General features: G+C 34.1%; 4 protein-coding genes across 6 annotated transcripts; 3 read left to right on the top strand and 1 right to left on the bottom strand.

Annotated features, from left to right (window-relative positions):
* Positions 1-24,248: 24,248 nt before the first annotated feature.
* LOC142527607 (short-chain dehydrogenase TIC 32 B, chloroplastic-like) lies at positions 24,249-32,039 on the top strand. Its single transcript, XM_075632450.1, has 8 exons — positions 24,249-24,737; positions 25,744-25,975; positions 26,068-26,147; positions 29,005-29,161; positions 30,234-30,315; positions 30,462-30,549; positions 31,120-31,166; positions 31,786-32,039. The coding sequence occupies exons 1-8, from the start codon at positions 24,614-24,616 to the stop codon at positions 31,993-31,995; spliced, it is 1,020 nt and encodes a 339-aa protein (XP_075488565.1). The 5' UTR covers positions 24,249-24,613; the 3' UTR covers positions 31,996-32,039.
* A 417-nt stretch (positions 32,040-32,456) lies between these two features.
* On the bottom strand, positions 32,457-40,939 carry LOC142527605 (protein LAZY 1-like). 2 transcript variants are annotated; one of them, XM_075632448.1, is made up of 5 exons: positions 40,936-40,939; positions 34,143-34,211; positions 33,238-34,025; positions 32,887-33,157; positions 32,457-32,714 (listed from the first exon to the last, which is right to left on the bottom strand). In XM_075632448.1, the coding sequence occupies exons 1-5, from the start codon at positions 40,937-40,939 to the stop codon at positions 32,695-32,697; spliced, it is 1,152 nt and encodes a 383-aa protein (XP_075488563.1). In that variant the 3' UTR covers positions 32,457-32,694. The 2 variants fall into 2 exon arrangements, with proteins under 2 accessions (XP_075488563.1, XP_075488564.1); XM_075632449.1 differs by lacking the exon at positions 40,936-40,939 and adding an exon at positions 34,282-34,355 and having other exon boundaries at positions 34,143-34,209.
* A 5,299-nt stretch (positions 40,940-46,238) lies between these two features.
* LOC142527994 (uncharacterized) lies at positions 46,239-51,270 on the top strand. Of its 2 annotated transcripts, none has more exons than XR_012815579.1 (4): positions 46,239-46,440; positions 46,929-49,628; positions 49,714-49,780; positions 49,872-51,270. XR_012815579.1 is itself a non-coding variant. In XM_075633024.1 (4 exons), the coding sequence occupies exons 1-3, from the start codon at positions 46,387-46,389 to the stop codon at positions 48,229-48,231; spliced, it is 309 nt and encodes a 102-aa protein (XP_075489139.1). In that variant the 5' UTR covers positions 46,240-46,386; the 3' UTR covers positions 48,232-49,628; positions 49,714-51,270. The 2 variants fall into 2 exon arrangements, 1 of the variants encoding a protein (XP_075489139.1); XM_075633024.1 differs by having other exon boundaries at positions 46,240-46,440; positions 46,929-47,031; positions 48,080-49,628; positions 49,714-51,270.
* A 6,368-nt stretch (positions 51,271-57,638) lies between these two features.
* On the top strand, positions 57,639-58,656 carry LOC142526845 (uncharacterized). Its single transcript, XM_075631467.1, has one exon. The coding sequence runs from the start codon at positions 57,860-57,862 to the stop codon at positions 58,544-58,546; it is 687 nt and encodes a 228-aa protein (XP_075487582.1). The 5' UTR covers positions 57,639-57,859; the 3' UTR covers positions 58,547-58,656.
* The last annotated feature ends 13,433 nt before the right edge of the window (positions 58,657-72,089 follow it).

The following is a 72,089-nucleotide window of genomic DNA, read 5'->3' as shown; positions in this document are numbered from 1 at the left end:
GCAGACGCTGTCAATGAAACCTAGGATATAACGGGGTGATGCTACTAGAACACTCTTATCATGATCTGATAGTTGCAATCAGACTTGAGTTCTGACATTCTTGATCAAGAGGTTGATAAAATGAATGGGGCTAATTAGGGTAAGCACGAATCAGAATAAATGTTATTCTGGATCACATGAAGTTATGAACCCACAATATCTGTATTATAAACCACGAGAGTCACACAAGAATTGGATTCTATATTCCCGTTAAGATAGTCAAATTCAATGAGTTGAATCTGACGACTTTAGTTTGATGGAGATCAAACGTATTACTTTTAAATGAGTTTATAAGTGGATTTCATGTAATAAAAGTTGTGAAAATTAGCTTAATTAAAAATTAAGTGAGGAGAGTAAAACTTCATATTTTAGTGAAGGTGTTCACAAAATTGGCAACCATAAAAAATGGATAAGTAAAAATTTTGATTTTCGAAATTTTCAATGAATTTAGACCTCTACAAACTAAATAATAATTTAGTAGTGACGACTACTATATATACATTTTTCTCATGAAATATTCTAGAAAGGTCCAGAACTGATTATTAATATAACAATTAATTAAGAAATTAAATAATAGCTATTTAATTTTACATATATGTAAATATGTGTATATTTATGTATAGATGTACTAATATATATCATGCATCATCAACATTTGACTTAGCATGATACATACAATATGAGAGTTTTAATTAAAGAATGAAAATAGGAATCCTAATGGAATTAAGATTATGAATCCTAATAGGAGCGCGATTTCTGATGTGATCAAAAATTAAATATTATAAATATTTCATTGAGGGTCATATGAAATAATACAAGTTTTACACTCAGATTTTGGCAAAAAAAAATTTTGTCCACAAATTATTTCATTAATGATCAAATGAAATAACACAAGCTTTACACTCAGATTTTGGCAGGAAAAATTTTGTCCTCTCCTCCTTCAAGCAAATTACGGCCACATCGCCGTCAGATTTCTGAAATTTCGGCTATTCGTTCTCGGCACAAAATTATTTAAGATCTCTAGTACGATATAAACAAGAAATCTAATTTTTGATTGTGGACTTGATCGGGCGATCAACTGAGAGAGATCCATTCATTGAGATTTACAAGAAGGACCAACTCCGCTAATCCCGAACTAGTTTAGTGTCTAGTGTTAAATACAGAAAGAAAAACAAATCTAAACACGACATGAATGTTTTAAATCATGTGATTACGAAAGAACGTTTTGAATCGTTACTAAAAAATTTTAAACTTCCGCAGCATTTTGAGTGCGAGAAAACAGTATTCCAACAATATAAACATAAAATAATTATAAATCATTTTGTTCGATGTGATACTAATAAAGTGTGTTTGGTCTAGTAGTATGTGTCACGCCCCGAGACCGGGGTTAGTCGACATAGTCGTTGTTTATCAATCACACAATCGAAAATAACCAGCCTCGTAGCACAGTATAAACCGAAACGAGTTTATTTCATAAATCTCAAACAAATACCAATGTCTTTACAACGGAAAGGAATAAAATGCGGAAACGTCTTACAACTGAAATTACGAAAATTCGAAATTCAAGATACTACAATTCTCGATATTTTAAGCAATTCACCAGCCCCAGAATTGTTCAGATTCTTCCTCTTCGATCTGTTCTTCGGATTTATCTGGGAGGGTAGAGTAAGGGGTGAGTATTTTGGGAAATACTCAGCAAGCGGGGGCCGTTCGAGTACAAAATAACAACATGCAAATTTCGAAAACACAATAACTTGTACAACATTCACATCACATGCATAACATTTTTCCAGACACTGAGATTCCTCAACTTTCTATGGTTTACTGATATAAGTCCCTAATTTTTACTCCTCTAAGGGGGCGAGACCGAATTGGTTATATCCCTACCATATGAGGGTCATATCATGGTTGGAATTTCTACCCATATCGGGTTGAATCCTCACAGTGTCAAAACATAACTCATGCCACAAATCGTAACCAGAAGGTGGTAGAAGAAGGACTGTACTCGATCGAATCTTTTTAAAAAAACGAAAAATTCATGCACCAAAATACACAATTTAAAACAAGCCCACTTACCTGAAATTCTTCGAGAAAACGTGAAAGGCTAGGATTGCTTGCATAGGAAATTTCGAATTTCCTTCTTCGGCGGCTGGACGGCAGCTCTTCGCTACCCGGCTGAGCAAATCTCGAAAATACCTAGGGGAACTAGGGAGAGGAAACTCGAAAATTTGGAGGAGTTTGAGGTGTGAATTTCGAGATACTAGGCCCTCCTATTTATAGGGGTTAGCTGCTATCCGATCGTGTATTATCCGCGCGTTTAAACTTGAATCAAATCTATATCTAGAATCGTGATCTATCCAAGATCTTGGGTGATATCTAAATCTTTCATCTCTATAAATTTTGAAATTATCTAATAAATACACCATTGAATTCGAATTCTAGGGGTTGCCTTATCCATGGCTCGATTTTTATCTCGGGTATCTCAATATCATCTCGAAATCTTAGATCCTTATATGCTCAAAGTTTGAAAATATACACGATATTATTTTAAATTCTTGAGTTAAAAAATGTTGTACACGATAGAATTATTCAATCTAAAATTTCAAGTATTATCATGATAAAATCGAAATCCTGGATTTTACATCCCTCCCTCCTTATGGGAAGTTTCGTCCTCGAAACTTGGGTTGACTTGATCTATGAAGAGGTACGGGTATTGGTTCTTCATCCTTTCTTCTAGCTCCCACGTGGCTTCTCTTTCAGTGTGGTTAGACCATTGCACGTTGACGTAGGGAATGCTTCGTCGCCTTAGTACTTGGTCCTTGGTGTCCACGATTCTGATGGAAACTTCTTCGTACTTCAGCTCTTCTCCTAAGTTACTTTCGATCATGAGCGGTTCTACTTCTAACACGTGACTGGGATCCGAGATGTATTTCCGTAGTTGGGACACGTGGAAAACATTATGAATTCTAGACATGTTTGGTGGTAGTGCCAGTCTGTATGCCAAGTTTGTCAGCAGGTCAAAGCAGAGCACCAGCGACCTGGAGGACTGTTGCAACCTTTGGAGATACCTGAATGGAAATGGGAGCATATCTCCATGGACTTTGTGGTAGGGTTGCCGAAGTCGAGACAAGGTCAGGACGGAATATGGGTAATTGTGGATAGACTTACAAAATCTGCACACTTCCTACCCGTTCGTATGAACTACAATCTGGACAAGTTGGCTACACTATACATGGACAATATTGTACGACTTCATGGAGTACCAGTGAGCATCATGTCCGACAGAGACCCAAGGTTCGTCTCACGTTTTTGGAAGAGCTTCCAAAGGGCCATGGGAACAAAAGTTACTCTTAGCACGGCCTATCACCCTCAAACCGGTGGCCAAACCGAGAGAACAATTCAAACCCTGGAAGACATGCTGCGGGCATGCGCCCTAGAGTTGAGTAACAATTGGAGCAATCATCTATCATTGATCGAGTTTGCTTATAATAACAGCTATCACAGCACTATTGGAATGGCTCCATATGAAGCTCCGTATGGAAGGATAACGCCCCAGATTCGACGACTGTCCTCACTGTACTAAGACGAGTCTTTGCAGCGTGCTTATGTCCTCACTCACACACACCCTGGGAAACTTCCCAGGATATCACTCATCCCAAAATTGCCCCAAGTCAAGCACGCTTAACTTTGGAGTTCTTATGTGATGAGCTACCGAAAAGAAGATGCACCTTCGTGATATGAGTAGTACATTTCAAATCTTGTAAGCCCTCTTCAACTGTACAGTCCATTACATTGAATAGTCTTGGAATCCCTCTCATTCCCGTGTGGGTCGGTTCATTCGTGTTCCCTCCACCTAGAAGCCTGCCAAGAGCCACTCATTGTCCGTGCAACTGATGGCACCGGCGATCACCCCCCGCCCTCTTCGGCCCCGGGCCTCACATGCCCACCAGCTTCCGCTTGGTTCGTCCGCGAACCACATCATACTAAGAGAGGTCAGCTCTGATACCAACTGAAATGTCATGCCCCGAGACCGGGGTTAGTCGACATCGGCGTTGCTTATCAATCACACAATCGAAAACAACCAGCCTCGTAGCACAGTATAAACCGAAACCAGTTTATTTCATAAATCTCAAACAAATACCAATGTCTTTACAATGGAAAGGAATAAAATGCGGAAACGTCTTACAACTGAAATTACGAAAATTTGAAATTCAAGATACTACAATTCTCGATATTTTAAGCAATTCACCAGCCCCAGAATTGTTCAGATTCTTCCTCTTCGACCTGTTCTTCGAATTTATCTGGGAGGGTAGAGTAAGGGGTGAATATTTTGGGAAATACTCAGCAAGCGGGGGCCGTTCGAGTACAAAATAACAACATGCAAATTTCGAAAACACAATAACTTGTACAACATTCACATCACATGCATAACATTTTTCCAGACACTGAGATTCCTCAACTTTCTATGGTTTACTGATATCAGTCCCTAATTTTTCCTCCTCTAAGGGGGCGAGGCTGAATCGGTTATATCCCCACCGTATGAGGGTCATATCATGGTTGGAATTTCTACCCATATCGGGTTGAATCCTCACAGTGTCAAAACATAACTCATGCCACAAATCGTAACCAGAAGGTGGTAGAAGAAGGACTGTACTCGACCGAATCTTTTTAAAAAAACGAAAAATTCATGCACCAAAATACACAATTTAAAACAAGCTCACTTACCTGAAATTCTTCGAGAAAACGTGAAAGGCTAGGATTGCTTGCACAGGAAATTTCGAATTTCCTTCTTCGGCGGCTGGACGGCAGTGCTTCGCTACTCGGCTGAGCAAATCTCAAAAATACCTAGTGGAACTAGGGAGAGGAAACTCGAAAATTTGGAGGAGTTTGAGGTGTGAATTTCGAGATACTAGGCCCTCCTATTTATAGGTGTTGGCTGCTATCCGATCGTGTATTATCCGTGCGTTTAAACTTGAATCAAATCTTCATCTAGAATCGTGATCTATCCATGATCTTGGGTGATATCTAAATCTTTCATCTCTATAAATTTCGAAATTATCTAATAAATACACCATTGAATTCGAATTCTAGGGGTTGCATTATCCATGGCTCGATTTTTATCTCGGTATCTCAATATCATCTCGAAAGCTTAGATCCTTATCTGCTCAAAGTTCGAAAATATACACGATATTTTTTTAAATTCTTGAGTTAAAAAATGTTGTACACGATAGAATTATTCAATCTAAAATTTCAAGTATTGTCGTGATAAAATCGAAATCCTGGATTTTAGAGTATGTTTAGTCCAAAAATGTTTAATTGAATTTTTCGATAAACCTACGATAGTCACTAAATGCTTATAAATCCACTAGAATCATGGACGATACCACCAACTGGAACTTTATTGTTGCCAATTCAAAGCCACTAGAATCATCCGACGGGCCCAACAACTTTCGAGGAGCAAGTGCAGGGTAAGACCCCGGAGATAATGCAATTCCACTAATGCTTCAAGGACAAGACTCGGAAGGCTATACCAGAGTCTGTTTCGTAAAAAATTTAAAAAAAAAAAACTTGATTTTGAAATTATATTTAAACGACCGGAAATTGGCCTTCAGTCTCCAGCCGTCGATTTTTTTGTGTTCAGTCCCTGGATACTTTTTTAGTACTACATTTCCACATGAAGTGTACCACATTTTGTATGACATAGTACCACAATTTTGTGGGTAGGGAGTGAACCCAAAGAAATGTTTTGATTGGAGATTTTTCACCAATTTCCCCTTTAAACGACAGCAGCGTGTAAGATTATATTTTTGGTACCTATATATATTAGAATTTATATTAAATAAAAATGATTATTAATGCATATAATAATTAATATGATAAATTAACAGAAAATATAATTTCGATAGTAAATAATTTAAATAAGTGTAAAACGTAAAACCGATCGATTAAGAAAAAATGAACGGGCATAAATTAAATTAAAGAAGGAAAAATAGGTGAAATTTTTGTAAATATGAAATGAAAAATAATAATATTAAACAACCAAATAAAAAATGTGTAATATATTTCTATTGTTACAAACTGTATCTATTTATTTATTTTTATAAAATTATTTTTTATGTCTCTCAGATAGCTATCAGAGACAATAAAGTATTTTCAAGAGTGGATAAATACTTGACCAGTAACTTTTGTATCCCAATAAATGACAGATTCGATGCCGTGGGATTGACCTAAACTCCACCCCCACGTGCGAAACCAATATTAAATTTCTCATCTGTAAATTCTGAAACAAGTATCTCAAACAAATTTCCACGCTGTTTCCAAATAAAATTTTTTTAAAAAAGAACTAAGCAAATATATTTATTATAATATTTCTTTTTCCATTTTTTATGTTGCTGTCACTACCTATTATAAGAACAATAACAACATGGTATTTGAATTATTGTACAATCAAAATTATTTGATTTTCACATAATCCATGATTATTTTTAAAACGATATGTGTTCGATCCTATAATTACTATTAGAACCAAAGTCATATGCTTGATTTTCAAGTTGGTACCACTATTGGATATGATAATATGATGCGACGAATTTGATGCCCCATATATCTGACCCGATCCATTAAAGATCAGTGCCCATTTAAGAAGCTGATAAGCCGTAACGGCTTAAGATTTCACACAAAATCCGAAATGTTCTCCACTAGAGAAAAAAGGGTACACAAGATGGAAATACCCGAGCAACCGAGCTCGGGCATGATTGTCAGAGCCGAGCTCAACAAAATAATTATGACGGTGAATACATAGTCCTATTAACACAAAATATCTGGACAAATATCCTCTAAAAGAAAAAATCTAAAGATATCAAGATATATTTAAATTTTGTATTATTTTAAAGATAAGATTTGTTGGAACATTTCATGTTCACAATCTTGATTTTGATGTTAACAAAACTTGTTATTTTGTTTATAATGAATTTACCTAAGTGCGCAGAAGCTGAAACTCATCAGCATTCAAACTGATCGGTTATCGAGCCAAAATTGAAGCTATCGAGATGCAAAATTGAAAGCACCAACTGATTACCCAAATTGAATCAGTTCAACTGATATATCAAAGACCCGTTCAACTGATTTTCCAGCTGATAGGTGGTTCGGCAGAAGACCTTCAGAAGCCCGGCCAGCTGAAGAAAAGATGATGAAGAGCTCAACTGACGAAGAGCCCAGCTGATCAGTTCAACTAAAGCAGTGAAATCAGTTCAGCTGACGAGCTAACTGATTTCACCAAACCAGTTCAAGAACAGTTCAACTAACCAGTTCAGAATATCAGTTAGGAATCATTCAGTTTGCAGAACACAACAAGCTTATTAAAATGGAATCTAGCTGTGTGCATTAGGTAAAAGCTTTTGTCCAGTCAAAGGACAATAATGGACGTTACAGCAGAACTTAAAGCCAAAACGTTTCAAAATGGATGTCGGAAAGTACAGACATATTTCGAGGAACGGATTCAAATTGCAACAAACATATTTGATGAGTCTTAGTGTACAGTCTCATTGCCTCTATAAATATCAAACCAAGATCATCAATATACAAGTGTGTGGAAAAATATACAGATGTTAAAATCAACAAAGAATGGCACGCTCAATGCATATCAGATTACAAGAAGCAATCAGCCCAAATTTGAGGTAACACTTCAAAGTGTTATTAGCTTAGATTAGAAGCACAATTCCCTCGATGTGAGAACCTTTTTGTGTTGTATTCATAGATCAGTTCTCACATATTCACACACAATCACTCACATTGTACAAAGAGTTGAGTTTATTGATAAGTTGAGTGAATCTTGCACAAAGATAGTAAACTTGTGTATGTTGTCTTCAGTCTAAGCTAGGAGTTCAGTTGAGCAGTGGTGTAAGTCCTAAGCACAGTAGGTTTGTTCAAGGCATTGTATAACTCAAAGTCTTCTAGTGGAACCTACCCGAGGTAGTAGAATGGGTGACGTAGTAGCAGTAGAAGGGGTGACGTAGGAGCAGTTGAACTCTCCGAACATCCATAAACATATCTTGTGTTCTTAACTGTTTAACTATTGTTTTTAAACTGATTTGATCAGTTCCAGCCGTTATCAGATCAGTTCTCATCATAACTAAATTGACATACGCAAGAACTGATTCTCTTTATTTAAGTTGTTCAGTTTACACAAGTTAAAAGGCTTTCAAACTAGTTAGCTTTCTTAACGAAGTATTATTTCGAGTATTTTCCGCTTGTTTTAAAACCAAACTCGATCTAATTCATCGATGTTTACATTTTTAGAATACAAGCTATTGCAGCTCATTGAAAATATTGTGTTTGAATCACCCTCGCAGGTGTCAAAACTGATTCATCAATTAGTATCAGAGCTAGCTGTTCTAAGAAGGACATTTGAAAACAGATATTTTAAAATATGTTTCCAAATGTTATTTAAAATGGATTTCAAAACCCTCTTAAAAATTTTATATAAGTTTACCTTGGAAAGAGAAGCATGTTGGATCTGCAACTAACATTGTATCCACTTCTCTCGGCTCCGTAATCTTGCCGTTTTAACATCTTGCAGGGTTTGAGTTCAAACTGACAGCATAACAGCTAAAATGATCGGTGGACAAGATTTCAGTTGTCAGTCTACCAGTTCAGCTGATCAAGAGACGAAACCCAGCTAAGCTGAAATGTTGGATGATTAGGAGCTTAATCATCAACAGTATACCGCCTTTTCATTGTCATCAGATCAAAATAGATGATCAATGCAGTTCAGCATCAGCTGAGTCCAGTTTGAGTCAGCTCGACCAGTTAGACAGCACAGAGATCAAGTCCAAGGTAAATTAGCTGCTATTCTGGCAAAAAGAGACTCAAGATCGTTGCAGCATTTCAAAATATTCAAGGCAACCAATTGTTGGTATATTCAGTTCTATTATGTATAAACTGACTAATATTTGATGTTGTTTAAAATTTACTATTGTAGTATCATTTCCCTTACACATGATGGTGTGCTTAAATGTATGATACAAGGGACGCTTATTTGATTAGATAAACATAATGTTTATCCATTTGGTTTGAATGTAACTGAACTGATATTTTCAGTTAATGTGCTGCCTAAACTGCTTGAATGTTAAAAGATGCTAAAACTTCACAAAATCGCATAAATGATTATATTTATAAGGGGGAGTTTTTAATTCAGTTCTTGAGGTGGAGTTTTTTTAAAAATTATCCCTCAAACTAAAAAATTCTTTTTAATCGCCTTAAATGTTTTTGATTCATACAAAGGGGGAGAATTAGTATTAAATTTTAAAATTTTAAATTTATAGTTCGTATTAATTGCTCAAGTTTTGTGATCATCAAAAAGAGGGAGATTGTTGAAACATTTCATGTTCGCAATCTTGATTTTGATGTTAACAAAAACTTGTTATTTTGTTTATAATGAATTTACCTAAGTGCACAGAAGTTGAAACTGATCAGGATTCAAATTGATTAGTTATCGAGCCAAAACTGAAGCTATCGAGACGCAAAACTAAAAGCGTCAAGTGATTGCCCAAACTGAATCAGTTCAATTGATATATCAAAGACCAGTTCAACTGATTGTCCAGCTGATAGGTGGTTCAGCAGAAGACCTTCAGAAGTCCAGCCAGCTGATGAAGAGCTCAATTGATAAAGATCCCAGCTGACCAGTTCAACTGAAGCAGTGAAATCAGTTCAGCTGACGAGCCAACTGATTCCACCAAACCAGTTCAAGATCAGTTCAACTCACTAGTTCAGAACATCAGTTAAGAATCAATCAGTTTGCAGAACACGACAAGCTTATTAAAATAGAATCTAGCTGTGCGCATTAGGAAAAAGATTTTGTCCAGTCAAATGACAATAATGGATGTTGCACAAGACCTTAAAGCCAAAATGTTTCAGAATGGCTATCGGAAAGTACAGACATATTTCGAGGAACGGATTCAAATTGCAGCGAACCTATTTGATGAGTCTTGGTGTATGGTATCATTGCCTCTATAAATACCAGACCAAGATCATCAATATATAAGTGTGTGGAAAAATATACAAATGTGAAAATCAACTGAGAAGGGCACGCTCAACGCATATCAGCTTACAAGAAGCAATCAGCCCAGATTTGAGGTAACACTTCAAAGTGTTATCAGCTTAGATTAGAATCACAATTCCATAGATGTGTGAGAAAACTTTCTTGTCGTATTCACATATAAGTTCTCACACATTCACACACAATCACTAACATATACAGAGAGTTGAGCTTATTGATAAGTTGAGTGAGTCTTGCACAAAGACAGTAAACTTGTGTATGTAGTCTTTGACACATAGACGTTAAAAAATGTTGACTGGAAGGTGTTGCCTTCAGTCTAGGCTAGGAGTTCAGTTAGGCAGTGGTGTAAGTCCTAAGCTGAGTAATTTTCGAACCCTAGACTAGAACCCTCGAGCCAACTCTCAGTTTCATCGAGCCAAGCCTGAGCCACCCTAAGCCAAACTCTTCCCAGAACTTCTATGGACCCTACTGGACCCACTAGACCCCTAGGACTCGACCCTAGCTCACGCCGAAGCTACCTACACCAGATGAGTGCTACGGCTTGGAAGCCCTTACAAGACTAGGACTCTTACAATTCTAGCTAGGACCCTTACCCTTGAGCCCACACCGAGCCCAGCCCCTCGTGAACCCTCTCAGGAACCTACAGACCTAGCATGGCCCCTGGCCCCAGCTGCGAACCTCCCTGCGCTGCTACTACTCTCGGCTGGCTCTGGGAAGAGTCCCATCGTGCATGGGCTCTTCCCTAACCATCCAGCTTGAGTCGTAGCGTGGCTAGGACTCCTACACACCCCCAAGTCCCAACCACATCCCAGCATGGCCCTGGTCAAGCCTTGGCCAAGCCACGTTTGGTTAACCCTTATGACCGAGCCCTTGTCAACAAAACATGCAATAATGGTTCCAACTTGTTCTTGTTCGTGTTGCTTCAAAACCATGCATCCTTGGATCCTTAAACTTGTGTAAAAACGTCTCTATGATCCTTAATCATGACAGCCCCTTCACGCAAGTATATAACATGTTTTGGGACATAAAATCATGCATTTTTTACATATTAATGCATGAAAACGAAATATAAATACATGGTAAATATATCTTCATGAAAATGATAATCAAACACATATTAGGGTGTGATAGATGAAAAAAGAAAGAATTATGGCGTGCATTTGCGTATTTTACGTACGACAAATACGTTGAGATGCGAAGAACGGCGACGAACGACCTTGCCTGGATTTGTTTTCCTCACAACCGATGCTTTCCCCTTGCAAAGTATCGTGTGTGCCGTGTGTTTGAGGGGGGAGGAAGAGTCTTTGTGTGTGTTGTGGTGATGGGGCGTGTGTCATCAAAATAATGGGAGGGTTTGTGTTTTAAATAATTGATAATTATTAAGTGTACAAACCTAGGCCATTAGTATGGTACACTAGGCCCATTAAGCCCATTAGTGCATATTTAAAATATTTTGTTTAGGAAAGTTCGTGAAATTATTAGCCAAGTTGTCAAGAAGTTCGTATTTTTTGATGAAAATCGAATACCGATAAAAATTACGTCTGGGCGTATAAAATGACATCAAAAACTCCTTATTTTCAAAAATAACAAAAAACATCAACTTTATTTTAAATAATTAAAAACAATTATTTAATAAAATTATTTTTCCATTTTCAGCCCTCGGTCTCCGTTCTTCGATTGCATCTCGAACAACCTTTACAGTTTTATGCATTCAAGTAGGAAACTACTTTAAAACCATATAAACATATCAAACATAATAAATTTAAGCAATTAAAAAAATTTAATTAGCTATTTTCCATTTCCATATATTTGCATGCAGTTGGATTGTCGTCTTATTTTTGGACTTTATAACATCATTCTGGTGTAGAGTTATCTTGAGGAATCCTATTTCTTCTGGTCGGAGGTCCATATCTGCTCTCAATTAGAGTATTTGTTTTTTCAAATGGTCTAGAATCCTCTTTTTTTTGGGTTCAGAAGTTTTTTTTTTATCATCACACTTGTTGTGAAACTGCATTGACAATTTCTTTTATAAAATGCCTCTCTTGGTCTCTGAACTATAACTTTGCGATCACATTGTGTTGTGAACACTAATATTCTATTCTAATTTTATTGTGTATAGGATTTAAATATTTGTAGGAAATTATTTTCTAACAGAATGTCAGCTCTTGTATCATGAAAATAAATCAATTGTGTTTTCACCTTGTACCAAGATGTTTGTCCAGCACCTCCGATTAATAGTTATGTCAAGTTAATCCCTTTACATAAGCTCGTGATCATTGGATTTTCCACATTCTATCATCTACCATGAATTTCATTTCATTCTCCAGTCGTTTCCAAGTTTTGTGTTCCTCGAGAAACTCTAGCTCGAAAACCAACTGATCTGGTTATTTTCTTGGGATTCTTTTGATGTGAACTTCCAATTCTTCAATATTGATCATTCCTTAATAAGTTCATATAATAGGTTGTTCCAAATAGTATTACATGGAAATTGATTTCTTTGTCTTGTAATATCAAACATTATTTCAACTTCTCTTCATCTTTCCGGACATCTAATTTTTCCTATTGTTGAAAAAAAAAATTATCGGTTGGACTTCTTGGACTGGTGTTTTTCCCACTGTGAATTATTATTTTATCTCCTTAAAAAGATAGTCTTCTTCGTTTCAGTTTAATAAATTGATTCTTTTTTAGAATCTATTTGTCTTAGATATGGATATCTATTTCCTGTATTAAAGGAAACTCGATTATTTTTGGATAAATTTTTTGAGCAACTTTTCCAAATATTTCTGGTATTTCAATGAACTTGTTTTTAATAAAAAAAATTTGAATGATGTGAATTTAGAGCATAAGAAATTTGATAAGTAATAGAATATAGTCTATCACCCTCTTTCATTGGATTTTTTCTTTGAAATTTTGATGCAACGCCAAAGCTCGACTGAAGTCTCGATCTGCTAGGTTGTAAGCAATTCTTGGATAAATTATTCGTACAATATTTATCGCACATGAATTTCCTGAGATAGTTCCTAGTATTGAATCTTGAAGGTTACCCATTTGTTTATCACATATAACAATATCAATAGGTGAATCTAATCTTTCTTTAAAATTAGATTTTATGATAATTTAGATTGCTCCGATATGAATTCAGGACATGATTCGTGCTACTTCTATCTTGAATTTTTGTAATCCCTCCTTAATTTCTTCAGAAAAAATTAATTGCATCTCCATATAATTTCCTGTAAGTTCCATTGGATTGTCGTTTCTCATCTGGAAACTTTATAAATTAGATGATGTTTTCTGTTTCTTATGTCAAGATTTTCTAAGAGCTTTTCAACGTGTCCTGCAGTGCATCATTGATATTTCTGTAGGCTAGGATTTTCTATCATAATATTTTGGACCATGTTATTGTGACCTACCATATTTTGAACTACTTGAAATTTGCGAAAAAATAAAAATTTTCTTAAATAAATAATAAACTTTCAAATTGTGATAAAACTAATCTGCTCGTCTAAAATATTTTTAATAAAAACGATTACAAACAAAGTTTGCCAAAAAGGTACTCGTTTAAACAACGTGAAATAGTTTCATAAAATCATAGTAACTAAATTAACATGCTTGAAAATTCTTGAAAACATAGGCGGTCCTCGGGTTTAACCTCCGCGCAGTCCGAGCCGACTCACTGGTCCCCACCTCTCGCCTCCTCAAACTCGTCCTCACATGCATCGATCAAGTCTAGTGAGTCTAAAGACTCAACATGTATAAACAGAAAATAATAAGTAATACGTAATAAACCCACATGCAATTTAAAGTAGACCATACATACTTAGACTTGAACGTACTTACATAAACATAGACATGACATCTTTTCATAAAAATTTTCATAAACATGCTTGCATCATACATACTTCAACTTGCATAACATCATTTTGCGTAGAGATATGTTTCAAAGAAAGTGACCCATACATAAATGCGCCTAATCAGACTAAACCACAGTACTGGGCTGGCAGGGATGTCCACTACCACATACATGAGATCTCCGGTCATGCTTTATCGGGTGGATTGGTCCCTAGTCATGCTTTATTGCTTTTCAATCTTGATCTAAACCTGGTCATGCTTTATCGGGGTGGAGAGGTCCCCGGCTACGTTCACTGGCTTCTAAACCCGTTCATAATTGGTCACAAGACATTTAGCATACCTAATAAACATAAACATTTTCTTTTGCACGTCGATCATACTTACATGGCTTTGAGGGGTCGTTGGATCTCGGTTGAGCTACTGCTGGACATACGTACTCAATTTCAAGCACTTAATTTTTCATAACTTAGACGTAATAGTCGTGCTCACCCCCGAAATAGCAATTGACTTATGACGTTCAAAATCAACTCGGGACTTGACCTCGTTTAATTATCGTACTAAACCATGACATCGAACCCCGAAACAATCTCTATATGAAGTGTGTATATTTTCCAAAACATGGAAGACGTGGACCTAAAATAGTGGTTTAAAAATCATGGACAAGCGCCTAGGAACTAGGATTGCTGAGCTGCGGCGCTGCCTAACGCCTATGCGCTAGGCACTAGCGCATAGGCGTTAGGCACAATGGCAGCGCCGCGGCGCTAGTATAGCGCAGAACGGGCGCTGCGGCGCTAACCCTACGCACAACCAACACAATGAACGCATTTTGATGAAATTTCTATGCCACACCCAACCAACTCGAACTGATGCAACGAGACTCATCTTAGGACGTTATGGCAATGATTCAAACTCACACAAACGCCCCAAAACAACAACGCACAATATAAAACCTAACACAACCCATAAACACGAATTTTTGCCACCAAATGCCTCCTACGACTTCTAATGCAACCAAGTGCCTAAAGACACGCAACGAAGCACCAAAAATCACCCAAACGCTACACTCAACATGTCTAGACGCAACAATGATCAACCGGCGATTTCCAACGAATTCTGCAAGAAACAATTCTCAAGAATACGTAAAGAACACATTTTTAAAACATCAAAGTTTGAGCAGTCCCACGAAGAGATTCATAACTCACTTGTTACTTGTCCAAAAATTACGAATTTACTGTCAAATCGAAGGTATCTAAGAGTACTACATTTTATATGCTGAAATTTTTTCCAGAAAATCAACTGAAAATTCACAGTAATCAAAAGGATAGCAAACTCGGTTTTTGAGATCTAAAAATCGTTTCAAAATTAATCCAAACATTCTTGCTCAAATTTTGCATATCACACATGAATTTTTGTACACAATAAACATCGAAACATATAATATGACAAGATCGATACAAAAACGAAAGAATATACATGTCTTTGATCTTTAAAACTCATGATACGGCGAATAACGAAGCGACGCGGTGCGGGAAGCGATCCGGGCGAATTGAGGCACGATTTTGCTGCTAAAATCAACGTGTGGTTTCTTAAATAATTTGAAGGGGAGGGTGGCTGCTGGAGAGCACCAAGAACCCTAGATTTTCCTCTCAAAAAAATGAAATGAAATGAAATGTGTATGTGTGTGTTGTGTGTCGTATATGTGTGTGTGAGAATGTGTGTGTGCGTGTGTTTTATTTTTAATTTGGGGGAAATTGCTTAATTAATTAATTATCAAGCTAATTAAAATAATAACCCCCTCCTAACTATTTTAAAATCTATTAATTTAAAATAGAATGTACAAGTGTTAAATTTTTAAAAGTTTTAAAATCTTAAAATCAAAAAATAATTAAATTAGGCTTTAAAAATGCTAAAAACTTCATGAATCATTTAAATATCAAATTCTTGACTTGGAATAAAATACCATATTTACAAACTGCCCAAATCGTCGCCGGTCTCTTTTCGTCGATTTCGCATCGAATATTCGCCTGAAACATATAATTCAAGAAATCATTTTAACGTGCATCAATTAAACATGTAATAATTTAAAATAATGCAAATTCATAAATCATGCATCACTAAAAATCCCTTTTAAAATTAAATAGATAATTTAGCAATTTAAATAAATACATGGGTTTTACGTGTATTGATTTTGGGCTCTACAGTTATGAAATATTGTTGTTTAGCTGAAGAAACCAGACAAGTCTTCATGTGTTTTGTGTCGAAACATCTCGTCTTCAGTTAGATTATGATTCTGTTCTATCAGATTCTTCCTCACTCAAGAATTTTTCTTCTTCATATTTAATTTCGTCTGAGACAATATCCTCAAACTGATATGCTTGAACAAGATATTATTAATAAAATGCTTCTTCAATATCTTGGGTCCGATCGACGAATTTTATTCCACTTCTATAATTTTCCATACAATTGGTCGAATGTGATATCTTTCTCCACAAGTCAAGCAATTACAATATTTAGAACATTCATTAGCTCGGGTGTGAGCTCTTCTGAAGCTGTTCTTTGTAGGTGTTCTTCTCGTTCTTGGAGTTGTACTCGATGCTTGAGATGACATTCTACTCCTTGATGGTTCACTTTTCTTGCCAGATTTATAAGATCTGACTCTTTTTCTAGATCGTACTATTCTTGGTTTTCAAGAACTTCTTTCACTTCTTCCTTGATATTTTCACTGAACCCATAATACTCGTTTCAAAAAATTTAATGAATACTTATCTGTTGAGATCAAATATTACTGCTGCAATTCTCATAATCGATGTCCAATCATCTATGATATCTTCTTTGTTTTTTAAATCCAGTATATCAAGATTAAGCATAATTCCATAATGATATATATGTTCAAAAACATATCCCAGAGTGTGTTTAGTGCACGGAATTTTGATTTTTTTTGACATGGTTCCCGTTGGGTGTGCATCTACATCAACATGAACATTTATTTGGGGTCATCTCATATTTATATTATGAGATTTCGCAATTTATCTTGGTGGTTCATGAGAAAATGACAAGGTTATTGCAGGCGGTTTTGCTTGATCGAACATAACAAAGTTTCTCTCCAAAAGAAAGTAAATGGTTAAGTCGACAAACCAAAAAAATTTTTTCCGAGGTACACAAATCGAAATTCTTATTTATTTGTTAAAAATTAACCATAGATAAATTCTACTTTTGATAGGCCCAAAAATTCAATTACAAAATAATCCATATTTTTCCGGTTTATTGGTTTTGTAATGAAAAGTATAATGTTTTGTCACTTCTCCAACTATTTCTCCATTAGGCAGGATTTTAGTGGACCAAGAACTTATTTATTAAGGATAAACTAATCCAATTCGTAGTTATTGATTTTTATACCGATCGATCATAAAAGAAAAATTATGATTCATTCCGATTAAGCTTCCTTCATATTTATCTGGAAGTTTTTCTCATATATAAGTAAATGATTCAGTTCCAGACCTACCTTCAGTTGTGTTCATCTTTAGATTTACGACTATGAGATTCGTAAAATATTTTGCAAGGTCTTAAAGATCATCGAGACAATCATTTCTAAACTTTCCATTAGATTAATTTCTTCTTTGAGACATTTTTTTATTAGATTGATCATATTTTTTCGTCAATTAAAGGTTTTAGCTTCACCTTGTTCGTCCCTGCGTAATATGGTTTCAATACTAAAGGATGGTGTTAACCTTCCTACCAAAATCCTTTTACTAGAACTTGCTTATTCTAGAGTTTTGATTCTGGTTTGAATATCCTTTAATGTTGCAAGAATTTCTTGTTGTTTTTGAAAGATTTTTCCACCTCTTGTGGTACTTAATACAATATATTACCATAATTTTGTACCGTCTTTTGGGTTTCTCTAAGATCCCCGGAGATTTTAGAAGAATCCTTATCTGTTGAGATCAAATGTTCCTGCGGCAATTCTCATAATCAATGTCCAATCATCTATGATATCTTCTTTGTTTTTGAAATCCAGTATATCAAGATTAAGCATAACTCCATAAGGATGCATATGTTCTAAAACATATTTTTCGTAGGGTGTTTAGTGCAAGAAAATTTGATTTTTGCTTGACATGGTTACCGCTGGGTGTGCATCTACATCAACGTGAAAATCTATTTGGGGTCATCTCATATTTATATTATGAGATTTCGCAATTTATCTTGGTGGTTCATGAGAAAATGACTAGGTTATTGCGTGCGATTTTGCTTGTTCGAACATATCAAAATTTCTCTCCAAAATAAAGTAAATGGTTTAGTCGACAAAAAAAAAAGTCTTTTTCCCAAGTACACAAATCGAAATTCTTATTTATTTGTTAAAAATTTACCATAGATCAATTCCACTTTTGATAGGCTGAAAAATTCTTTCACGAATAATCCATCTTTTTTCGGTTTATTGGTTTTGTAATGAAAAGTATAATGTTTAGTCACTTCTCCAACTATCTCTCCATCAGATAGGATTTTAGTGGACCAAGAACTTATTTATTAAGGAGAAAAAAAACCAATTCTTAGTTATTGATGCTTATACCGATCGATCATAGAAGAAAAATCATGATTCATTCCGATTAAGGTTTCTTCCTATTCATCTGGAAGTTTTTATCAGATATAAGGAAATGATTCAGTTCCGGAGCTACCTCCAGTTGTGTTCATCTTTAGATTTACGACTGTGAGATTCGTAAAATATTCTGCAAGATCTTAGAGATCATCGAGACAATCATTTCTAAACTTTCCATCAGATTAATTTCTTCTTTGAGACATTTTTTTATTAAATCGATCATTTTTTCTTCTTCAATTAAAGGTTTTAGCATCACCTTGTTCGTCCCTGTGTAATAAGGTTTCAATATTAAAGGAAGGTGTTAAACTTCCTACCAAAATCTTTTTACTAGAACTTGCTTGTTCTAGCGTTTGGATTCTTGTTTGAATATCCTTTGATGTTACAAGAATTTATTCTTGTTTTTGAAAGATTTTTCCACCTCTTGTGGTACTTAATACAATATATTACCATAATTCTGTACCGTCTTTTGGGTTTCTCTAAGATCCCCGGAGAGTTTAGAAGAATCCTTATCTGTCGAGATCAAATGTTTCTGCTGCAATATTATAATCGATGTCCAATCATCTATGATATCTTCGTTGTTTTTGAAATCCAATATATCAAGATTAAGCATAACTCGGTAAGGACGTATATGTTCCAAAACATATTTTCTGTAGGTTGTTTAGTGCAAGGAAATTTGATTTCTTCTTGACATGGTTCCCGCTGGGTGTGCATCTACATCAACATGAAAATCTATTTGGGGTCATCTCTTATTTATATTATGAGATTTCGCAGTTTATCTTGGTGGTTCATTAGAAAATGATCAGGTTATTACGGGCGGTTTTGCTTGCTCGAACATAACAAAATTTCTCTCCAAAAGAAAGTAAATGGTTAAGCCGACAAAACGAAAAAGTCTTTTTCCCAAGTACACAAATCGAAATTCTTATTTATTTGTCAAAATTTTACCATAGATAAATTTCACTTTTGATAGGCCCAAATATTCTTTCACAAAATAATCCATCTTTTTCCGGTTTATTGATTTTGTAATGAAAAGTATAATGTTTTGTCACTTCTCCAACCATCTCTCCATTAGACAGGATTTTAATGGACCAAGAACTTATTTATTAAGGATAAACAAATCCAATTCGTAGTTATTGATGTTTATACCGATCGATTATAGAAGAAAAATTATGATTCATTCCGATTAAGATTCCTTATTATTCATTAGGAAGTTTTTCTCAAATTTAAGAAATGATTAAGTTCCAAAGCTACCTCTAGTTGTGTTCATCTTTAGATTTACGACTATGAGATTCGTAAAATATTCTGCAAGGTCTTACAGATCATCGAGACAATCTTTTCTAAACTTTTCATCAGATTAATTTCTTCTTTGAGACATTTCTTTTATTAAATTGTTCATTTTTTCTTCGTCAATTAAAGGTTTTAGTATCACCTTGTTCGTCCCTGTGTAATAAGATTTCAATACTAAAGGATGGTGTTAACCTTCATTCCAAAATCTTTTTACCAGAACTTGGTTGTTCTAGAGTTTGGATTCTTGTTTGAATATTCTTTAATGTTGCAAGAATTTTTTCTTGTTTTTGAAAGATTTTTCCACATCTTGTGGTATATAATACAACGTATTGCCATAATTTTGTACCGTCGTTTGGATTTCTCTAAAATCCCCGGAGAGTTTAGAAGAATTCAATCTATATTATTTGAGAAAATTTTCCTTCTCAAACATTTTATTACTCAGTAATACTAAATTTTATATTTGAAATAATTTTATCTAGTATCTAATACTCTTTTGGCTCAGTTATAAAATCAATGATATTTTTTTTATCATTTTGTCAAAATTGGGGAGTTTAAACTAATATTTTAAGTCATAGAGAATAAATCATAAGTTAAAACTTGAATTAGAGATTTTTCCCTAATTTACCAATTATTTTATCTCTATTTAACTATTTGACTAAATCTCAAATATCTTCTCACTTATCAATCACCTTAACTATTACTGAGATTAATCGTAAGAAAAATTATTTAATAACTAGTATATATTGAGAAAGAAATTTCATATACTTTCAATATTGATTCAATTATAGATGAGTTTTCACAACTTTGAATGGTAAAATTCTAAATAATTTGAAAAATGCGTTCATATATATAAATATATATACATATATATAGGGAGTGTTTGGTAGGGGTGATAAGGTTGTTTGGTACGAGTGATTATTTAACCAAGTCAATCTCTCTTATGAATGATTAGGCTATATCAACCGGGATAAAATAATCACCCCTCACCCCTTAGGATTATTTATCCTACTCTTAATCCATCATATTTTTCCAATTTTACCATTCTCCTAAATCCAAACTCACCACCACTTCCCTCCACCGGCCACCCACCGACCACCCCCGCCACCCGTCGCCGACCGGCCGATCACCCCCTCCGACCCCCGTCGGCCGCCGCCGACCACCGCCGGCCGTCCCCCGACGCCGCCGATGCCGACCACCCCCTCCCACCGCCGCCTCCGCCTCGGACCAGCAATCACACCGCTGGCCGACCACCGCCGTCGCAAAAGTGGAAGGGCAATTTCGTCAATTCATCAAAATATTATTATTTATCTCATTCTTAAAAATCATATCAAACATAATATTATTTTATCATTATCTACTTCAATCATTCTTTTTATCATTTATGTGTTAAACCAAACATAGCCTAAGTGTGTTTTTTAAGATTTTCTTGACTTTTATTTGTGTTAGCAACTGAGAGCGTCTTTCCTGTTCATGATAAATGAAGTAGTTTTGAAATTCACTTGAATTTTTTTCATACAAACATGACTAGAAATTTAAAATTCATCATTTTAAAATCATACAAACACAACCTTAATATAATACGCTTCTTGTGATCCGTGAGACGGTCAACCCTATCCATATTCATAAATTTTTTTGTGTAATATGTTTGAATAGAGGGATTTCAAATCTACTGAGTATACATATATATATATATATATATATAATTTTGTAATCATCGTAATTAACTATAAATATATATGAGTTAAATGGGAGAAAATTTGAATTTTAATTTAATATATATATATATATATATATATATATATGTAATCTTAATTAACTTCGAACTTGAAAAACGAAATCTCACGACTAAAATTTAATGCGTAGTTTATCGAAGACAACTGAAACGAGCTGAACTGAACCTACGAAGACAACCGACTGATCAGTTGGAAACTGATCAGTTGATATATTCAGTTATGAGCTTACCAGCGATTACTTATCAACTGATCATTCAGCTGTACACGTCATCAGTTATCGAAAAGGACATTCAACCGATAACAGTACAAAGCAGACTACAACTCATAGTGGAACGCCGTATTTCAGAGTTTACAATGTACAAATGTTAGAGGAATATTGATGTGGCAATCAACAGATATAAAGATTCAAATTATTTAATGATATCGTTGAAAAGAAGCCTATAAATAGGTGAGAAGAGCATTTGAGAAAGATATATAACAACAATAATAATCGATCAGCAGTGCTATTCATCTTGCTGTTACACTCCTCATATTCAAAAGTAGCTCACACTTATCAGATATATCAGTAGCATTCAAGGCTACATTTCAAGCTCATTAGCACAAAGTTATCTTGTTGTAAATTCATTCAGTTGTGCTAAAGTCCAGTTAAATAATGTGAAAATTAGTGTAAACTAAGAGTTTCAGTTTTGGCAGTGTTAAGTCCAAAATGAAGTGGGTTTGTACAAGTTTTGTATCGATCAAAGTCTTTTAGTGCATATCATATCCTTGTGATAGAAGGAGTGACGTAGGAGTAATTAAAATCTCCGAACATCCATAAAATCTCGTGTCTACTTATTTCAATTTATATTCTATCTATCAGTCAGTTTCTTTCCGCACAAATATTTGTTAACTAATTGATATCGACTGACAAGATTCTTAGTTTCAGTTTGTCACAAAACTGACACTTAATTTGAAAAGATTACAAAAGTCGTGAGTGTTTATTCAACCTCTTCTAAACACTCTTCATTACTCAACCGATCCTATCACAGTATCTGATACTCTTTTGGCCCAGTTATAAAATCAATGATATTTTTTACCATTTTGTCAAAATTGGGGAGTTTAAACTAATATTTTAAGTCATAGAGAATAAATCCTAAGTTAAAACTTGAATTAGAGATTTTTTCCTAATTTATCAATTCGTTTATCTCTATTTGACTATTTGACTAATTCTCAAATATCTTCTCACTTATCAATCACCTTAACAGTGTGTTTGGTAATCAGAATTTGGGAGGATTTCATGGGATTTGAATTTCAAAATCCTATTTTTACTGTTTGGTAATGTGATTCATAAAAAGAATTCGGATTTGTTTAAAATTTTATGGGATTTCATGGGATTTCCATGAGTACATCCAAATCCCATCAAATTTGATAAGATTTGGTGGGATTTGGATTTTAAAAACAAACAGTTACTTTTTTATCCAACACATCATTCTCATCAGTGAACTTTCTCCACCAAAAATTTCTAAATGGTTAGACTTTTTTCCTTTTAACTTTTTTTAGAAATTGAAAGATTTTGTTTAAATTTTATAAGTTTCGTGTGTTATTTACTGATTAATATAATAAAAATTATAGTAATTACCAAAGCCTCTTTTTACGTTTAATAATTAATTTCATGTTAAAGTTTGAAGTTGTTTGATGATTTTTTAATTATTATTTTATGTGCACTATGATTAATAAATAATAATTAATTTTTTAATTTATAAACACAAATAATAGAAAAGAATTATTAATTTCTAAACTTCTTTGGGTTATTTATGTTATATAATTTCTAAGGGTAGCTTAGTAAAATTTTAAATTTTCAAATTCGAATCTTTTTTTCTCCAAACAAAAAATGAATTTGTAAATACTATTTTTAAATTTTAAAGCAAACACCAAATGGAATTTCAAATACTTGAATATCCAAATCCCATGAAATCCTCCCAAATCCTGGTTGTCAAATACACTGTAATTATTACTAAGATTAATCGTAAGAAAATATATTTAATAACTAGTATATATTGAGAAAGATATTTCTTAAACTTTCAATATTGATTCAATTATGGATGAGTTTCTTAATTGTCTTTGATAAATGAAGTGATTTTGAAATTCACTTGAACTTTTTTCATAAAAACATGACTAGAAATTTGAAATCAATCATTTCAAAATCATACAAGCACAACTTAATATAATACGCGTCTCGTGATCCGTGAGACGAGTCAATCATATTCATATTCACAAAAGTTTTTGTGTAATATATTTGAATGGAGAGATTTCAAATCTACTGAATTCTACTGAATATATATATATATATTAAATTCAAATTAAAAATTTTCTCCCATTTAACTCATGTATATTTATAGTTAATTACTTGATTATTACAAAATAATATAAAAAAATGATATCATTTAAAATTTTAGTCGTCGATTCCAATAAATCAACCCACATTATTCGAACTTGAAAAACGAAATCTAAAATTTAATATCTCATAAAAAAAGGTACAATGATGGACAGAGACAAAAACTTAAAGATGGTCAAACTAATTTAAAGAAAATTAAACAAATAAAATAGTAAAAAAATTAATTAAAATAATAAACCCATTTAGGAAATCAGGAAAGCAATAATAATAATAAATAGACCTCCAAAATAATTAAACCAATTGCTCAATCAATGACAAAGATGCAATCCTCCTAATTGATTCCCTAATCCCCACCGATCCCCATTATAAAAATCCTCCCACTAATTTTCTTTCTTCGCACACTTCACCGCCTCCATTACTTAATCAACCCAAAAAAAATTTAAAAACAAAAACCTATACATACAACCGCTGTATGTACACACTTGAAGCCCTGCAAAAACTGCAGAAAAGCAAAGGCTATCATTTCCCTTTCCGAGCTATTGTGTTTGTTGACTCTTGCAAAGTGCAAAGGTATACGTACTTTGATCTGATTCTTCCCATCAGTCACAGTCTTTCCTTACTGTAAAAAGACAGAAATAAATAAAAGAATTGGAGGAAAAAGTAAGATAAAGAGGAAAGAAGAATAAATGCTTGAAATGGTGAAGTATTTGACTGGCTCCGCCGGAGCCAGTGGCTTTGGTTCCAAGTCCACCGCCGAGGAAGTCACCGAGTTCTGCCCCCATCTCCGGTCCATCACCGCCATCATAACAGGTACCCTCAAAAATCGACATACAGTAGCCATCTGTATTTATATTTACAATAAATAGATCATTTATTCTCTATTAAATTTTTTTAAAAAAATTTAATATTTTTTTTAAAGTATGAATTATTTACACTTGAACATATCGTTAAATTTCTAAATTTTGTTGAGTTATAATATTTTTTTGTCCGAAAAAAAAAATTTGGAGCACTTAAAACGACTGCTTCAAGAAAGGTTTTTTGGGTACTTACACGCATCTTTATGTGTGTATGTCTACACCACCATCTGCATAATAAAAATATGCTTTTATTTTTGTTGGAACAAATTGATTTGATTGGTTAATTATAAATATTTTCAGTTTTTTAAACTTTAATTTTCAAGTTAAGTATATTAATGATCTTAATTTATTTCGAAAGAATTGATTATATGTTCTTAATATGATTGTGAGAAAAATATTTTTTTTTATTTTGCTTTTCTTCCTGGTAGTTAAGTTCACAGAATATAAATATTTTTTTAATTTTCATTTAAATAAAAAATATCTTAAAACCTATTTTCGTTAATTTACAATTCATCAATTAATATCTATAACAAAAAAATGTTTCTTTGTATTTATTTTTAAAATTTTTAATCGATTATAACACTTTTTACATGATATATTATTATAAAAAAATATTTTAAAATTTTGAAATAATCTCTATGCTTTTGACCCAAAAATTTGACAATTTTTTTTTATATTATATATATCGTATCATATGTATATAACTTAGTTTATACTTTATAACGTAAGTGAGTTTTGCGCAAAAAAAAAAAAAAAAAAAAAAAAAAAAAAAAGAAGGTGGCGGAAATTAACAATACATAGGGGAATATATATACTTTTTTCACAACTTGATCGATTTTAAAAGATACTTTTCAAGTTCGTTCTTTATCTATATCTGTGTACCATACACCAAATACAAATTGCAACCGAGACTTTTCTTTTTCAATGCAAAATTTACATTTTTCTTGAAACAAAAATAGGTGCAACATCTGGGATTGGTGCGGAGACGGCTCGAGTGCTGGGAAAGCATGGTGCGAGGCTAGTGTTGCCGGCACGGAGCCTGAAAGCTGCGGAGGAAACCAAGGCTCGTATACTATCGGAGTATCCCGAGTCGAAGATTATAATAATGAGTCTTGATCTTAGCTCATTGGACTCGGTACGAAGATTTGTAGCAGAGTTCGAGTCACTCAATCTGCCTCTCAATCTCCTCATGTAAATTGACTACTTTTTTAAATAAAATAGCAGCCAAGTGGAAAATATATAAATTATATCAACTTCTTACATATATATATTTTTTTGAATAGAAACAATGCGGGAAAATTCTCGTACGACCATGCAATTTCTGAGGATGGAGTCGAGATGACTTTTGCTACAAATTATTTAGGTAATTTTTACATTTATTTTTTTAACTTTTTTGCATTGCATTAAAATATGACTAGTTTCAAGTATATTAATATATTTTGAGTTAATTATTTACCGAGAGAGACATTTTACCAACGGGGATTAAAAATATAAGGGATCCTATAGTTAGTAGGCCGACGATTTTCGTTCTTGGAATAATAAAATTTAAAGTAATTGTTTGGAATCGGTCTTATCCATAACCTAAATGGTATAATCTTGTTCCATCGTGCACCAATTAAATCAACTATATGCTTAACCAAATCCGGCATCAATATCGAGACTAGATATTTTGTGAGACAATTTCACGAATCTTTATTTGTGAGACGGGTCAACTCTACTGATATTCACAATAAAAAGTAATATTCTTAGCATAAAAAGTAATATTTTTTCATTGATGACCCAAATAAGATATCCGTCTCACAAAATACGATCCGTGAGACCGTCTCACACAAGTTTTTGTCCAATATTGAATGTGATTGAGTTGCTAGATATGAACCATTTTAATCAAGTCCAGTTGTATCCAGTACTATATTATACTTAATATTGGTTAAAAAAATCGACGGATTCAATTTGGCTCCAATTTCATTTTGGATTACACTCTCAATCCGGGATCCTACATGATTTTTCCAATTCCATTATCCCAGAGTCCGAATTTGGTTTAATCTGGTCCAAAACTTATTTAATTCAATCGAGTAGAATCCCTAGTTTTTTAAAATAATGGGATTTAATGCAAGTAGATGTCTCCCTAAAAATGAGTCTATCTCTGCCGAGAAGTTCTACGAGGCTCACCTCAATAGTCTTTTCAAGCTGATATCGTCATACTCGTCTGGTTGAGTCATAATCCTTCCGACAGGGTTGTTTGTGGTTTTCAAAACCCTTTTCACAATTTTCATTCACACTAATATTTGTGTGTCTTTATCAAGACCAAGGAGAAAGGACATTTTCGAGAAATCTCTACTGGTGCAGGTGATAGGCTTTTCTCTCATGCCTTTCGGAATAACAGGTTTTTGGTCATTCCTTATTCAAATTACAAAAGTCAATACACATCTGCCAATTTCCAAGGTCTTATGCACGAGAACCACATTCGAGAGCACAGTAGGGAGTGATATCTCTTTAATGTGCCCGACCAAGGCTGCTCTTCCTCCTTCTCTTGTCCGAATTGCCTCTTCTATTAATTGGTCACTTGAGATCTCGGGTGACATTCAAATTATATTTCGCCACATTGGGGATATCCTGATAACTCCCATCTTTCCGACATGTTCTCTTCGGTTCAACCCATATCGTTTTAGCATTAAACTTTTTTTTGAAATTGGTTGGTCCCTCCTAACTTCTACAATTCTCTTCACCACTGAAAACTTTATCTTCTGATGATATATGAAAACCATGGCCACGAAACATTCCAAGAATGACGTTATAAAAGATAACGCATCCACCATTGTAAAAGATATTGAACAAAAAAAAACCCAAGGAATGTGATTCAATCAAAATGGAGAATATCATAAGCTCATAGCAAGATTCAATTTTAAAACCCAAGGGAATATTTTGTTTTATATAAGAGACAGTAACGTATCAATCATGTTTATATTTACAATAATAAGTATAGTAGGTCTCTTGTGAAACGATATCACGAATCTTTATTCATGACACGGGTCAACATTGTTCATATTTACAATAATAAGTAATAATTTTTCATGCATGACCCAAATATGAAATTTGTCTCACAAAATTGACTCGTGAGACCGTCTTAAAAAAGTTTTTGTGTAGATTATTTTCATAATTATCAAGATCTTGGAAGATCTAGCATCTTGAAAAATAATTGATTGAGGTGGATCCAATATTTTATGGGATTTCCTCATTTGCTGCATTCTATCTGAGATTAGGATAATTATTAACTGCCTCAGACCCGTGACACGACTCCAACGAGCCCACATAAGAGAACGGGAGGTCAACCCAAAGGTATGAACTCCGTTCGATGAATCCACAACCCAAATATAGCTCAGCAGCTCAAGCTTGGGATGTCGGCTAGGGTGCCATCGTCACATCGAACTTAATTAAATATTCTTCTAGGTTGTACTTGGATTTAGGGGTGTCAAAATACAACACGACCCGTCAACCCGACACGACCCAACACGAAAAAAATCAGGATCGGGTTGGTTTTTTCGGGTTCGGTTCGGTTTCGGGTTGGGTGGGTTCGGGTTAATACTAGGTTAGACGGGTTTCGGGTTGGGTTGGGTCACGGATTGACTCGAAAACTTTTTTTTTGAAAATATTACTTATATTTTTATATATTGTATGTTTGAACAAAATTTATTGTATATTTATATGATAAATTTTCATCATTTAATATTTTTTTGTATATATTTTTTTTATTTTTTTAACAATTGTTTATTTGATTTAGTAAATATACTTTAATTTTATACAATTAAACTTTCAAATTTAAATCAGAAATTTTGGTATTATGTGTTTAAATTAAAATATTATTATTATTTTTTATTTTTTCGAATTTTTTTCATTAATTTTTTTAAAAAATAAATAAAAATTCGAGTTATGCGGGTTGAGTCGGGTTAGACGGGTTCGTGTTCGGGTTGAGGGTATTCGGGTTGCTTCGGGTTCGAGTTGAAAAAAAAATTAAAAAATTTCGCGGGTTGACCCGAAACCAGACCCGATTGACATCCCCACTTGGATTGATGAGCTTGATTTAAGGAAAAATTTAATGAATAAATTTCAAATGATATCCATCTTTAAGTTGCATTTAAAATTCACCATATTATTACTGTTAAAATTGTATAGCTTGATTTTTAAAAATGAATTGATTGAGATATATAAATTTCACATAAAAGGGCATTTCTTGCTTTCGAAACTATTGTTGAGGAAAATGGCGTCCACCGCGAAGGAGTCCAGCATACAAGGAAGAATAGTGAACGTCTCCTCCGGCATTCATGGCTGGTTTTCCGGTGACATGATCGGTTATCTCGCCTTAATAACCACCAATAAGAGGTAACTAAATATTATTTTTATTTTTATTTTTATTTTTAATTTTATATTATTAAATGGAATTTTTTAAAAAATCATTCTTTTGCTCATATGTTTGTTCTATATAAATGTCTTGATCACAATTAATAATAATTTACTCAAAATAAATTAAGATTTTCGTAAGTTATAATATAATGAATTATGGTTTTAAATTTATTAGGTATTCCATATATTTAGACACTAAACACCCAACATGGCATTTTATTATATAATATGTGGTTCTTTTTTAAAAATGAATTGAAACGTTACGATTTTTTTTAAATAAAAGATAATGATGCACGACAATATAATAATTTCCACTTTTTATGTATTCTTCTATTACATCCGCTAATTCCGAGGTTGGTGATAGGGTGACGGTCTCGTCATTAGACAGAAAATTTTTATGAACTTTTTTTTTGCATCAAAGAATGATATAAAATTATATTAAATTATTGATAAAAACTTATGTGAGAGGATCTCAATGGTCGTATTTTGTGAGACGAATATCTTATTTGGGTCATCCATGAAAAATATTATTTTTTATGGTAAAAGTATTACTTTTTATTATGAATATTGGTATAATTGACCCGTATCAATATCCTTCAGTTATGTACGAAAGATTAGTAAATTGTTCCAAATTAGATTTTGATCCTCTAGTTAATATTAGATCTTTCACATACTCGTAAAATAGTAACATGGTTTCAGTCGTTTTTTTAGTCAATTTTCCATCGAAGTATTGATATGTCATTGGATATCATCGATCATAGTTAATCGATGTAAGACAATGTTGATATTTTATGTATACGTCAACATTTTGACGAAAAAAATTTATTATAAGTATATAAGAAACAATTAAAAAGCTAAATCCAATTTATGGATGAAAATTGTTTTTTTTCCCCATTCCATCCTTATTTAACCTTTGGGTTACCAGATCGAGGGACTGTCCTGGTTGAAATAAATGAATTTAACAGTGCAATTAATAAATGAGTTATTTATATTAAAAGGTTTGACTTTATTCTCTAATAATTTATGTATTTTTCTATGTCTGTTTTGACAGTAAATTCGACTCGACACGTGCGTATGCTCTTTCGAAGCTGGCCAACGTTTTGCATACCAAGGAACTTGCCTCCAGACTGAAGGCAACTCTTATTTTCATTTTTCAATTTATTTATTTCCCTTTTTTTTTCAAATAATTAAAAATATGATATAATTATTTATTGCAAGGCAAATTTTATTTTATATTTTAATTTATTTACACAAAAATTATAATTTAAATATATGGCAGGAAATGGATACAAACGTGACAGCAAATTGTGTGCACCCAGGAATTGTGAGAACTGGACTCACTAGAGACCGGGAAGGCCTCGTTACTGGTAAAATTTATATTAAATATTTATTTTTTAAAATAAATATTACGTTTTTATTTTTAAAAATTAGGATATAATTAGAAAATTATGTTGATATGCTTGATATTACAAGATTTTTTTATTTTCATAGTTATAAAAAAGGATACGATATTATGAATATTTTTGGATATATATTGGGATATGTGTAAATTGAGATATAATAAAATTTACTAGGATATATTGATAATATTCATACATCACAAAACCTCACAAAAATTCTTATTAGACCGTCTTGTTGGTCAATTTTATGTTACAGATCTTCAATGCGACGCACTTCAAGAAAAAAATAATTTTTTCTTTGTAAATATGGATCGGATCAACCCGTCTCACGGATTAACAAACCTTTTTACTTGTTTATAAGCTCAACTTAACAATCTTCCACTGGAGTATGTGAATGCCTCATTATTCATTAAATATCTCATTTATTTGTATTCAGAAAAGTTAAATATATATATTTTTTCAAATTTATTTAAATTATCAGAAGTTTGTCAAATTATTTGAAATTGTCAACATCTGAAAAAGAGCCTGTAAATGCAGATTTGGTATTCTTTTTGGCTTCCAAACTCTTGAAGACCATACCTCAGGTTACTTCATATCATTTAATTTTTAATTGCTTTTTACATTATTGTTAAGGCTCATAGTTGACATTTATTTTGTTTCATGTGCTGGCTAACATGCTATTTCAATGATGGAACATGTGTAAAAATAATAATTTATTTAAAATTACATCAAAATTATATAAAGATTAATCAAAGGAACAAGAGTTTAATTTTTTAGTAAAATTTATTATATTATCTTTGAAGGAAGGCCATGTATTTTTGTATTTTGACGAAAATAATATTTTTTTTACACAAAAACTCTTGTGAGAGAGTCTCACGGATCAATTTGGTGGGTCAAATATCTTAAGTGGATCATTCATGAAAAATATTACTTTTTATGCTAATAGTATATTACTTTTTATTGTGAATATCGGTAGGGTTGACCCGTCTCACAGATAAATATTCGTGAAACCGTCTCACAAGAGACATACTCTTGTTTGTATTATATTAGTATGAAAATTAATTCTATTGATATTTCTTATCCGTATGTTTGTATATTGTAGATGAAAATTACGATGTTATCAGACAAAAAAATATGAATTTTTTTCCCAGATAATTCGTCTGAATAAACGTTCATATATATGATATGTATATATTATCACAGGCAGCTGCCACAACTTGCTATGTTGCTACGAACCCGAGAATGGTGAACGTGTCTGGAAAATACTATTCCGATTGTAACGAAGCTTCGACGTCGAAACTCGGATCGAGCTTAGTAGAGGCCTCAAGGTTATGGTCTATTTCTGAACTTATGGTCTCCGGAGACTCAAGAATGATTTTGGATTCGTTTTGTCCCTTTAAAAGAAATGAATAGGTCGAGCTAAATATGATAAAAATAGGTGGATAAATGGTTTTTTTTTTTAAAAAAAGAAATGTGGAAATTATATTATCAAATATATCTAGGAAATATCATGATGTTGAAAACAAACAAAAATTAGAATTAGTTAGATTAGAATAAATTTTCCTTTAGGACTTATTTTATGTGGATAAATGTAATATCATGGCTTTATCGAAATATTAATCTTTACTATGAAAATTTGAATTAGTTAGATTAGAATAAATTTTCCAGCAAACCATCTACGACGAAGGTCGTTTGGTAATATCTTTTCGCGTATTTAATCTTGAATTATACGCATGTTATATGAATCAAAGGTGATCGAAGATAAATCAAAAAATTTTGAAATCGTGCTTCGTGTTCGATACGAGATCCGGAGAAACCGAACACAATTATCAAAAAAAAAAAAAGGAAAAATAAGAACTTGTAATTGGTTTACAACAGGATACTGAAATACTTCACGATGCTCATAGAGAAGTCGTACATAAAACTCAAGTCATACAACAGCCAATCCGAGGCAGTGCCTCTCTTTTATTACTCAATCTTGCAAACTTGATATTATAAAATATATAATCACTCCAATATCCCAATCTTCATGGGAAGTTTTACAATGCAAATATATGCAATCTTACAATATTCCGGCATAAGTATGAGCAGGTTCTTGCATCTGTTTGAATCTTAGAGCTCCAACACCAAATCTACAAGGCCAAAGCAAAATCAAATGAGTAGAAAATGACGAGGGCGTGATTTTTCGGCTTTGCTTAGGGGCCTATGATAATGATCATCACGGTGTATTTGGAGATGTTTGTATATAAGAATAATAGCTTAGTAGGATACTCGTTTTTGTATAATGCGGGTAGAATTACTTACAATCGGCATCGGTTTTGACCCAAAGCTCGTTCCCAGTAATGTCGTCGTTGTTTTGCGTAGCCTGGCTCTTGAAGCTCCAAGTGCTTTCCTTTGATATGGCTCGTTGAGGATATATTCTGGTGTCTTCTGCAGCAGGCACCAGACCTCCACTATCAGATATTGTTGCCAAATTGGGGTTATTGACCTTTAACTCATTTTTGGTGGCTTTATGAGACCGGTGTGTAGATGTTGAGCTTTCAGGATGGACTTTTCTGTTGAATATATGTAGGATCTGGAAACATTGATAGAAAATTAACTTTTCTGTGGTAATTCGTTCAAGATGCTATCGTGCTTAAGGTTGATGAAACATACCTTATGCAGTTTCTTGTCAGCTGTTGCAGTATCCACTACTCCTCCAGTGGAGGGTGCGTTGCTCCTGGAGGATGCATGAAGCATTCTTTTCATCAGTATTTTCTTCATGAGATACACAGCTGATTTATCAGTTTCCTTGTCCAATCGCTTTTCGATCCTGTCTGATTTAGTTCCAGAGTTTTCCTCTACTATTTTAGACTTCTGAAAAAGCTCCCCAAGAGACGTCCTGTGTTCTTTCCTCACAGGTGGTGCTGCATCTGGTAGTCCAATTGCTGATCCGAAAAGATAGCTTTGCAGTGGACATATTATTCCTTCATTTCCTGATGTCTCTGTGTTTTCCATTGGCTTGCTGCTGAGTGTAGTAGCACTACAATGACTTATCCTTCCGACACTGACATGGCTGTTTCTTCCAGATGAGACGTTACAACTCGAATCTCTGCCTCCCAGTACCTTCTCCAACTCATCATTGATTAGCTTCAGCTCATTTTCAGTGACTTCAGTTTCTTTCTCTGCTATGTGATCCACAGATATTGAAAATGTTGGTGTTGCAGGGTCGGTTTCGAATTGTTCGGTGCCAAGAGTACCAATAGCAAGGAATCCATGGAAAAGCTCGGTGAGAGCAGCTGATGGTTCGTCTTCAAGGTCCTCTTCTTCCACCCTTGCAGCCTCTAGGCTGGTAAATGAGCTTCTGAGGTAGTTCTCTCTTTGGGCTTTGCCCAAGGACTTCCTGTAGTAGTTTCCTTTCTGGTAGCATTGTAGATCTTCTAGCGATGGCTGTCCTATAAGCCCTGCAATGCAATCCTTAATGCATTTGTCATGAACAATGGTATTGAAAAATCAAGACTATATATGTTGGTTGCTTGGAATAAAAACGAGATGCTCGAATGCTTATGCTAGTCACCCACCAATAGAAAAGTCCTTTGCTGTTTCGCTGCTGCTCTGCCGGAACTTCCGATGCATCCAACCTAGTAGCTGCAAACAACACAGAAGAGGATAAATTCGCAAAACAAGAAAACAAGATTTGGTTTCATTAAATTAGTTTACCTTCATTTTTTATTCTTACTATGAGAGTAGCCGGTGACTATCTTTAACAAGGTAGCTGCTAGAGTATTAAATAGAAAAGGGAAAATTAACCAATACGACGCTGTATATATTTTTTGGACGATTTCAATTGTTGAGAGTCTCATTGTTTTGTCATGACGTGTGACATTTGGTGATGTAAGTAACAACATCAGTTGCATGTTCAATGGATTTAGACTGTCAATTTGTGTTCACCCAATTATTATGATCAGTATCTTGTTGTACTTAATAGGAGATCATATCAGATGCTGGCAGCCATGCATATAAATAAGTTTGCAAAATCATCACCGTGATCATGAGTTTCGCGCGACATCATGCATCTGATTCAATGTTTGTGCAACATTTACCCTTGTATTGATTGATTCAATCGTTTTTGTCTGCATTCCTTCCAAAGCAACATGGTTCTCATTTCTGCTACAAGCATGTGCACTTTTCTTTTTCAAGTCTTGTCCATAACCTTTTGCGGTTTGTACCTTTGCATCTGTGAAGCCTCAAACATATAAACTTCCGAACTCGATCCATGCAAAATATTAGAGTCAACAACTACCCATTTTCTTTTCTTGTAGCCTACATTGGGGTCGAAATATTTTCCTACATTAACTGTTAATTGAGCTCGATATAATAAGTTTCCATCTGAAAATAGCTAGCTACATATATATACAGATATATATATATATATATATATATATAGATAGAGACACAGACATATATCTCTACACATGTATATATATTATTGGAAAATAAAATGTAAAATTGAACTAACATCAAGTTTTCAATATCACTATTTGGAGTGGAAGTTTGATTTTCATATATCTTGCGGCTCATTTACAAGTCTCCTCAATCTCGTGAGTTTATTTGATACTCGGTAGATTACTAAATGACAGGGCCGGACCTTTTATGAGGCCAAGGAGACCACCGCCTCAGGGCCCGGTCTTTTAGGAGGTCCAACATATATATTTTAAATTGATTACCTACTGAAATAAGTTTTTTTTTGGCCCAATATTAAATAAAAAAGAAGAGTAATTTGAATATTTTTTGTTTATAATTGATCAAACTTGGTCTTTTCTTCAAGTTAGGTTGAACAATTAAAACAATATCAAGAGACTTTGGGCCATTTGTTGAGTTCGGAGAAGTTAATGATTTAGTTTTTAACTAACTTGATGAAGTATTGTATAGAACTTCAACAATTTTTTAAGATGCTACGGCGTTTGGTAAAACTGAAGATTTATTCTAAAATGTTTATATTGTCTATAAGATTTTGTTAACCATCATGATAAAAGCTTATCGAAGTTAAAGTTAATAAATACTTATCTTCGATCAATAATGTCGCAAAATAGACAAAATGAGCTAGCTATATATGTTGTTGATTGATAAAGAAATAATCCGAGAACTGGATTATACAAATTTGATATATAATTTTTTCCTCTAAACTAGCTAGACGATTATTATTTATGTAAATATTTCAATTATTTATTGACTTGTTTTTTTATGTAATATTTCTTTTTGTGTATTTATGTATTATTTATTGCATTAATTATTTGCTAACTGAATTTTAGCCTTTTCTATAGTAAAAAAAGAATTCATTTTTAAATTTTCGATTAAAACTCCATCGATCAGGTACGGCTATGCAAAAAGATCAATCAAAATTCTCACCTTATACCTTTAGAGTCGTCATGCTCCAAAAAGAGCGAATTGTACAGAGAGAATGAGAGAAGTTAGCTAGTTACTGTGCGTTGTATATCACATGTTGTGTATTATCTATGGAGATGAATACCGAGCCTTTATTATACATAAGATAAACATATATGGTTCAAGTCCAATTCAAATATTGTAAGATCACATAAGTTTTGGATACTGACAATATTGAAAGCATTTCTGAACTAACATGTATATTGCAGCTCAATCAAGATCAAAGCCTGGTCAAGAATCAGATAAGAGAACAAGATCAGTGCCTTAGTATTCACCGGATCGAAAGGCAGACAATCAGAACAGAAGCATCAAAGATCAAGTCAAATCAGAGGAGATCATCATATCCGATCCGAACGAGCTTCAAGAGACTCAACATTTAAAAGTTGTTCAAGTACTTCAGGATTCACAAAAGATTCTAGGATCGATCCATTTAAACCATGCTCTCAATCCACGATGATGCTCCGAAAATTCACTTAAACACATAGAATGTTTTTGAGTGTGAATGTTTTTATATAAAAGTCAATTCTTTGTAAAATGTAGTTTGTACTAAAATCTGCTCCCTAATAAACCATCATGCTACTTGATCCATGCAAATTAAACCTTCATGTTGTGTGATCTGGACGTTCATTGAGCTTCTTAGATGTAATTCATCCATATGTGTTGGATGTTGCCTACTGATACCTTCCATGATTTTTTGAAGAAGAAGAGACGTGAAAAGATTTTACCTATAAACAATTATTGTGTCATTTAATATACATCACTTACTTTACTATCATTATAATTGCTTAATTCCTCATGTGATGACTTTATACCTAACAGTTACACGACTCATTTAATTTCCGCGAACACTTTAATGAAAACCCTAGCCACCTTCTCTCTAGACCACATTTCTTGTTATTTTGATCATAACGAATATTGTCCCGCGCTTACTTGTATCTGTATCTAACATATGCAGTTTAATTTCGAAGTTACAGATTTCTTTACTTTTCATTCTAATAAGAGCAGGATAGTTGCCAAAAGGGAAAAAGAAGATGAAGCAAGTTTACAACTTAAAGCTTCCACCTAATGACATAACCAGCAGGTGAATGGATTTTTATGTTTGGTTTTTCTATTTGTCATTTCCATTAATTAATTTATGAATGGAGTACTTTAGGGTTCAATCAAATTAGAGGTTACATCATTCACGTAGTGGAAAATCCTTGTGGCTTGCATTTCATGTGAACTGTGTCAATATGGAATATAATATACTCATAGCTTGTTGCTATTATTTTGGTTGACGAGAGCAATTATGGTATCGACAGCATACTTAGGGCCCCCCCTATTTGTGCTATTTGCTTTACAACGAGTGGTCTGGATTTCTCTTTTGACACAATTTGTTATTTTTCCTTAGCAATAATTGGTTAATTGATGGGTAAAATTTTCTTTTTAGAACTTTTTTTTTAAGTAAATAAAATATATTTTGATTTGATGTCTTCTTCGTCCATCAGTATTTTTTAAGACTGGAACAAGAATATGACAGAATTTAAAATTTTTCGATCCCGGAAACAATCGATGTTCTGTCTATTCATGCAAAATATCGATATTCACAATAAAAGGTAATCATCTTAGCATAAAAAGTAATATTTTTTCATGGATGACCCAAGTAAGAGATCTGTCTCACAAAATACGACCCGTGAGAGCGTCTAACACAAGTTTTTGCCCTATTTGATTTATTCAAACAGTATATTCATTATCTGAAAAAGGGGATCGAGAGATTTATTATGTATAGGTCATTTGAAGATCAAGAAAACAGCCGCTTGGAAAAATTCTTCAATTAGGTATTGTATAAAGTACCTAATTTGACCAAAATAAAAATCTTCTTTAATTAGAGTTCCAGTGAAAAAGATACTTAATATTTTATAAATACAAGACGTAAAATATTTCATATTTCTCAATGAATGATTTGTCCGACAAGTCTTGGGATTTTATTCTATTTATTTTGGTTCAAACAAATACTTAAAAAATATCAATAAATTAATATATAAAATTTAATATTGTACCAAAATAGGTGGTTAAATTATTCTCACAAAATATTTAAATTATAATCTAGAAAAATAAATCAAAATTATTTTCATGACCGGCATGAAGAAATCGTTATAACAATGCACATATCACTATTTAAATTTTCGAGACGTTACCGAAATAGAAACTCTCCAAAAAATAGAAACTTCACTTGATTTTCAAGTCAACTCAAAATTAGTTTATAATCACTAATATAATAGCGGACACTTAATCATGGTAAGTTCCAGGTCGTTGAATTCAACTTATTGAGTTTAACTATCACGTCCCAATGGATCATAATTAATATTTGTGTGACCCCGATAGTTCAAGTATAGGTTAGCCGCGAGATCACAACTCCATGTGAATTTAAAGTCAAACTCTTTTTGCTCTTTCTTGGGCACATGCAAAGTTCTCCCATCGATTAATTAAACTATTTTACTTATCGATGTATGAAGTCAATTTCGATTTCACCCACTGAATATTGATTAGCGTCTAACAACATCTCGTCTCAATCTCCTAGATGCAAAAAGACGATACATAAAAGAACCTCATGTTATAGTTAACGTACGATATAATCTTTTTGTTTATATGTTTCAAACGGATCTTGTGACATCTCTTCATCGAGACCCCATTATGAGTCCAACAACTATGCATACATTCCGAGTGTTGTAATTCTTCTGTATTTAACTAGAGAAATTCTTTTATCTACTTTCTTGGGATGAACTCAAGAATCACTGGGAAAAACCCCTTTTATAGCAGAAGAGCAACCCAACATTACTCTTTCCAGTTTTTGTATATATTTCCACAAAACAAATTTTGTATTGTCTTCACCAAATTCCCTGATCTTTCGTGGCTAATCGACTTAAATAGGCAACTCCATCTTAGATTGCCAATTGCCTATTTCAGATTCATAATTTTCATTCCTGCTGACAGTGAAGCTGCTGCCCCAAAAGTTTGGACAGCCTACGGCTCGTGGGCAGCCTTAGCCTGAAAATGTTTTGGACAACCCAGCCCACGGGCTCAAAAATTGTTTTGGCCTGATGACATTTTTGTTATTTTTAAATGATTTTTGGCTTAAATTGAATTTCGTAAAAATTTAACTAATTTACTTAAATTAAATTTTAGTAAAATATTGATATTTTCTTATAAAATAAATAATTAGAATGCTAAATATTTTTTTGACAATCTCATTTTCGAAATTCCTAAAATTTTCATGCATGCGACATTGCTGAAAAATACCCTTTTAAAAATGATCGTAATTAAATAACAAATAAAACACTACAGTTAAAAATAGCTAACTCATCCATCCCAATAATGTGCGTAAAAATAAACAAATAAAATTTCTAATAATCATCAACATGACAAAACCAGTGCATAAAAATGTTCATGTTCACTCTAAAATCATAAAAAGTGATGTGCGGAAAATACTGTCCTCGGGTCATGTGCGCATATCCAGCCCTACCTACTTAGAATTCGGCACCTCCAGTCTTCTCATCAACATGCTCACATGCATCAAACACGTCTAGTGAGTCTAAAGACTCAACACACATGTACCGTTTATATCAAATACATATACATAGCAAGCAACAGTGAAAAGTATTGTAATAACATACATTTCATGATCTTTAAAGCGTAAACGTAAACGTGTCGTGAAAGCATGCGTGTCAAAACAAGCTCATCATAGCATCATATACTTATACATTCACTTTTAATTTAATTCAGTTCATTAGTTGTGACTTTCGTATCAGCTCTATTTGATGGATCCATCTACGTATAACCGTGGTACCTGGCGACAGTTGGACATCAGCGACAGTATTACCCATCCACTGTGTCTAGGCCTCATCATCATCATATACATATATCGTCAGTGATAACCAACTCCCATCCTTCAAAAGTATCATCATTTCATCACTTATCAAAAACATACATATAAGTAATTTTTCCTTAAAACCAAGCGTGCAACCTATTTTTCATACTTTCATCAAAAATCATGATCGTGATACATAAACATTTAAAAAAACATGATAAATTTGTGCTCAGGGCGCTGCCAGGACCTAAAACTTAACCCGAAACTTAACCACATTTTCCCGACTTGAACCTACATGACCAGCCTCTAAACCACTTATTTCAGCCCTTTTATAATCCACCAAACCAGCTCAATCAAGACCATCATGCTAAAACTAAATTTTATTGCCCCCCGCACCAGCGCCTAGGCGCCAACCTAGCATGGTTCAGCCCTCCCACAGCCGAACCTAGTCTACCCTTCACCAAAATAGTTTGAAACCCTAGCCGCCTCACTACAACCCCTCGGCCTACAACATACACCACCAAGTCTCGACTCCAGCTTAGTGACACCATACTCCTCGACGTGTATAGCCTCTTAGGACCCTTGATCGGCAGCCCCTTGCATTATGGTAACAAAAACGTGAGTTGTGAAAAAAATGTATGCAAAAATCAAGACAACTGAATCCATAAACGTTTTAACATGCAAGGATTATGGAGCCTACATAAACAGTCACACATATCAGCAAGTATATAGCATGAATGATGCAAAAATAAGGATACATGGCGTGCCTTGATGTGTAGATGCTCAAAAACTCGAAGAAACGCGCATTGGGGAAGTATCGGAGGAGCAGGGAGGGAACTTGCTTGAGAAACAATGGAGGAAAATCAATGGGGGGCTGGTTGTTGCTGCAAAAGCATGAGGGAGAAGCTGCTGATGGGGAGGGAGGAGCGGTCACTAGAAGGAATAGGGTTAGGGTAGGATTTAAATAAATATAACATGCACCAATGGGCTTAATCTAAATTTTAAAATGATTAACAAGAGTTTTGAGTCCGTTAAGCATTAAAACAAACCCATCAAGCTTAAAAATGATCTCGAAAAATATTTCATTTTGATATGTTTTTGAAAATATTGTCAGAGCTCTAAAAAAATTCATCTGAATCGTTAAAAATTGTGTACGGGTACAAAAATAACCCGACGGGTAAAAATACCCAACCAAAGCCCATTTTCAAAAATCATACTTAAAAACACCTCATATTAAATAATTAAGAATAATTATTCAATAAAAATATTTTTCCTGATTATTCCCGATCTCCAATCCTCGTTCGAGCGCGAAGTGCAACTTAAAACTCTAATGCATGAAACTTTAAAATAAATCATGAAATAGACTCTAACCATGCAATAACCATGAATTAAAAACATAAAAAACTTGTAAGGAATCTTGCTTGAAAGATGTGAGTTTATATAATTGTAGCAGTGTAAGATTGTAAATTTGTATTTTATCAGAATTAAGTGTTGTGCTAAATGTTACAACATTTAAGACAACACGCAGCGTAATATTAAAGTTTGTAATACAAATTGACTTTAAATAAATACGATGGACGATACTAAATTTGTACAAATATAAATACTTGTGCGGTGCCTCAGAGCAAAAATTAATCACTTCGAAACAACTTTCAGTTTACAAAAATCAGTCACTAGTGATCTTAATGAAGTTCAATTTTCTCAACACGTTGAGAAAATAAATAGCTTTCTAAATCAATTAAGAACACTAAAACATAAATATGAAAGCAAAAACGAGATGCCAGAAACTTGGAGACACAAAACCCGATCTTCAGCCAATACTTGCACGTGTGTTGTTTGAAATGTCACCAACAATTACAGCAGCATATGCAACAACACTCTTCAAAACAACAACGTCCTTGCAGAATGTTTTTTTTCCTGAAATCCACTATGTGCAGAAGTACGTGAATGATTAATCCTCGAGCTCCCACAAAAATCACCTCACATAAATCACCTTCACGAAAAATCACCTCGACGAAAAACAATCTCAAGAAAAACTCTCTCCATGTAAAAAAAACTCCTCCACGAAAAACTCCAAGTGAAGAGTGAAAAACAAAATCGTCTTGAGAGCAAAAGAATTTAAGCACCAAAAAGAACGACTGCTCACGACCACTCGTAAATCACCTCCTTTGCATGATATGAATCTTTTTATTTATAGACTTCATGTCTCCTAGAGTTTATCTCCATAAAGAAACCTATTACACAAAAAAAGTATGAGTTTAATTAGGAACAAACTCTTTTTGAACAAAGATATCATATCACAAAAATCTTAGCATAAATATCTTATTAATTTTCACAATATCTAGAAAGGCAAAACAATATTTAAATATTCCAAAATCATATCAATAAGAAAATAAATGTAAGGAAGATATCATTTTCAGGAATAAATTATATCTTGAAATTCAAGATTATTTTTCCTTTCAAGTAGAAATCAAATAGATATCTAGTGCCATATGTTTTGAGATAGGTTCATTCGATTGGTGGATCAATTAGATTACCGGTTCATGGTAACGATAAAGTCTACAGTTGCGGTCGATGGGACAAGTCAGACAAACCACCCACGGCCGAAGCCGTAAGGTACATTCTTTTCGTGCATTAAAATTATTAAATGAATAGACAACACATTGATTGTCTCTGGTATCGAAACTTTAAATCCGCTACGTTCTCGATCGGTTCTCCGAAGAACTTCGACAGTAGATGCAATGATAATTACGATGATTTTGAAATTAATCTAAGATGAGTGTTATTCCAAACCTTTTCTTCAAATCCATTCCTAAATCAAATCCTTCTTTGCAAATCAAATCTTCTTATTCATGCTCAGATTCAATAATAGGAGAATATTTTTTACCATTGGACTAATCTCTCTGAATACTGCTGGGTAATTAAATAATAGAAAACAATTGAAAACATACAAAATTGACATTTAAGAGAATTTAAAGCAATCAATCAAAAGGCCTTCGCTGAAACAGTCCACTAAACTGATTCAAAACACATTCTGCTCAAAACCCGAACTTACAGTGAAGACTAGCCAAATTCCTGATATTTGTCGTAATTTAATTTTAATGACGGAAAATTTCCCGTCATATACTTTCATTACTGCCCTCCTAGGTAAAAGTAATTAATGACGGTAATGAGATCCGTCATTATTGTTATAACATACTTAGTGATGATATTATACCGTCATTAAAATGAATATAAATGACGAAATATTTCGTCATTATACTTACATTTGCCTCTCAGTAAATAATATTTTAATGACAACACATCTCCTTATTATATCTCCTCATAAATCAATTTTCTTGTAATGTTATCCAATAATCACATTACTTTACGGTTCATGGAAATTAAAAAAACGTATTTGACTTTGATACCAATTATAAGATATGTTTGTATCCTCGAAAAGAAAAGACCATATGTTTGTTCTTTTAGGATGAATTTATCATGATATCACTTCGTATGAAATTGACATATAATTTTAAATATTTAAATTGTGACATTAATAATGAATGTTTGTTATTTTAATTGGTGGTGAGCGTTACAAGTCCTCCCCAAAAGTTGTTGAGGTTAACGGCTCAAGGAACATTTTGAAGTATCTATCATATTTAATGTCAAATCTGTTTCATTCATTAATTTTTCTTTTCCGTTATTCTTTTTATGGCATCAAAAATATCTTCAAAAAAAAAAATGCAAATATTACTTTTACAAAATTGTTAAACATAACATAAAACATCGTATTAGGATAAGATATAGTACCAGAGAAAATGTTCAAAATGTCACGTCCCAAACCCGAGCGATTGATAACGACGTCGTTAATAAATTGTATATTCTAAACCAACAAGCCTTAGTAATACAAATTCTAAAACCACTTGATCCATTTCATAAAAACTAAAAATATATATTTTCTTCACGATCAATAATATGTTATTCTAATACGATGGTAGTGGAATAAAACTAAGGCTAAATAACATCGGCAACAATGCATTTCTTTAAGCGACTTTAGAACTAGGTTTGTTCTTCTTCCTCAATATGTTCTCCACTCTCATATGAGAGAAGTGAGCGGTGAGTGACGGAAATCACTCAATAAGCGAGGAAATAATTTTTCAAACATACAATATATAGTGACATATATATGAAGTATTACCTAGGTTTTTTGAAACATACAGGTAACGAAACTATGCATTGAACATATTACAATTCATTAGTAACTAGTATCAGTCTCATATATTTTAGTCTTGAAAGGAGTGAGGAAAGAACTGAGAATAACATGAATTATGTATGTTCGAAATATAAAATCTTACTATTAGTTCATAATTTTTCAATGCTTCATCTGCATACTGAAAGAAAAAATAATTTTTGGTTTCCAAGATATAATTTATTCCTTAAAATAATATTTTCCTTAAATCATCTTTTCTTTATTGATATGATTGTGCAAAATAATTAATTATAGGTTTTGCCTTTCTAGATATGTGATAATTATTATAAAGATTTTATGATATGGTATCATTATTTAAAAAGAGTTTATTTATAATAAAACTCTTGTTTCTATATCTTGTAGAATTCTTTTTTGGAGATAAATCCTAGGAGAGAATGAGGCTATAAATAAGATAAATCAACTGATGAAAAAGACTTTTGGTGGCTTCACACCTTTGCAATTTTGCACCCGTGAACTTCAGAGGAAAAAAATTCACAAAAACATTGTTGTTTTGAAGAGTACTGTTTTACGTGTTGCCGTGATTGTTGGAGACATCTGAAAAAAACACGCGTGGAAGTGTTGACTGAAGATCGTGTTTTCATTGCTCTAGTTTTTGGCACCGTGTTTTGCTTTTTTGAATACGTTTTAGTTTGGTTATTTGCTTTAGAAAACAATTTGTTTTATCAACATGTTGAGAAAATTAATTTTCGTTAAAATCTTAGTGTTGTTTTTTTGTAAACTCAAGTTAGTTTTCTAGTGATTATTTAGTCCTAAGACATCGTGCAAGTATTTATACTTGTGCACAGTTATTTCTGAGTTATTTTGGTTTAAGTTATTTATTTATGTGTGATATTATTCCACTTAAACTATAATCCCCTACAATTGGTATCAGAGCTTACTCTTGATATATGAAGTGCTGATTCTATTTATTTTGTTTAATAGTTCGCTTGACTAAGGACGCGTCACTTGCAAACGTAGCACTTCGACCACCTATTTTGGATGGATCCAACTATAGTCTATGGAAGGTCAAGATCAGAATATACTTTAAATCCATAGGTGAAAGAGCGTGACAACGTGTTTGAAACGACTAGTGCTACTAAAATACTACAAAAAATTTTTTGCAAGCTAATTTTGAAAATGCTTATAATACACATGCTGCATGCGAATGGAAACAGTCCACCATGCATATTAAAATGTTATTCAATCATTGAATAAAAATCATTGCAGTTAAATAAATCCTAAATATCATCAAATTCCTAGACTACTGTTTGAAAAGAACTCAAACGCAACAATCAAAGCCTGTCGTATCATCAACATATAAAAAGATATAAAATGTATAAAAAACAATGTTCATCCATGACTCATAAACATATAGTGCGGAAATATGCAAGGTCCTCAGGTCATCGTGCGTACTCCTAGCTCTGCCTACTCAGTCTTCGGCGCCTCCAGTCTCAAACTCATTGTGCTCACCTACATCATTCACTACCTAGTGAGTCTAAAGACTCAACACACCTGAATTGTTATAACAAGTACATATACATAACATGCAACAGTGAAAAGTAATGTAATTAACATATATTTCAAGATCTTAAAAACATGAACTTAAACATAGCATGAAAAGCATAACGTGTCCATAAAATATCTCATCATATTAATATATACGTGTTTATTTCTTTAATTGAATTCAGATCATTAGTTGTGACTTTCGTATCAGCTCTAATCGATGGATCCATCTACATATAACCGCAGTACCCCGCGGCGGAGACATCAGCAACAATACCACTCATCCACTGAGCCTTGGCCTTACGTGTTCGTGTTGGTGTTCGTGTTCGTATTAGTCACAAACAACTCTCATCCTTCAAAACATATCATCATATTCGTCACTTATAAAAATCAAGCATATACGTAAATTTTTTTAAAATCAAGTAGGGCTGATCAAAATTTTCCAAAAACTGCCCGAACCAACCATACCGCACCGCACCACAGCGTTGTATCTCATTTTTTATAAATAACCGCAATTAAAAAAAAAAGGAAACCGCCCTGCCCCCACGGGGCGGTTATAATTTTGGACCAAAATTGCATTGCACTGCATCGTCCCTTTATTTACAATTTTATTTACCTAGGGTTATTATTTATTAACAAACACAAGGTATTCTTATTCACTAGATTTCTCATTTGTGCCGCCGCCTTCCCTCTTCCAAGTTCCAACTCTTCTGCAGGAAAAAATTTCTCCTCTTTCTGTCTTGTTTATCTATTTACTACTTCTCTGTATACAAATATTATTCCACATGATTGTGTAACCATGAGCAAGAATGAAACTTCAAGCACCCTAGAAGATGAGAATATGTCAAATATGGTAAATTTTAGTTTATATTTCTACTTCTAGTTTTTTCATTTAATTCTTTATTTTAAACTTGATTTTGGAAATGTGATTTTGTTTTTTAATTATCGTTTCAGATTTTTTAGCAATCTTCATCCTTAACTCATTTCGTTTTAAGCTAGGTTTTTTATTTATGATGTAAATATCAAATTAGTTTTAAATTCATATCCAATAAAATTACCGTGTGTATATTATGAATGAGAGCAAATGGAATTCTCACACAAATTGTGGCATTCACTTGTAATTTAGTCTAGATTCAAGTTGTATTACAACAGAGAAATAAGAAGAAATTAGAATAGTCAAGAATTTCAATGTGAAATGTATTTATGGGCCTCTTGCGTGAGGAATAAGTTGCAAATATTTTATAGCAATTTTTCTACTGAAATTAAAAATATTTTAAACAGTAATTTGCACACAAAAATTAAAGATTAAATTTAATTGAATTTGTATATTTTTTTTAACAGGAGGATGCGAGAACTTCGAATGAAGTTTCAACTTTGCAAATTCAAGCCCAAACAATGGCTCTAAATAAGGAGCAAGAGCAAGCTTCAAATATTGATCAATCAGGTGATGTCCTCCACATATCAATTCATGTGTCACAGAAGAAGTAGATAAAAACTTTCACAAAAAACCACCTAAAAAAAAGGAAAGCACAAGCAGTTGGTATCGTTACCAAAGAGGGTTCAAATATTAGCTCTGAAATATGGGGTCATTTCACGAGATTAAAAGATAGTAATCCACCGAGATCCGCATGTAATTATTGTAGTAAAAGTTATGCTGCTCATCCAAAATTAAATGGAACAACTAGTATGTGGGCACATTTAGAGTCTTCATGCAAGAAGTATCCATATAAATTGGATAAGTCGCAAAAGACTTTGCAAGATTATAAGAATCTGAGTGGAAGTTTTATAAATAAAGGAAAGACCTTGAATGTTCAAGAAATTAGGACAAGTCTTGTAAAAATGATAATCATTGATGAGTTACCTTTTAGAATTGTAGAGGGTGAAGGATTTAAATTGTTTTGTGAAGCTATGGAACCAAGATTTGAAGTATCATCTAGGCATACTATTGCAAGAGATTGCATGAAACTTTATCTTGATGAGAAAAAAAAATGAAAAGGATTTTGAAAACCCAAAGAGTATGCTTGACTACTGATACATGGACATCAATACAAAATTTGAATTACATGTGTCTCACTGCCCATTGGATATCAAGTGATTGGAAATTGGAAAAGAGAATAATAAACTTTTGCATCGTTGAGAATCATAAAGGAGAAACAATTGCGAAACAAATTGAAGAATGCTTGATTCATTGGGGTATTGATAAAGTTTTCACGATTACCGTAGACAATGCTACCTCTAATGATAGAGCAATCAATCACTTGAAAAGGAAATGCAAGTGGAAAGATAGTATCTTGAATAATGATTACATGCATGTAAGGTGTTGTGCTCATATTGTTAATTGATTGTCAAAGAGGGATTGGAATAGCAAAATGAGGCAATTATGAGAATTAGAAATGCTGTTAAGTATGTCAGATCTTCTCCGGCAAGGCTAAATGCTTTCAAGAAGTTTGTGGAAAAAGAAAAAATTGTTTCTAAAAACCTTGTTTGTTTAGATGTTGAAACACGGTGGAATTCAGCTTATATGATGCTTGAAGCTGCTGAGAAATTTGAAAAGGCTTTTGAAAGGTTTGGGGATGAAGATCGAAAATACATGAACTACTTTGATTGTTATGAATTGAATCAAGATGAGAATACGGATGGGTAAAAAGGAAAAGGGAAGGTAATTGGTCCTCCATTGGAGATTGACAGGATTGTTGCAAGAAACTTTGTTAAGTTTCTGAAAATTTTTTTTAATGTGACTTTAAAGTTTTCTGGTTCATCATATGTCACTTCAAATATTTTTTTCCGTGAGCTTGCGATTATGCATGTTGGTTTGTCCAATATGACTAATAAGGGAGATTATCATATGATTTCTATGACAATTCGAATGAAAGAAAAGCTTAACAAGTATTGGGGAAGTATTGATAAGGTCAATTGGTTGTTGTTAGGGATGTAATCGAGTCGAGCCGAGCCGAACTCTTGAATGTTTGAGCTTGATTCATTTATAATCGAGCCGAGCTTTATTTAAAGAATATATGCATGGCTCACGAGCTTATTCAAGCCTTTATCGAGCCTAAACAAGCTTAATAAATATGAATTATACATTTAAATTTTCATTAAATTAATTAAAAACTAAATATATTATTCTTATTAAAATTTGTAAATTTATTATAATAAATAAATTTAATAGATTTTTCTATATATTTCATAAATAATATGCAAAATCAATAAATCAAATATCAAAACTATTATTTTTTATCTAAAAGATTATTCATTAACTTACAAACGAACATATTCACGAGCTAACGAGTCGAATACTGTAAAGCTTGAGTTTGGTTTATTTATCTTAACGAGCCTCATTAAACGAGCTCAAACGAGCTTTTATCGAATCGAGCTTCGAATAGCTCACAAACGGTTTGGTTCGTTTACATCCCTAGTTGTTGTTTGTTGCTATTGTTTTGGATCCAAGATACAAGTTAAAGTATGTTAATTTTGTCCTCTCAACAATTTATGAGAAAGATGGCTGTTTTGATGTGAAAGTGGCGGATAAGGTAGAAGAAATGTTAAATTTGTTATACAAGCAGTATGCAAGCTCAAATTCTCAACAAAGTGGCAAAGATGAAAATACTCAATGCTGTAACTATGTGCTAGAAAATGAAGATTATGACATAAGTGAGCTACTGGAATCTCAATTTGCTAAGCATTTGGAAGAAGAGCAATGTGTTGAGAGTAAATCTGAATTATCAAGATATCTATTTGATGGGTGTGAAAAGTCGAGCAATGATTTTGATATTTTGAATTGGTGGAAAGTGAATACTCCAAAATATCCTATTCTTTCTAATATTGCAAGAGATGTGCTAGCTAGTACCAGTGTCTACCATTGCTTCCGAATCTACCTTTAGTACAAGTGGTCGTGTGATTGATCCATTTAAGAGTTCTTTATCTCCAAAAATGGTAGAGACTCTTATATGCAGTAAAGATTGGTTACGTGGTACAACTTCTTAGTTGATCTTCGCACAACAATAGAGGATGATGTCGAATTATTCGAAAAACTACAAAAAGGTGAGTACTTTCTATTATTATTTATTATTAGTTATTGTTTCAAGTGCTTGTTAGTTTTATTATCAATGTTTTATTTATTTCTCAGAATTGGAGGGAATGAGTCGTAAAATAGAAGATGATGATGATTAATTTTGAAGAAGTATTTTCAAAAGGTTAATTTTAATAAGCATTATTGTTTTAATTTTCTTATGCTTATATTTTATTTCTTTAACAGTTGGATACTCTAATTCTTTTCTCCTGCAGCTGGATGAGTTTTAAACCATCACTCACATATACACAAAGAATAGAGTGTATTGAATAGCTGAATTAGTCCTGCACAAAGACATTAAATTTGTGTATGTAGTCTTTACACATAGATGTTAAACAAATGTTGGCTGGAAGGTGCTGTCTTCTGTTTAGGCTAGGAGTTCAGTTAGGCATTAGCGTAATTCCTAAGTTGAGTGGGTTTGTACAAGGTGTTGTATAAATCAAATTCTTCTAGTGGATCCTACCCGAGGTCGTAGAAAGGGTGACGTAGGAGCAGTTGAAGTCTTCGAACATCCATAAACATACTTTGTATAGTTAATTGTTTAACTATTGTTTTCAAATTGATTTGATCAGTTTGAGCTGATATCAGTTAAGTTCTCACCATAACTGAACTGATACAAGCAAGAACAGATCCCCTCATTTAAGTTATTCAGTTCATGCATGGTAAAAGGCTTTAAAATTAATCTGCTTTCTTAACGAATGATTATTTCGAGTATTTTTCGCTTGGTTTAAAACCAAACTCGATCTAATTCATCGGTGTTTACATTCTTAGAACACAAGCTATTGCAGCTCATTGAGAATATTGTGTTTGAAGCACCGTCGTAGGTGTCAGAACCGATCCACCAATTCATATCAGAGCTAGTTGTTCTAAGATAAACATTTGAAAATTGATATTTTAAATTTATTTCAAAATGTTGTTTAACAATATCCTCTTAAAAATTTTATATGAGTTTACCGTGAGAAGAGAGAAGATTTTTGGATCTGCAACTAACATTGTAGCCACTTCTCTCGACTTCGTATTTTGTTGTTTTAGCAAATTGCAGGGCTTTGAGTCCAAACTGACGGCAAAATAGCTAAATTGATCAGTGGAAAAGATTTCAGTTGTCAGCCTATCAGTTCAGCTGATCAACAGACGAAACCCAACCACGCTGAAATGTTGTATGATTAGGAGCTTAATCATCAGCAGTATACCACCGCTTCATTACCATATCAAATCAAAGTAGATGATCAATGCGGTTGAACATAAGTTGAGTCCAGTTTGAGTAAGCTAGACCAGTTAACCAGCACGGAGATCAAGTTCAAGCAAATTAGCTGCTCTTCTGGCAAATAAACTCAATATCGATGCAGCATTTCAAAGCATTCAAGACAACCAATTATTGGTATATTCAGGTCTATTATGTATAAACTGACTGATATTTGATGTTGTTTAAATTTTTTTTATTGTAGTAGCATTTCCCTTACACATGTTGGTATTCTTAAATGTATGATACAAGGGACACGTATTTAATAAAATAAACATCATGTTTATCCAATTAGTTTCTATGTAACTGAACTGTTATCTTAAGATTTGTTGCCTAAACTGCTTGAATGTTAAAATATGCTAAAACTTCATTAAATCGCGTAAATGATTATATTTTTAACCGGGGGGGTTTAATTCATTTCTTGAGAGAGAGCTTTTGTGAGGCCCGGGGCCGAAGAGGGCGGGGGGTGATCGCCGGTGCCATGAGGTTGCACGGACAATGAGCGGCTCCTGGCAGGCTTCTAGGTGGAGGGAACATGAATGAACCGATCCCACACCGGAATGAGAGGGATTCCGAGATTGTTCAATGTAATGGACTGTAAAGTTGAAGAGGGCTTAAAAGATTTGATTTGTACTACTCATATCACAAAGGTGCATCTTCTTTTCGGTAGCTCATCACATAAGAACTCCAAAGTTAAGCGTGCTTGACTTTGGGGCAATTTTGGGATGGGTGACCTCCTGGGAAGTTTTCCAGGGTGCGTGTGAGTGAGGACATAAGCACGCTGGAAAGACTCGTCTTGATACAGTGAGGACAGTCGTCGAATTTGCGACGTTACAGCTTTCTTATCCGTTGAACTGAAAAATGTTTAAACTCGCTTTTTTTTAATTCAATTCTTGAGGGGGAGCTTTCTTATCCCTCGAACTGAAAAATTGTTTTTAAACTCGTTTTTAATTCAGTTCTTGAGGTGGAGTTTCCATTAATTATCCTTCGAACTGAAATTTTTTTCACTTAAATGTTTTTTATTCTCACAAAGAGGGGGAGAACTAGTATTAAATTTTTTTTTAATCTTTAAAAAATATAATCCCTTTAAATTATTCAAGTTTTATGATCATCAAAAAGGGGGAGATTGTTGGAACATTTCATGTACGCAATCTTGATTTTGATGTTAACAAAACTTGTTATTTTGTTTATAATGAATTTACCTAAGTGCACGGAAAGCTATTGAGCCTAAACTGAAGCTATCGAGATGCAAACTGAAAGCGGCAACTGATTGCCCAAACTGAACCAGTTCAACTGATATATCAAAGACCAGTTCAACTGATTCTTCAGCTGATAGGTAGTTTAGAAAAAGACCTTCAGAAGCCCGGCCAGCTGATGAAGAGCTCAACTAACGAAGAGCCCAGGCTAATCAGTTCAACTCAAGTAGTGAGATTCAGTTCAGCTGAAGAGCCAACTGATTTCACCAAACCATGTTCAACTGACAGATCAGGACATCAGTTAGGAGTCGACCAGTTTGCAGAACACGACAAACTTATCTAAGTGGAATCTAGATGTTCGCATTAAGGAAAGCAATTGTCCAGTCAAGGACAATAATGAACATTGAAGCAGAGATTAAAGACAAGACGTTCCAGAATGGCTGTCAAAAAGGATAAGACACAAATATCGAGGAACATATTCAAACTGCAACGAACATATTTGATGATTCTTGAAGAACGGTCACGAAGCCTCTATAAATACAAGATCAAGACCATCAACAAATAAGGAAGTGTGTATGAAAATCAAGACAAAATAAGGACACGCTCAACGCAATCTGCCCAGATTTTAGGGAACACTTCAACATGTTATCAGCTTAGATTAAAAGCACATTCTCTCAGTGTGTGAGAACACATTCGTATTATATTCATAGATCAGTTCTCACACACGAACACACTATCACTCACATATACACAAAGAATAGAGTGTATTGAACAGCTGATTTAGTCTTGCACAAAGACATTAAACTTGTGTATGTAGTCTTTACACATAGACGTTAAACAAGTGTTGGCTGGAAGGTGCTGCCTTCGGTCTAGGCTAAGAGTTCAGTTAGGCATTAGCGTAATTCATAAGCTGAGTGGGTTTGTACAAAGTGTTGTATAATCAAAGTCTTCTAGTAGATCATACCCGAGGTGGTAGAAAGGATGACGTACGAGCAGTTGAAGTCTCCGAACATCCATAAACATACTTTGTGTACTTAACTGTTTAACAATTGTTTTCAAATTGATTTGATCAGTTAGAGCAGATATCAGTTCAGTTCTAACCATAATTGATCTGATACAAGCAAGAACTGATCCCTCTCATTTCAGTTATTCAGTTCACGCAAAGTAAAAGGCTTTCAAATTAATCAGCTTTCTTAACGAATGAATATTTCGAGTATTTTCCGCTTTGTTTAAAACTAAACTCGATCTAATTCATCGGTGTTTACATTCTTAGAACATGAGCTATTGCAGCTCATTGAAAATATTGTGTTTGGAGCACCCTCGCAAGTCTCAGAACCGATCCATCAGCTGTTTAAGGTCTTGGACAATAGGTTAGGAGGTTGGCTACATATGCTTCAAATCTCGAGTAGTTCGGTGGGCCGTAAGTTATTTTATTTAATTCGAGAATCGTACATGTCTGAGTGCATCTTCAAGGCTGTGTTTGGATAGTTAAATATTGAGGTTTGGCAGCATGTCTAAGGCATTCCAATGAAGTCCATGATATTCGTAAAAATATGTATCACGTGCAAAATAATTATTTTTTAGCGATGCGATTTGTCTTGTGGCCAAATTATGTTACGGGTTTGGAAGGCGAAGAACGTTTCCGGGGACCTCTCCAACCTCTTCGGAGGAATTATGTATGTTAAGGAGTGGACATCCAGTCCAAGGGCTATGGTGATCCCTGCCAGCCCAGTACTGCGGTTTAGTTTTATCTAACGATTTATGTGTATGTGCCACTTGCATTGAACATAACTCTATGCAAAATTATTTACGTTTACGATTATGCATGACAAATATGAAAATATGATTTTATGAAATTGTTTATGCAGGAAAGTCGCGTTATACATATTTATGCTTATAATATTTTTTGTATAAGCTATGTTAAAAATTGCATGGATTTTATTACGTATTACTTGTTAGTCACGGTTTATGTATGCTGAGTCATTATGTTCACTAGACTTAATCGATGCAAATGATGTAGTTGAGGAGACGGGAGGCGGTGAACAATGAGCAAGCTCGGACCTTGTAGCTTACGAAATTTTATTGCGCACATTTTAAAAATATTTACTCTGATTTTATTTACTTGTTTTGGTGACTAGTACGTTGAGATTTTATTATACTTTTTCAAATTATGGTGGATGTTTTTAAATTAAAGCTTTTATATTTTCGATATTCAAATAATGGAGTTCGAATATTAAATTTTATTTTAGTACAAGTAGTGGTTGTTATTTATTTTACTAATTATAGTTATAATAAATTATTAAGAAAATTTCAAATATTTCCGTAAATATTAAAGTAATACTATTTTAAGAATCGGTTCGTCATAAAAGAAGTAACACAAGTGATGCTTATGGATATTTAGAGATTCAAGATCCTACATTTCCCCTTCTGACACTTATGGAATGATTTTACTATAAGACTTTGATTTACTAAAATCCTAACAACCCGCTTCAACTTTAGGAATTATCTACTGCCTAAATTAAAACTCCTAGTAACTCAAACGGTTGAGACACATAATTTAACAACACATACAAAAATTAAAGAAGTGAATCTTCATATTCAAACTGTCGAACAACTCTTCAAACATTCTAAATAGAAACAGTCGAGTGGTTTGAAAGAGTCCCTGGATGATCCTTGAAGATATGATAAATGTTATTTGATACGAGGTTGATGAGCAGTAGTGAATAATAATTAGGAGTTCTCGAAAATCTTTTCAGAGATGTAAGCTTGATTGTGTGTTCTTGTGAATTCCCATATCTTCAACCTTTAATGGCATCATCTACTTATATTACCTTTAGAATTTTTATGTTCAACAATAACTTATAATGTTTCCCGAAAATATAGATAGGTCACCATCTATCGTTGCAACTAACATTTAATGATAATTGATATATTTCTTGATTTTGAGACTTTAAGTAGAACCGTCGAGTACCTGAAATACAGAGCTTAACAATAGTTTGATCTAACACAATAAGTTATTGTTTGTAATAATCAAAATTAATGTATCTAATACAAGCTCTTCAAAATACTAATTAATGCTATATATGTCAGTAATATCCAATATTATAACCAAACTCCGATATAAGAAGATTAAAAATATTCATTGGACTAAGACCAAAATTGTTTTGGTTTCAACTCGGATAGCTCGGAGCCTGGGTGTATGCGTTTACCAAGAGGAACCATGCATAGTAAAAAAAAAAAAAAAAAAAACCCACAGATCCGATCTCACTGATCACTAATATAAGAATTCATGAGTTCAATTCCGTAGACAATTAAAATATTACCACCTCTACTACCTACCCATCAATTTTATATGCAATAATTTAAAAAAAATAGTTATATATTATTATCATGGGGCCATTTCTTCATTAAATTTTTTTTTAAAAAAAAATATTCACACCAAAAAATAAAGACCCTGTATAATTTTATTTATTTTTTCGCTAACTCAATTTTAAATTGGTGGCCTATAAAATTGCACCACAACATAGTCTTTCGTGGTGAGTGAGAGCCTTGCGCCAATCTTTAGTTCTTCTTTGCATCTTTCTCTTTCGTATATGCCTGCCTTATTTTTGGTGTGGGTATTTTTTATTTTTTGGGTTTTGTGTATATATAAATGAAATAGCCTAAAAGAACATTTGTAAATAAAATAAAATCACAAGAATCTTAATTAATTAAAGAGAGTGAAAATGGGAAGATCCCCATGTTGTTCGGAAGTTGGATTGAAGAAAGGGCCATGGTCTACCAAAGAAGACACTTTGCTCACTAATTTCAGGTTCGGTCGACCCTATCCCTGCGGGCAGTGCCCGCAGGGGTCGATCCAACGGCTCGGATTTTTTAGAGCCAATTTTTTTTTTTTTTTTTACAGGGAGGTAGGCCCGGATCACTCATGTGGAGTGATCCTGGCCGTTCATTGCCCGTGCAGGCAGTGCCTGCACGGATAGGTTGAAACAAACCCTAATTTCATCCTACAAAATGGTGAAGGCCAATGGAGATCTCTCCCCAAGAAAGCTGGTAAACTTCTCTCTATTTGAGTCGTACATTAGATCAAATAAATTGTTAGTTTGGAAAATATTAAATATTTTTTTATATTATTTTATTGATCTTTTTTCCTTAATTCTCAAAGAACATATATTTATTATATAAAGAATTTTTCGAATAGTAACAAAAAAACACCATCTTTTTTTAAAAAATTGTTCTTACATTAGTTTTTTTCTCAAAATTGTCATTACAACTTATTTTCTATATTATTCTTCTTAAATTTACACTAGGTTTCCTCACTAATTTATACAATTATGATATGATATTTATTTAAATATAAATCAAATTAATTAAAAAAAATTGTATACTCATTTACCACGTGTGCACTAGTTTATATATATATATATATATATATAGGGCAATGCTTTAAACTCGAGTAAGAGTAAAAATTCTTGGTTATAAACAAACACAATTAATGATTTTCAAATTTTAATTCTAGCTCATCTAATTACATACGTTTCAATTTAGAAAAAGATCTATTTTTACCGACATAAGGTATTATTGCATATGTATATTTTTTAAATTGTATTATTTTATGTTCAAAATTTAAAGGTGGAAAAAAATATTAAATTTCGATATACTTAAGTTATCATAGCGAAAAATATCGAAATTTTTAATATGTTATGTTATCGATATTGAAATATTCGGTATGTTAACAGTATGAAATTTGAAAATTTTTTGTGTATATCAAAATATCGAAATATCAAAATAATAAATATAAATTAAATAAAATTTAAAAATATAAAATAATTTTTTGCATATAAAATAATATATATTGATATTATACTAAAATATCGATATATCGCAATATTTCTGTATAATTGGTATGTTAATTATATATATCGAAAATTTCAGTACAAAACCATATTATTATAAATATTTTTAATAATGTAATTGTAATTTTCAAAATTATAGTATAATATTTAACTAGTCTCTTATAGTTATATTTTGATCATCATTTAAATATAAACTAATTATATTATAAAAAAATATTATATAAACATTGGTACATTAATATTTGTAATGCATTTCAATGAATTAGGGCACCCACATTGGTGCATTAATGGGTGTTAATAACGCCCATTAATGTTCATGCACCAATGTGGGCAAGAAAATTATTAATCTTCGCTGACATGGCAGCCAAGAAATTAATGAGAATGAACGGCGTTATTCCGAAATTTGCGACCGTCGCCAATTCAAAAGCGTCGCTACTTTCGAAAGTTTTTAAAAAACCGTCGCCAAATAGCGACGGTTTTTGATAACCGTCGCAAACATTATTCGCCAACGACTCTTTTGAAAAATAAATACTACGTATCATATTTAACAGTTGTTTTTTCATTTTTTAAATAATATTTTAAATAAAAAAGTTGAACTTTTTTTTATTTTTTAATAATATTTTAATGATTATTGGAATTAAGTTAATAATATTAATTATTTTTAGTATTATTTGTTGTAAAATTTTAAAAATATCATAAAGAAATTGAAATAATTAAAAATAAAAAAAATGAGTAAGTGGATAGTGGGACCCATAAATAATGAAAGTTGAAATTAAATGAATGTGGGTGTGTGTTAATAATGGGGAAGTGTTAATGTAATGAATATGTGGCTCGTGGACCCCATCATTTTTGATGAGATGGAGAGTTATTAACATGGATTAATTTCGACGGATGCGGACGCCCTTACGGGGCTAATGAGATGCGGAAAGAGCTGCAGATTGAGGTGGATGAACTATCTACGGCCAGGAATCAAAAGGCGCAACATCAGCCAAGACGAGGAAGATTTGATCGTACGGCTACATAGCCTTCTGGGCAATCGATGGTCCCTAATCGCCGGCAGATTGCCAGGTCGAACGGACAATGAGATCAAGAATTACTGGAACACCTATCTTCTTAAGAAACTCAACAAGGCTGGACTACGCCTCACACCCAATAAAAATTTCAGAAAACCACGCAAGTCCTCCGCTGCAGGAGACCACTGCACCGCCACCCCCAATAAGGAGAGGAAGAAGAATAAGATTGTTGTAAACACCCATCCCGATGGAAAAGAGAAAACTGATGATATTCCAAAGACCAAAGTGTATTTGCCTAAACCAATAAGAGTTTCGTCGGCGTTTTCGAGGACCAACAGCTTTGAAAGTGGGTCTTCAAGCAACGGCGGCGGCGATGCAGGGGAGAACGGTGCTGGGAGCGATACGGAGTTGTCTAATGTGCCGGGGGTTGGGCCGATATTTGAGCTGGAAGACGCAGACGACGGTGTTAGCGGCGGCGATGACGACTTTCCCAGTGAGCTTGGAATGCTGCCGCCAACTCGTCCCGCTTCGTCCGACGACGTAGTTATGTTATACCAAGTCTACGAAGAGTACTTGCAGCTAATTTAGAAACAATTAATTTTGTGTTGGAACGATGTATTTGATATGTTGGGAGATGGGAAACGAGCAAATCGGACTCCTATACGTATTAATTCAAAAGAAAGGAATGTGTGTATTTTAAAATTTTGTCCATAAAAATTAAAACTCAATTTAATGATAATACAATTATAATACAATTATGAGACAATTAAAATAGAATTTAATAAATACAATATTTAATACTTAATTTCTTCAAAAAAATTAAAAAATTACATGAATCGTTTGTTTCTTGGGTGGTTTACATTCTTGAAATCAAGTGCATTCTAGAAAAAACATCATTTGTGGTTGTTCTTCACTACCACAAAGCTCCATTTCTGAGTGGAATGTGAAGGGATCCCTAATTTGAACTATTTACAGCAGGGAAATTGAAGAGGAAATTTTTAGAGATTGAGTTAGAAAAATAGACAGTGAAAGATTATGTATTGATACAATCTCAAACCTTTCAAATTTGTTGCTCTTATTACAATAAATTTATATTTTTAAATTGGGTCGTGTTCTAAAACTCGATTATTATATTATTGAAAATTGAGCAAGCCCTAGCATTTTGGGTCGTGTTTTGATGAATTTGGGTCGAATTCGACCCATGCACATAAAGCCGACCCAACTATATAAAAAATATGTTGTGCTCGACCCGGACGACCCAGTTTTTAGTATCAGCACGACCCAAACGACCCAGATTTTAATATAGTTGGGTTGAGTTTATGTTGTTGGAATGATTTTGTGGGCTCACATAATTTAATTAATTGTACATGGACAAGCTATCTAATAAATGACACAATAAAGTGATCTAATTAATTATGGGTTTTCAAAGTATTAAATAAATTGGTATGGTCTACCTTATGTGTAGAACCTCAGCTCAATTAGGTCTTTTATGATGGGTTGAAGACTGCTAAGGTTATATAAGGTTATGGTCCCCAAGACACATAGAATATACCACAGAATATATACGGCGCTCATATTCTAGATCTCTCTCCTTCTCCCATCAAAGGCAAGAATAAAATGGTCGATTCTCTGTTGCCTTGAAAGATCCATAACTCTGACGCTATATCAATCAATGAATTCTGGTACGTGTTTACTATTGTTTATATTTTCTGATAATTCGACACGAATTCCTGACGTTTTGTGATATATGGATTTAATCACATGATTTATAGATTTATTTTATTAAATCTCCAACAAGTGGTATCAGAGCCACGTTCATGTTGAATTATGAGAATTTTTTGTTTATTGATAGATCAAGACAGAAAAGTATGTTTTATTATCAGATCTGAGACGATTTTCTTGTCTATAAATTTTTGGGATTCAGATCTGATCTTTTAAATGAATTTGGATCTGAATAAATTCATATTCTTTGGATCTAGCATTTTCGAATTTTATACAAAATTCAGATTAATTTTCGAAAAAAAAAAATCGAAAATCCCTAAAAATCGTATACTCAAACCCTAGCCTTGAAATTGATCACCATGTGGAATCCAAATCCGAAAATTGAAGGCTAAGGTCGATTCAAAATGTCGGGACGACCGCGCACGACACAGCTATATGCCGAAAATGGTCTGCGAAATGGTCGGAAATCGCAATTTGGTTGCGTGATTTCTGTCTGATTTTTTGAGGATTTCGATCGTTTTTTGAACTAGTAGGTGGTCCGAGATGATATGGAGGTGGTCGGCCGTGGTGATGCGAACCTGGGTCATGGTAGCCGCCGACTGGTTTGGCCGGAGACGGTGGCAGCGTTTTTTTTTTGAGGGTTAGGGTTTCGAGATTTGGGATTTTTTTTGGTGATTTAAGGTCTTGTTTGATTGTCCAATTTTGACCAAAATTTTGAAATCCAGAATTTTAATCTTCTATTAAATTTTGACTTCCGCAATTCTGATTTTTGAAAATTAAATTCGAACTTTTCAAAACTTAATTGCATGAAATAAAATTAATATGGAATTATTCATTATTTTATCGTTTTTGTTTATTTCGATAAAATATTTGTGGATAGATAATTATGAGGTGCAAATATTTTATTTCTTGCAAATTTGGTCTTCATTCTTTATTTGGCCCAGTAAAGTAAATTAAATTTTTTTGTGAAAATCTAAGTTCAAATCTTGTATATCAAATTTGGTTAAATTTAAATTACATGTTAATAAAGTGATTGTTTGAGATATGTAGATATTGTTCAAGTTCAAAATAAATTGTGTTTCAATTTATGCGAAAATAGTCGGCACAAAGGAAGACTATTTTTTGGCCAAATTTTAAACACAATAGATGATTTTAAAGTGCATCTAGATCTATGAGGAAATTAATCGGCCCAAAAGAAGATTATTTTCTAGCCAGATTTTAGATTCAATATATATTTTTCAAGTGCATTTATATCTATGCGAAATATAGCCGGCCCAAAGGAAGACTATTTTTTGGCCATATTGCAGACTTAAAAAATTGTGTTTATATCTATGCAGAAAATAATCGGCCCAAAAGAAGGTTATTTTTTTGCCAGAATATAAGAACATAATTATGTGGTCTTAAAACGTGTCGAAACTATGCAGAGGAAGATGGACCAGCAGCCAACCCAAGCAGCACCAGCCCTTGCCCAGACCCTTGTGCACCCTCTTAGAACCCTAAGGACCTAGCCTAGCCCAGCCCAGACCCCCTGGCCGAGCCCCTCTCTTCCCTGCACCAGCAGCAAACCTGCGCTGCTTCCCTTGCAACTCACGGGTAGGACTCCTTCCCAGCCCTGGTGTTCGAGTCCTAGCGTGGCTAGGACTCTACCCCTGACTCATATATGACCCTAGCTAGCCCTGCACAAGCCGAGACCAAGCCCAGCACCCTTAACCCATGAAATTGAGCCCCTCAAACTCCATATCAGAAAGATGGTTCCAGCTTGTTATTTCCTTGTGTGCAGCCTTTTTGTGTGTGTTCTAGGGCTATGTAACTTGTGTAAAACCATCCCCATTCAACTCCTAATCAGGGCAACCCCTTATGTACAAGTAATTCATGATTTTTGGATCAAAACTCATGTTTTAAAATCACCCTTGATGCATAAACGAAAATACAATAAGGTACAACTTGTTTTTCATGCAAAACACAATAAAATAAATACTATGGTGTGAAGGATGAGTAAAGGAAGAATTATAGCGTGCCTTTGCGTATTTTACGCACGAATTTACGTTGACGATTGCGAAGAACGATGACGACGGGACCTTGGCTTGGAACCCTTGAAGCTTTCTTCGAATTTTCTTCAAATTATTGTGTGTGTATCGTGTAACTTGTTTTGAAAGAGTTTGAATCTGATTGTGGGTGTGTGGCCGTGAGTATGTAGGGTTAAGGGTGGGGTTTAACATATTTTATAGTCTAATTAATCACTAATTAGGCTTAGATCCATTAAGTAGATAAATTAGGCCAATTAGTGCTTAATTATAATTTTAAAAATAGTTTTGTTTAAATAAGTTTGTGAATTTATTAGCCGGGTTGCCAAAACATTTGAATTTTTGTTGAAAAAACAACACCGATAAAATTTTCGTCCGGGGGTATAAAATCACCTCAAAACCCCATATTTTCAAAAATAAGAAAAAGCATCACCCTTAATTTAAATAATTAAAAACAAATAAGCAATAAAAATATTTTCTATTTTTCAGCATTCGGTCTCCGTTCCTCGATCGCAACTCGAATATCCTTTAAAAATACATTTTAATGCAACCATGTAGAAAATTATATTTTAAAAATGCAAATATGCACAACATAATTAATTAATTCAATTAAAACAATTACTTAAAAAACAAGAGAATTTAATAATTGCATGCATGTGATTTACGTGGACCTTTAAATTTTCGGGGCATTACAGATACATTATGGAAAATGATAATAAAATTGTTGGTGTTTTTTTAAAGCTTTATTTAGGAACTAAGTTTTTTATTTTCTGGTATTTGAATTTGAAAAACGAAATTTGATTTTAGTTTGATGTTTGAACAAATCAAGTTTTTGATTTATCTATGTGGTATTTTTAATTTTTCTAAATTCAAATATGTTTGGTATGAGTTCTTTGATTGATAAGCTTGATAAATTGAATATCAATATTTTAAATGACATTGACATTATGCATGCATGAAATTTTGAAATTAAATGCAAATTAATTTCGTATGTTGACTTTAGTGGGAGTGAGTATATTGGAAAGTCAACATTGAGAAGAATATATTGATGTTTATGTTTACATATGTGGTGATATAAATTTTATTAGGTGGTAATCTCATTCGGATTTATAGAGAACATTGTTTAGATATTGTGAACATCATTAGAATGTTGAGCAGATATTTAAGAAACCCGACAATAGATTATTAATAGGGTTATGCAGTACAACTAAGGATTTTATGCTCACACAACGGAAATCTGACATTTTGAAATAGTTGGATATTTGGACTCCGAATAAAGTTGCAGAATTTTATCACCGGTAATGATCATTGGTCTAAGAAACCATTGAGGATCAATTATGATAATAAAGCCGCAAATTATATTTAAAGAACAACTGAAACTTGTCAAAGTCAAAAGATATTGACATGAAGTTTCAAGTTGGAAGAAAATAATTCATAGTGATTGTGTGTCAATTGAGCATATTTTTGCAAACTCTATAATTGCGGATGCGTTAGTCATGGGTTGCCACCCAAGATTTTGGGCATGTGACACACATTGGTGTTGTCCATATAGTTAACATGCATGTACAGTGGGAGTTTGTATTCGGTTTAAGCGTTGACTCATTTGACATGATTTAAGTTTCTGTACAGACTAAGATTTATTTGAATTACCCAGAAATAAAGTGATGACTTTCATTGTAGTTTATCATTTGGTTGAAAGTCTGTTATTGGACTCTTTGAGTCATTAGGAGGACCAGTTGGAAATGCAGGTTTTATTATGGGATCACATTTATGTATTTCCATGCTACACATCCATACTTGATCTATGTTATTGATTATGCTAATATTGTAATCATTGATGAGTCTAGTGATTTTAAATGTAGCGATGATTGCTTTGGTTCAATATTGGTGTAATTGATAGACCGGATTGTTAAGGAAAATTTTGGTTTAGATAGCAAGAGCTCAATCCAGTTTTTTTGCATGTACAATATCCGGATAACTTATGTGGCCCAAGTGGGAGATTGTTGGAATGATTTTGTGGGCTCACATAACTTAATTAATTGTACATGGACAAGATATCTAATAAAAAACTCAATAAAGTGATCTAATTAATTATGAGTTTCCAAAGTATTAAATAAATTGGTATGGTCCACCTTATGTGTAGAAACTCAGCCCAATTAGGTCTTCTATGATGGGTTGAAGACTGCTAAAGTTATATAAGGTTATGGTCCCCAAGGCACAAAGAATATAACACAGAATATATACGGCGCTCATATTCCAGTTCTCTCTCCTTCTCCCATCAAAGGCAAGAATAAGGTGGTCGATTCTCTGTTGCCTTGGAAGATCCATAACTCTGACGCTATATCAATCGATGGATTTTGGTACGTGTTTACTGTTATTTTTATTTTCTGATAATTCGACATGAATTCCTGGCGTTTTGTGATATATGGATTTAATCACATGATTTGTAGATTTATTTTATTAAATCTCCAACATATGTGTCTGGGTGGAGCTCGACCCAGACAGCCCATATTGAAAAACTCGACCCAAAATTTACTTTTTTTTTTTCCTTGTGAAATAATAATTTCATGTTGTTTTGTGCATATTTATTTCCCCACCATACTTGAAAGAAATCAGTTTTATGAGTTCAAGCCGACATTGGGGTCTCATTACACTGAGTTGTTTGATAAAATACGTTCATTTTTTAATGAAAATGAGTTGGAGTAGCTGGTCCAACAAGCCCAATTCGGTAATTTAATTAGATTTTTGAAATATTATATAAATTCGAATCAGATTTTGTGATTTTTAATGATGAATTTTGGATGGTGTATCGTAAGAGGCCTCTACTTATTTCCTTGTTGGAGTATTGTTTGATCACGACCTCAATTGCTCTAAAGTTTATACCTCTATAATTGAGGAAGATGGATTTATGCGAGGCAATTTTAATGGGATATCAAGCCTATGTTTGGGTGATTTGAAGGCTAAGATCGATGAATACGGAAATGGTGGAGGTGAAGAAGTGAATGTTGAGAAATTGAAACTATCCAGCCTGTATTTTTTGGCAGCTATAATTGGTCCTCAACGTAAAAGAAAATAAGAATCGGTGAACCCGGAGTGGATTAGGTTAGTGGATAACTTGGATAGTTTTAATAATTATCCATGGGGTAGATTAGATTTCGAGGAAGCAGTTTATGGGTTGCGAAAAGACCTCGAAAGTAAGCTTATCGATTATAAAAAAATTTGTCAAACGAGTTGGCTTCCATGTTTCAGGATTTATTCATAATTTGCAAGGAAAATAAATATTCTAAATGTTAGAACTAAATGTTTCGAAGTTTGACAAATAGAGTGTCGAAGTTTTCAGAACTGATTAGTTCAACTGAAACCACTGAACTGAAACTAACTTAACTGAAGCTATTCAAACTGAAGTTGTTAAAACTGAGGTCATCCTAAATGAAGATTAATGAGTTAAATAATCAGATGCAATCAAACTAAACAAAATCAAGTGAACTATCAGTTAAAACCGAACAGGACGCCCTAAGTCAGTTTAACTGATCGGTCATATAGTCAATTCAACAGATCAGTCAAATAGTCGAACTGCTAATCAGTTTGACATGTCATCAGTTAGTTCAGCTATCAACCGACAAATCATATGCAGCAGACTGGAACTAACAAAACAAGCATCACATTAGCAGACTGCAACATTGTATTATGGTCAGAAGAATGTTGACACATTCAGAAAGAACAAATCAACGGACAAATATTAATTTTTAATGTATTCAAAGTTACCGTTGGAAGCAAAGCCTATAAATAGTTGAGTAGTTTAGTGAGAAGAATGTTGTCAATTTTCCAGATATGAGAATATTTGAAAGATTCAGTTATACACGATCAATTGCGATATTCATACGAAAAATCTTACACTTCATAGATATATTCATAGCATTCAGATTATCATTCGAGCTAAAATACTAACACATTAATTTATTCGATCTTTTGAGATCGGTTATACTACGAAAGAAAATCAGTTTGTGTACTAATTAGTAATCGGGAAAGAGTAGGTCTCTTGTGAGATGGTCTCACGAATCTTTATTTGTGGGACGGGTGTGGGGACCCGGACGCTAATCATGTTCTTAATCATCATTGGGACTAATTAATCAATTATAATAAACATGGTCGAAATTTTTTTTAAAATAATGCGGAACGTAGTGACATAAAAACATATATATACATCTCAGTATATAAAAGTACCAATTCTGTACCCCATACATTTATTTAATTAAGGTTTAACAGCTAATATCAAGTATCCAACCCTATCTCTAATCCAAGTCCGGAGCCGCCACTCTAATCACGATCTCTCTCTTTATCTCCGTGACCCTGAACCTGTCCCACCTGTTGTCATGTACACATACAGACAAGACAACAGCCGGATAATTCCGGTGAGAATATAATCCCAGTATAAATCAATGAAACATGCAATCATATAAACAAATATAAAGCATGTAACATGTAACAGCAATATGTATCACAATCTGAAACATAACTCATATCAAACTGTCGATCATACTCGTAGCTACACAATTTAGACTAGACTCAATCCTAGTCTAGGGATCCCGGTTTTCAGAAGTTGGCATTCCTATATCGACCAACAGTGATAGAAAAGACTCCAGTTCTATCCACGTCGATAAGGTATCGATCACCAGAAATAGAAAAAGGTCTGATTCTATCCACACCGATATGGTATCGATCACCAGTAATAGAAGGAACTCTAATTCTATCCACACCGATATAATATCGATCACCAGTAATAGAAGAAGCTTCCAATTCTATCCACACCGATACGACATCGATCAACAGTAATAGAAGAAACCCAAATTCTATCCACATCGATAGCCAATCATCCGGTGACAGACTTTGGCACTATCGCCAATACATTATCTTGTGACATCGTGCAATGTGCCCGTGGCGATCCCACCACTATCAGGCACTTCTGTCACAAGATTACTCGTCTAATACCTGATGTCTATAAATCAAGAGAACACGTACATCAATCAAATCAACGCAAATATCAATGCAATAAAGTAAAGTATGTGATTTATGGAAACTCAAGTCTAAATCGACTTAAGTCGATCTCCCGATACCACATTGACTTATACCTTTCGTTTGTAGTCACGGTCTGAAGCAATCTCAGTTCTGAACTCAAGACTGTCTTTGTAGATCTGAAACGATATATTGAGAATCATAATATCAATATTCAATTCTCAATTCAACACTGAATCTGATTAATCCGGATTTAATTCAAATAACAGCATAACGGCACAATCTCAGTATCCCCGTCAATACCATATCAACAGACATCAATTACAAATCATAACCCATATCCGATACAATTTGTAATCCATCCATAATCCAAATCTGTCCGATTTCAGATCAATATAATCAGAAAATCATAACAATTCTATAATCAGTCCGTTTCGTAATCTGACTTCGATTCTATGATGTCTAACCTGTCCAGAACATCATATATGAATTCCATGCAATTCTGACAACATCATAATTTCAAAACATGTCAAAACGTAGTAAAACTTACGTCCAGTTGTAGCCTACGTTGCTAGGAACTCGGTACTGCAGTCAGATTCAAAATCAGACGGACGGATTTTTCACAAAAGGCGTAAGGATTTTTCACAACTTCACAAAGACTTTTCTCGACTCTTTCTCGGAAAAATGAAGGATTTTCGTATGTTTTGTATATATATATATATATACATTCATGCATGTAAAGCAAATGGCGAACTCTACGCGCAACACATCTCGCGCATATGCGCGACCTAAATCGGCGCATATGCGCGAGACCTTCTGGTCTTCGCACATTTCTTCTCGGCAGCTCGCGCATATGCGCGACACCTTCCGTGCATATGCGCGAGACTCTCTGGAGTTGTGATCGAACCTTCACACAGCTCGCGCATATGCGCGCCTTCCTGTCGCGCATATGCGCGAGACCTTCTGTCCAATTCGCGCATGTGCGCGTCTCATGTCGCGCATGTGCGCCGATGGTACTGTCCTCGCACATACATTTCCACACGCTACTTCAAATCGTGTCTCGGTTAATCCTTTCATAATCATATCAAATTATAATTCAATAATTACAGATTACTAGGATTAAATTTCCGGGCATTACATTTCTCCCCCCCTAAGATATGATTTCGTCCCCGAAATCACAGGCAATCCATCATATCAATAAGAAGGTATGTAATAAAACTGAATAGAAATTTACATCAGTGAAATAATGCTGGGAATTCTTGTCTCATATCTGATTCTGTCTCCCAAGTGGCTTCTTCAACTCCATGACGAGTCCATTGTACTTTCACCAACGGAATCATCTTCGTTCTGAGCTGTTTTTCTTTACGATCGATAATCCGAATCGGTTTTTCGACATAACTCAATGTCTTATCCAGCTCGGTCTCGTCTGGTTGAATAACGTGAGAATCATCAGGGAGATATTTCCGCAGCATTGATACATGAAAGACATCATGTATTGCAGATAATGAAGGTGGCAATGCTAGTCGATAGGCACGATCTCCTATCTTTTCAAGAATTTCATAAGGACCAACATATCGTGGAGACAATTTTCCTTTCTTACCAAATCGGACCACACCTCTGAAAGGAGAGATCTTCAGGAACACTCGGTCTCCTGCTTCAATTACCAACGGTCGTCGCCGAAGGTTGGCATATTTAGCTTGTCTGTCCTGGGCTGCCTTCATTTTCTTCTGAATCAATTTCACTTTTTCAGTCATATCTTTGATCATATCAGGTCCAGTCTCCGGAACTTCAGAGATATCATCCCAATAAAGAGGGGATCGACACTTCTTTCCGTACAACGCTTCAAATGGTGCCATCTCAATACTCGTTTGATAGTTATTGTTGTACGAAAACTCGCAAAGAGGCAATGCATCTTGCCAGTTAGTGCTAAAGTCAAGCACTACAGCTCTCAGCATATCTTCCAATGTCTGGATCGTACGCTCTGACTGTCCGTCAGTCTGTGGATGATATGCAGTACTCAGATGTAACTTAGTACCGAGAGCTTGCTGCAAACTCTGCCAGAAGTGCGAAGTAAATCGAGGATCTCGGTCTGAAACAATCGACTTCGGCACTCCGTGCAGTCTAACCACTTCCTTGACGTAGATATCGGCCATCTGATCATATCTATAGATCATCTTGTATGGAATAAAGCATGCGGATTTGGTCAATCGATCAATCACGACCCAAATCGAATCACAACCTCGGGAGGATCTCGGTAACTGCGTCACAAAATCCATGGAAATGTGATCCCATTTCCATTCAGGAATCGACAAACTCTACAACAATCCTCCTGGTTTCTTCCTCTCAGCTTTCACCTGTTGGCAATTCAGACACTTGGATACAAATTCAGTCACATCAGACTTCATTTGTTTCCACCAATACTGTGTCTTCAAATCATTATACATTTTCCTGCCACCAGGATGAATGCTAAAACGACTGTTGTGCACTTCTGCTAGTATTCGCTGTCTTAATTCCGAAACATTCGGCACAACAAGACGATTATTCACATACAAAATACCATTTTTAACCTGATATTCCGATCGATGTCCAGCTTTAACCATAGCAATCGACTTCTGTATATTCTGATCAACTTTCTGAGCTGCTTTAATTTTCAAAATCAGCTCTGGTTCAGCTTGAATAGTATATAATCTCATAGGTCTCCAATCTGTCTCAAATACTAATCCAGACAAACAGCAGTCTTCAATCAAATTCGAAACACCCATAGTCGATAAGGATAGAGAACATACCTTTCGACTCAGTGCATCAGCTGCTGCATTAGACTTTCCTGGATAGTATTTGATTTCACAATCAAAATCTTTCAATAAATCAAGCCATCTTCGCTGTCTCATATTCGACTCGGATTGTGAAAACAAATACTTCAAGCTCTTATGATCAGAATAGATTTCGAATTTCTCACCGTAAAGGTAATGTCGCCATATCTTCAAAGCAAAGACGATGGCTGCCAATTCAAGATCATGAATTGGATAACGAGATTCATGGGGTTTCAGCTGTCTCGAGGCATAAGCAATAACATGTCCTCGCTGCATCAACACACAGCCCAATCCTCGGTGAGATGCATCACAATAAACAATAAATCCATCAGTGTCTGAAGGAATCGTCAACACAGGCGCACTGGTTAATCTCCTCTTCAATTCGAGAAAACTGGTCCCACATTCCTCAGACCAAACAAACGGAGCATTTTTCTGAGTCAACTGTGTAATCGGTTTGGCAATACTCGAAAAATCTTTAATAAATCGGCGATAATATCCTGCCAAACCCATAAAGCTGCGTATCTCTGGTACAGAGGTCGGTCTCGGCCAAGAAATCACTGCCTCAACCTTACTGGGATCAACTGATATACCATCTCCGGATATAATATGCCCCAGAAATACCACCTGTTTCAACCAGAACTCGCATTTCGACAGTTTAGCATATAACTTTTCAGCCCTCAAAATTCGCAACACAGTTCTTAAATGTTCAGCATGCTCCATCACATTATTTGAATAAATCAAAATATCATCGATGAAGATAATCACGAAATCATCGAGATATTTCTGAAAGACTCGATTCATCAATCCCATAAATACCGCCGGTGCATTCGTCAAACCAAAAGGCATGACAATAAACTCTTAATGTCCATACCTGGTTCTGAATGCTGTCTTTGAGATATCAGAATCCTTGACTCTCAGTTGATGGTATCCAGATCTCAGATCGATCTTGGAATACACGGATGAACCCTGCAACTGATCAAATAAATCGTCAATACGAGGCAATGGATATTTATTCTTTACCGTTGCCTTGTTCAGTTGCCGGTAGTCAATACAAAGTCTCATCGACCCATCCTTCTTTCTCACGAACAGTACTGGAGCGCCCCAAGGAGAAACACTCGGTCTGATATATCCCTTGGCCAGTAAATCCTCCAGCTGTTCTTTCAACTCTTTCAACTCGATAGGTGCCATCCTGTACGGAGCCCTCGAGATCGGAACTGTTCATGGCATCAATTCAATGCTGAAGTCTATCTCTCGAATCGGAGGCAATCCAGGAATCTCATCTGGAAAGACATCAGCAAACTCACACACCACTGGCAAATCCGCCAATGATGGGCTCGACTTCAGTAAATCAACTGAATATACCAGGAATCCATCCGCTCCTTTCTGCAATAATCGAGTCATATTTATTGCAGATATCAAAGGAATTCTAGCTCGAGAACCCTTACCGTAAAATTTCCACTCCTCAGCCATTTCAGGTCTGAATCGAACAATCTTGTGGAAACAATCAACTGTAGCTCGGTACTTAGTCAATATATCGATACCGATAATACAATCAAAATCAGATAAACCAAGCACAATACAGTCTAATTCAATCGTATGCCCATCGTACTGCAGTATACAAGATTTCACAAACTTCACCGATATCCAACCTGTCCCTAACGGAGAAGAGACAGACACTACCGCAGACAATGACTCAATAGGTAACGCATGACTCAATGCAAACCTTTCAGAAATAAAAGTATGCGATGCACCAGTATCAATCAATACATACGCAGGATAACCAGAAATAAAACAGTTACCTGCCACGACATCATCAGGTGCATCCTGTGCCTGCTCCTCGGTCAAAGCAAACAGTCGGGCCTGCTGTCTAGGAGGCTGGCTCGTTGTCTGGCTTCCTCATGGCCTCTGCTGTGACTGAGTAGACGGTGCTGGCTGAAAAGAATGAACAGCAGATGGTCGTCTACCTGTATGAGCCGCTGATCCAGATGACTCAGCTGCCTGGGATCCCGGGGCACCTCTCTGGGGACACACTCGGGCAAAGTGTCCATGTTGCTTACAAATGCGGCAGTTGCCGAACACTCCTCGGCACTGTTCTGTGGAATGCTTCCCTCCACAAGTGCTACAGTAGGGTCCTGTATAACTCTGGCCCTGACCAGTCTGTCTAGAGCCACTCGAACTGGATGAGCTACTTCCAGCTTTCTTGAATTTCTTCCCCTTAGCTTTCAGGAAGTCTTTCTTCCCACTACCACTGCCACTCTCAAATCGGGGAACTGGTGGAGGCATCTGTGATCTCGGTGCTGAAGGCACAAACGAAGCCTCTCTCTGTCTCATTAAACCGGCTTCGGCTCCCTTGGCTCGGTTCAAGGCATCGGTGAATTTGTTTGGCCTCCCGGTATTCACCAAGGTAAAGATTTCAGGATTTAGGCCATTTATGAACTGGTCCGCAACGACCTCATCGTGTTCAGCTACGTGGGGAGCAAATCGGAGCAGTGTAGAGAACTTAGCCACGTATTCCTCGATATTTAGTTGGCTCTGTCTCAAGTTGGCGAACTCGGCTCCCTT

The sequence above is a fragment of the Primulina tabacum genome, chromosome 15 (genome assembly GCF_025594145.1).
Source record: "Primulina tabacum isolate GXHZ01 chromosome 15, ASM2559414v2, whole genome shotgun sequence".
Classification (NCBI taxonomy): Eukaryota; Viridiplantae; Streptophyta; class Magnoliopsida; order Lamiales; family Gesneriaceae; genus Primulina; species Primulina tabacum.
Note: the sequence above shows the minus strand (reverse complement) of the source record. Positions and strands in the feature narration are given on the sequence as shown.

What these genes read in the sequence shown, in the direction of transcription:
- LOC142527607 (XM_075632450.1), top strand. Translation starts at nt 24,614, where the DNA reads ATGCTTGAAATGGTGAAGTATTTGACTGGCTCCGCCGGAGCCAGTGGC. An exon ending in CATCACCGCCATCATAACAG is followed by an intron (nt 24,738 to 25,743) that starts GTACCCTCAAAA and finishes AAACAAAAATAG; the next exon opens with GTGCAACATCTGGGATTGGT. An exon ending in CTGCCTCTCAATCTCCTCAT is followed by an intron (nt 25,976 to 26,067) that starts GTAAATTGACTA and finishes TTTTTTGAATAG; the next exon opens with AAACAATGCGGGAAAATTCT.
- LOC142527605 (XM_075632448.1), bottom strand. An exon ending in AGCAAAGGACTTTTCTATTG is followed by an intron (nt 34,026 to 34,142) that starts GTGGGTGACTAG and finishes ATTGCATTGCAG; the next exon opens with GGCTTATAGGACAGCCATCG. An exon ending in GGTCAAAACCGATGCCGATT is followed by an intron (nt 32,715 to 32,886) that starts GTAAGTAATTCT and finishes TTGGCCTTGTAG; the next exon opens with ATTTGGTGTTGGAGCTCTAA.
- LOC142527994 (XM_075633024.1), top strand. Translation starts at nt 46,387, where the DNA reads ATGAGCAAGAATGAAACTTCAAGCACCCTAGAAGATGAGAATATGTCA. An exon ending in ATGAGAATATGTCAAATATG is followed by an intron (nt 46,441 to 46,928) that starts GTAAATTTTAGT and finishes TTTTTTTAACAG; the next exon opens with GAGGATGCGAGAACTTCGAA. An exon ending in TTCAAATATTGATCAATCAG is followed by an intron (nt 47,032 to 48,079) that starts GTGATGTCCTCC and finishes TTGTTTGTTTAG; the next exon opens with ATGTTGAAACACGGTGGAAT.
- LOC142526845 (XM_075631467.1), top strand. Translation starts at nt 57,860, where the DNA reads ATGAGATGCGGAAAGAGCTGCAGATTGAGGTGGATGAACTATCTACGG.